At 30.7% G+C, this 60948-nt stretch overlaps 5 protein-coding genes across 5 annotated transcripts in view; 2 read left to right on the top strand and 3 right to left on the bottom strand.

Annotated features, from left to right (window-relative positions):
• Nucleotides 1-2037: 2037 nt before the first annotated feature.
• Nucleotides 2038-24735, bottom strand: LOC108775320 (putative ferric-chelate reductase 1 homolog). Its single transcript, XM_018541651.1, has 12 exons — nt 24494-24735; nt 15598-15917; nt 14953-15044; nt 12342-12501; nt 7422-7619; nt 6649-6744; nt 5608-5764; nt 4868-5094; nt 3868-4108; nt 3436-3548; nt 2951-3064; nt 2038-2434 (listed from the first exon to the last, which is right to left on the bottom strand). The coding sequence occupies exons 1-12, from the start codon at nt 24501-24503 to the stop codon at nt 2294-2296; spliced, it is 1869 nt and encodes a 622-aa protein (XP_018397153.1). The 5' UTR covers nt 24504-24735; the 3' UTR covers nt 2038-2293.
• Nucleotides 24736-34863: 10128 nt separating this feature from the next.
• LOC108775314 (uncharacterized) lies at nt 34864-41194 on the top strand. The gene is made up of 9 exons (XM_018541642.1): nt 34864-34893; nt 36979-37251; nt 37586-37849; nt 38391-38560; nt 38862-38933; nt 39504-39790; nt 39949-40110; nt 40181-40291; nt 40932-41194. Exons 1-9 carry the CDS (start codon nt 34864-34866, stop codon nt 41114-41116), a joined length of 1554 nt encoding a protein of 517 aa, XP_018397144.1. The 3' UTR covers nt 41117-41194.
• A 552-nt stretch (nt 41195-41746) lies between these two features.
• On the top strand, nt 41747-45334 carry LOC108775309 (uncharacterized). Its single transcript, XM_018541638.1, has 5 exons — nt 41747-41758; nt 41897-42369; nt 43758-44032; nt 44134-44426; nt 44517-45334. The coding sequence occupies exons 1-5, from the start codon at nt 41747-41749 to the stop codon at nt 45120-45122; spliced, it is 1659 nt and encodes a 552-aa protein (XP_018397140.1). The 3' UTR covers nt 45123-45334.
• Nucleotides 45335-47044: 1710 nt separating this feature from the next.
• HLH3B (Helix loop helix protein 3B) lies at nt 47045-51091 on the bottom strand. The gene is made up of 5 exons (XM_018541654.1): nt 51015-51091; nt 49778-50005; nt 49028-49239; nt 47925-48272; nt 47045-47387 (listed from the first exon to the last, which is right to left on the bottom strand). The coding sequence occupies exons 1-5, from the start codon at nt 51015-51017 to the stop codon at nt 47045-47047; spliced, it is 1134 nt and encodes a 377-aa protein (XP_018397156.1). The 5' UTR covers nt 51018-51091.
• Nucleotides 51092-57904: 6813 nt separating this feature from the next.
• LOC108775315 (uncharacterized) overlaps nt 57905-60948 on the bottom strand; it is a 10346-nt gene continuing 7302 nt past the window's right edge. The window contains exons 10-15 of the mRNA XM_018541643.1: nt 60903-60948; nt 60641-60788; nt 60177-60541; nt 59501-59966; nt 58569-58798; nt 57905-58260 (exon numbers count right to left, since the gene is read on the bottom strand). The exon at nt 60903-60948 is cut by the window's right edge and continues 136 nt beyond it. Of these exons, the coding sequence (XP_018397145.1) occupies nt 57933-58260; nt 58569-58798; nt 59501-59966; nt 60177-60541; nt 60641-60788; nt 60903-60948 (1583 nt within the window). The 3' untranslated portion in view covers nt 57905-57932. The remainder of the gene's footprint in view (nt 58261-58568; nt 58799-59500; nt 59967-60176; nt 60542-60640; nt 60789-60902) is intronic.

Genomic DNA, 60948 nt, shown 5'->3' with positions numbered 1-60948 from the left:
GTATTTTTTTTTACTTCTTTTGGAAATATCTGCAACGTTGTATTGCAATTTGTGATACAACTAAAAGGTTCTGTGGTGTATGCGGTATAGTTGTATCAGCGGCAAAAATCAATAACGAGAAAGCTCATAGTTTTACTATCCAATCATCTCTGAGGCAATAAATAAATATCCCTGAGGTAACGAATAAACAGCGTAGGAAGAGGAAGTCGGTCTCGGTCTTGCTTGCTACGCAAATCTGCTGCAAGTCTATTTAGTTGGTTACGTGTTATTAATTTTGATGTTAAACATTTATTTTTTTAACACAGATGTTATCTTTATTTTATTCCGCGAGTATATGCCGTAATAACTCAATCTTGATACAATATAATGCATTATTCAATACACATATACATATGTATTAAGAAATACACTACATATTTACGAAATACAAAACACTATGTATGTATATTTAAAAAATTAACATAGTATATCTATAAATTATTTTATTAGTAGTATTTATTAGCTGTATTAGTAAGCCATACTAATAAGCTACTAAAACGCAAATTTTTTTAGCAATTATAAAATACCAAGCAAATTTTGCATACGTTGCAACTCCATTATGTTACGCGCTTTTCATGAACACTCTGTATACTGCTAGGTTATCAATTTACTTCCGGAAACATGATAAACACGACCGTAATCCATCTTATGGCCATTGATCCAAAGTCTATATATACGTATGTATATATGTATTTATTAACAATCAATAAAGCTAACAATGTACTATTGGCAATGTCGATCGCAATCTATCGTGATGCGATGAAATAAGTATAAAAGTTTGCAAAGTACTTGAAAAAACTAATACTGTAAATTACATTATAAATAAGTAAATTATGTAAGAAAATAAAACAGCACAATTCGCATAAAAAATCGTCGAACTTTGTGATGTAGCTGCAATCGTTAATCTAAATGTTTACAGAAAAAATTCATGCGTTTTCATCGATCTTTTTCAATTTTTTTAGTTAAAAATAAATAATGAAGATTAAATTTTACATTCAAGTTAAGATGACATAAATGTGATTTTTCAAAAATTAGCGCTATTTAAAAAATAAAATAGATTGACCTGCAAGATTTTAACAATATTTACGTAAAGATCAATGAAATCGATTATCATTTTTATTCTTTAATGATTAATATTAATTTAACTGTAATATAAACATATAATACATAATATTATCTTCTGATCTTTTAAAAATAATTTTATTCTTTTTTAATATATATGTATATATATATATATATTGTTACATCAATATATATATACATATATACTTGCTTTACATATATCTATTTGCTTAAAATGATGAACACATGAGTTTATAATGCTTTTGATGGTAAATTTATATCTTTATGTTTATTATGTTACCGTCGTATAATCGCAAATTAATGAAGATTACATTATTGTACGCACATAAGTCGTATATAAATACAAAAATTATTACAAAACATTGCAAGTAACTTAAATATATTTTTCGTATCGAGAAATTATAAATGTTAATATCGTAATAATTATTGTATTATACAAACATTTAACAGGTCTTAATCTGTCCATCTTAAGAATATGCTGTCAATTACGTATTTAATACGTTTAGTACTATCAATTATGCTTATTATTAAAGGCGATATGATATACAATATAGATTAGCGTTCATACAAAGATATTAGGCTTTGATGTCAAAAAATAATTTTTATACAAAAAGATCCTAAAGAATATAATTTCTGCTTTAATCTAAAAAAAAAAAGGTTATATAATTTGAATATAATGGCAGTTTTCTGCAAAAATCTTACAGTCAAAATTATTAGAATATTATAGATAGATATAATGGAAATTAAACATTCTGTGTAATCGAAAAATATTTGTTTATTTAAAAATAATGAAGCAATGAGTAATGTAAGTATTAAGCTTAACGACTGTTAAGTGAATTAAAAATGTTATATTTACAGAAACGTATTTCAATTATGATATATTGATGCACAATCAATGAAGACTGATGATTCTGCCAGAGATAAATCTAGAAAAGGATATAAAAATAACCTTTAACGATATATATATTCTTCTTCTTCGTGCACATGTCGTGGCGCGATTTGCATCTTTACACGAATAGGATTTATACGTTCCTCGCGTTAATTTGCATACAGAAAGTCGCACCGGGAATATATCGTCACTGCGACGGCTGCGACGTTCCCCATCTGGTCGGAATCTTCCGCAGGAGTATCGCGGTGGTGACGAATATTTCCATAGCGTTGATTAGCGGCCTTAGTAATTCGAGATAGTGTTGGTGAAGGTAGCCCACGTTTCCTCGATGGGTGCCAACACGGTGATCACTATGAGGACTGCGGCGAACACGACGATAACCACAAAGTACACACCGAAAATGAATTTCCGCATACCGGTGTGCTGTCGGGAAAATATTCAAAATGAGACTTTGTTTGCATCCTGATATTTGTTTGTGTAATGGATTATTTTTTGACACGATACACCATTCCGCAACATCGATGTAATAACGTGAATTATTGATTAATTTAGATAATTAATTAATTTACACAACATGTTCTTCAAATTTTCTTACTAATTTTGTATCAATCAAATTAATCAAAGTTTATTTATAAAGATATGTGTGTGTGTGTGTGTGTGTGTGTATGTAATTTTCTCATTTACACAATTATAAAATATCGACCGTCTTTTAACGCGTGGTTCCATTATGTGCTTCTTATTACAGAATGCGAATTTCATTATAGAATTTCATTATAATGTTTACGAAGAATATATCAAAAAATGCAATTCGTTAACAATATTATTTCTTTCGTCTATCTACTCGTAAGTCTCATTGGCAATTTTATTAACGTCTCACGACGGATCGACACGCGCTAGAAGACGACTTGATCACGTCACTCTTATTTTAGAAAATCTTACGGGAGCGTCTCGTCTCGCATCTGGATGCACCATTGATCCACGAGAATGCATGTCTTTCATTGGGAATGAATTCACTCTCTGACTAGCTTGTCTGTCAGAGGCACATCCAAGGAACTGCAATAGAAGCAAATGTGTCACAAATACCACAATCCGAATTAAATCTCGAGTAAGATGATTATTATTCGACATTGACACAAATTCCGTCAAATATCTCATTACATACTTAGTCTACCCCAATTACGTAAAATTCAATTTTATATTATTTTTATATCTTTCATTTTCTCTTTATGAAAATACAATAATGAATAATTAAAAAAAAATTTTTTTTTAATTTAAATAAAAAAATTTTAATTAATTGATTCATATCTAGTGTCAAAATTGTAGTTCGTGCACATTTGCACATTAATCAATTAAATTCTTCTGCGATTTTTTCTCGAAATGTTCGGAATTTTTTTGCATAAACTTAGTAAATAAAGAATCCTTACTGTAAGAACGAGGTGAGTTAAAACATGAAAGATTACGAATGCTGTAAGGATCCAATCAACCCAATCTGGAAGTTTAGCCTTGTTCAGTCGTACCGCGAAGAAAAGCGTGATTACTAAAAAACAATTTTATGAAAAATTAACATTAAATATTAATTCATTCCATGCATATTTAAAAAAAATTATATTTAATATTAAATTATCATTTATTATCTTTTATGATTATATCAAATAATAGGAAATTAAAGTAGACAAAAGTTTCTATCTATTTATTATCTATAACTGCAATAATTTTTTATTATAAAAAACGGAACTGGAAGAATAGAAACCATAAAACTATAAAGAAAATTCTCCAAATAATAGTAAATTATAAAAGAAAAGTATAATGTCAAAAAATAAAAGTTTATATTTATTATATTGTATTTATAAACTTACAAGCACATATTTTTGCCACGTTGCCGACGAACCAGTGAGCCCAATTGAAAAGAACTCTTCGTGGTGCACCAGGATGCGGTCTCATAGCTGCCATGAAAGGCTGGATAAAGCATAGAATTGTGGTTGCCAGGCCGACCGAAGCATGTATCGTCTCAGAACTCCACGTACCCAATTCCACGAATATTATTACGAAGGCTGCGATCGTCATCGACCACGTGAACACCATAAAGAATCTGTGCCACTTAGGAAAAAATTGATAGACCTTTATTACAAAGAAATACGCCCGAAAAAGGCATGGGACACTTTTCTTTGGCGTGATTTGAACTTTAATGACATACGCTTCGAGCATCGAAGAATAGTATTTTGTTAGCAATGCTAGATATTCGAGTAATGTAAAGTTAATGATATCAGAATGAAATGTAATACTAAAAAAAAAAATAAGAAGAGAATATCGTTCAATTTTTGCATGATTTAATATTAATGTAAAATTCTCCACTAAATAAAATATATTATATACAGAAATTAATATTTAAAATGTACGGATAATGATAGTATATAATGTTTAATGAATTATTATATATTTTAATAAAAATTGTATTTGAGATTTAATTTGCTTGAAATAAAAGTAGCTCTTTACTCTTCAATGGAAATAAATTGATTTAACTGATGAGATTTTTAATTACTAGTTGTTAAAAGCAGTTATTTAATCGCGTGCCAAATACAATATTTAAATAATAATTTTTTACTTATAAATTAAAAAATTTATATAAATTTATTTATACAGAAATAATTTTTTGTTTACGAAATTATCGCAAAATTAATGCATGAAAATTTATCATAGCAAAAAAGGTTAGCTGAATTTATTATAATAACAAGCATTTTTATTTTATGTTCTGTAATTGTAATATGAGAATATATAGAAAAACATAATTTTGAAAAAGGATATGAGAACAATATTAAATGGAATATCTATATGCCAGCTTAAAAATTCCATACTTACAACGAACCATTGATCCTTTCCACATAACTGGGAGTTAACCCAGGTCTGTCTATAATATCGCGCGAGTAGCATACCGATGGAGGCCGTGCCAATCCACGATGCTAACATAAGTGCACCATGAAGACGAATCAGTAGGTCAGAGGCTGCAGTCCATTCCCCGACGTCAGATAATCTCTTTGAGGTGCTGGTCCCAAGATAGATAAGATCGTGAAAGTCAACGCCATTTGCTAAAAAAGAAGCAAGGGAGCAGTGCAATATCCATATATGATGTAAATCATTTGCAGTAGAGATAAACTTCCTGTATCTTACAGGCTTCTTGTATAATGTTACTTTTTAATCAATCTAATAATCATCGCACCAGTAAAAATTCCAAAAGTCGACCCGAATCGCATTTCATTCATATTCCTGTTCGTTTGAGCAAAAACATAAGGAAGCCATCAAATTTGCAGTTATCGCAACCTGTCTGCGTCGAGAAAGTCGTAAAGTTCTTGCACACTTTGCTCTTGGCGAAAATACACGTGAAGTGAACTTTCCGAAGTCCACCAAGGTTTCTTTTCTTTCTTTATTTAAAGAAGTGCGACAGTAAATCGTTACTTTATAAATCTAATATTACCGCGGTCATTAAGTCGCAAAACCTGTCTCTGATTTGATAATTAGCAACAATTACAACTTCCTATCATTTATAAAATTTCCTGATAGATTTTATGAAATTGTACATTCTATATTCAGCTTATACGTACGTCTCAGATCTGTGCCGGCGGCCACGAGGAGATGGTACGGAGTGTTGACAAGGTCATATGGATGTCCTTGAATGCTGGTAATCTTCTCTCGTCGAAACTTGCAATATATCATGTCATTTTTGATCGCAGAACTCTCCAACTCAACCGCGCCTTCCGACTGTGGACGAATAAAACAAAAAACATTAATTAAACACGAATTTGGAGCACCCAGAGAAAGGTTTTCTTCGATTCAAAGAAACGTTTCTTTTTGTTATATAATTAAAGAAAAAATTTCTTTGATTTAAACGTTTTTTTTTTTTATTTAAACATCATGTCTTTGAATTTAAACATCTTTTTTTTTTATATATAATCAAATAAATTTTTTTATTTTATTTATTTTATTTATTGAAATCAAATAATTTTTTAAATTGATTTAAAAAAATAATGTTCGAATCAAAGAAATTTCTTCTTTAACCGTATAGCAATGAAACGTTTCTTTAAATTAAAGGAACTTTTTCTGGGTCAGAACAAAGTCGGAATAATTCGCAATGCACACACATAAAATGATTTTAAAATAAATCGCTATACTTTCTAGAGATATATTTTAATCAATTTATAATCGCAACGCGCGCGCAATTTTGATTTCGTAAGAAATTGAATTAATAACATATAAATTTCAAGCGTTTATATTCAATACATTTTTAAGTTTCATGATTCAAAACTTGAAATTCGAATTTTGTTAAATTTTATTAAAATTAGATATGATATGCTATTTCCAATGCATAATAATATGTAGCAAGATTTAAGGTCAAACTGTTAATGAATAAATTTATAGAGTGACGGGAGGAAATGCCCCTTATATGAGCTTCGTAATTATTTGTAGGGCTTAAAGATTTACAGCATTATCGTAGTGGGAGCGACATCGTCTAGCTACGGCTAGTACAATAATTGGGATTTAATGGGCCAGACTCGTTGCTCGCGTGCGACAAAGCACAGGGCGAATTAATTAACACAACAGTGCATCCAGTCGGAGGGCGGTGCGGCATAGTAAACGATACTCACCATTCTATAGCGCGTATTGTGCTTTCCGGAATTCCAAGACGTGTGTAACGCAATTTCACCATTCTCGTTCGTGCACTCAACTACGCTGTCGTCGCCCTGCGTACAATTTTGCTTATTATTTATTATCACTTAATTGTTGTCTCATAAATTGCTCATGTAATTAATTACAAGTATGTCACATTAATTTTGATGACGTTAATTGCCGAGTAAATTTACATTACGTCCGAGGACGTTAAACAAACCAGTAAGCGTGACAAAGAAATCCAATATCTGAGTAATAACTATACAAATATGAGAATTTATAAAAAATTTAAATAAGTAATAACTGTACAAATATGAAAATTTAATTTATAAAGAATTAAAATGTAATTAATACGTTAAAATTATTTAAGTATACTATATAAGTAATAACTATACAGATATAAAAATTTAATTTATAAAAAATTAAAATATAATTAGTACGTTAAAATTATTTAAGTAATTAAGATATTTATATTCATTATGGAAAAGATGTGTAATAGTTCTCCAAATCTACAAAACTTTTTTCAAAAAGTAATTACATTGAAGAAAGGTGCTGCGAAAAGAAGCACAGACAAATATTGCAGCAAGATAATAGAAATCCTGAGAAGCCCGGTAGAAAACGGCAGCGAGAAGTAACTTCACACATTTAATATAAAATACTTTCGCAGAGATTATGCAAGTCTCCGCTTAAATCGCGAGAGTTTGAGAAGAAGCTGCGCAAAATGCTTGCGAGCGCAACGTCTTGCAATTACCATATTCTTATCATCCGACAGGCCGACAGCGACGAATTTGGCACCCTTTCGCGCCTGCATCTCGAAATGATATTCGTCGCCCTGCACGATCACGGCTACCACGGCGACGCAATTCTTGGTTTTTATGCAGCCCGCGGGCGCGCCGAAGCAGTTCTTCGTGGTGTGGCAGCCCGTGTAGAATGGATCCTCGTACGTCGGCTGCAACGAGAACACACACCTGGGGATGACGCGAGGAATTTACAGGCAGGAATACCATCCGCGAGATAGTATCTCGCGCGGAACGACGCGTTTGCGGAGATTGCGCAACGTTCTTCCGTCGTTTGATTCGAAATTGTATGACGGAACGACGGATGAAAATGAGCAGAGCACAAGTGAAGGAGTTTCGGATACTTGTCGATTATCGAGAGACGCCCGGGAGTCGCTTACGTATATTGTCTTGGAAGCGTTTAACTTCGATATATCGGGGAGAAGACATTCTCCCTCATCATTAAACAAGCCGTACAAGTTATTTAAAGTTTATCTTTAAATAGTCTCTGTCAGATACATAAGATAAACAACAACATCTAAAGAAAAAAATATAGATATTATGTTAAAAATTGTAGAATTTTAAATAATTAAACGAAAAGGTTATTTAAACTATATCTTAAAATATGTACAGTATTTTGTTGGATACACAACAAAAAACAACAACAGAGATTTAGAGGAAAAAATATAGGTTATATTAAATTACAGAGAATTTTGGAAAATATACAAGAAAAATACAACTCACAATTAAAATAGAAGAAAATAACGAAAGTTTCATTTTCTTCATTTATGTAAATAATTAAAAATTTTAAAAAGAATAAATTTTATGTTAAATGTAAAAAGTTCTTAATTTACATACATATAATAAAAAATATTTGATAAAATCTGTTGCGTTTTAAGAAATAAAAAGTAATATTACTCCAGTAATTATAAATAATGTAAAGTTTATGTAACTTTTGATAAGAGGTAAATATTGAGTCTTGTATTATACTATCAAGTATATGAACGAGATATGACGATACTGAAATAAAAATATTGCTGCATTAGCACTTGCCTATGAGGCTATGACGTAAGGATGTTCACGATTACGGCACTATGTGAATATTAAACTTGTAATGTTTGCGCGTGGGATTATTTGTCGTAAGATCGAAAAGACACATATATATTCAATAATGCAATGATTATCAAGCACAAAAATATCGAGCTGAAATATCTCTAACATAAATATAAAAGTATAATTAAAAGATTTAATATAATTTAATGAAAGTAAATTTATAGATACTATAATAAATAAAAATACACATAAAAAGTAATTTGAATATAACATTCTGCGACAAATTTTTTGACAGAATATTGCTAAATAGCAATTAAATAATTATACAACAATAAATAAAATAATTAATATATACAATAACACAAATAAGCGAAGAAACTCGTCCTAAAATCTAATAATATTTTTATATGAATTCTACAATTTCCAGTTTGTGCATAAAATGCGCCGATTATTTTGTCTCAAAATAGCTTTTAAATCGAAATTGGAATACGTAATATCACGAATTATATTAACAAGTAATTTAACAATAAATATCTTGAAACACTCTAAAGAATTTGTTGGGAAAAATATCACTTCAGGGTTTCTGAACGAAGCTGGACCTCCCGATGTTCTGCGAAGAGCATCTTTTATCAATTCGATCACTGAGAAACATGGTGATATTTATTACAATCAACAAATAAATGTATAGGAATGCTTCTTCAGGCGCGACATAAATAATGTACGGTACCTATGTGATTTAATTTTTATCCTTGAGAAAGTATGTTATTTTTTATTCAATTAAAAAAAGTAAAATAAAAATTTCCAATGTATATATGTATTACATATTAATATTAATATAAAATAAAAGACTTTAGTATCTCTGATTCCAACATTCCAAGACATTAAATATTTGAGAGATATTTTAATTAAATATGATAAATATTACTTTCTACAAAATTGTGACATCTCGAATGATAAATACCTGATTTTATCTAAAAAAAAGCATTTAATAATCTTTTAATCTAACAAATATTATTCGAGTAAATATTTAATGCAATTGTCTTTAATAATACAGTTGAAGTATGTATGAGTCAGCGAGAAATCCTAATAAAGGAGACCTTGTGGAGCAAATCGTGCGCAACAATTCGCGGGAGCGTAGTTCAGAGTCGAACGAAAAGGAAATCTGCGGTGGGAGAAAGAGAAGTTTGACGACCAGCCTTCAACTTAGATACGCTCCGCGAAATCGTGCGTTCACGCTCCGACGGCCTCGTACGCCATTACCGCTCTTTGGTGTACTTTTACGCTTTTTTATCGCGAACGATCGAGCACCGTTTTCAAGGAAAGGCCGCTCGTCCGCACGGCGGGGTGTAATTATTCAATGAACTCGTCGTACATATTGTTTCAGTCAAAAAGCAACTTTTTTCAATGGAAAAGTATTTTCAATTCATTTTCGTTGGAAAGGTTTTTTGAGACAACAATCCGAATCGCAAAGTTTTGTGTCGAGAAGCCTAACAGTTTATAGAAGATGTTGAACAAGCAATTGTCCTTATCTCATTTTCAAAGATCTACAAATTGCAAATGGATTCTACTACTATGATACCCACATAATACGGAAAGTTTATGTAATATAAGAATACGAGAATTACAAGTATTATGTCCAGGATTTCCCAATTAATAAGTATAAATGAATTTAAAAAATGTAAGCTGTATATGAAAGAAAGGTTAATATTAGGTATAATAATTGTAATTTAATTTCAAGTTTTATATCTATGTTTTTTTAGAAATATTGCGTGAACTCTAGTATAAGATTTCTCCCAGTTTTCTCTCAGATTTCTCTCTCACGTTTTTTATAAATTCTTATTTCATACATTAAGGATTAACCCTGTCAGGTCGCACCTTCTACAAGAGTACTGCAATATTTTATTCATCTTCTCTCAATATTACCAAGCATGTTTTTATGCAAACACTTAGAATAAATATTTAAATTTGCTGATTCTTATAAAGGTATTCATATTTTTCATATATTTAAGTATTCTTATATTTAATATTTTATTTTGGATAAAACGAAAAGTATAATTTTCAAAATTGAGAAACAAAGTATAACGAAAAAATGAAATTGCAGCGAATCTATTGATTATCTATCGATTATCGACTACAAGCGATGTATAGCTCGTAGAACTTCTTCATTAGAGAAATGTTTAGAAAATATAATGCACTAAGCATGTTGCTCAAGATGCCCGTCGCAACATAGCATTCTTTCTCTCCTTCTCCTTCTTCTTTCTCTCGATATTTTATCAATGACATCCAATAATTCCTCGACTGTTCCACTTGGCGATCCTCGAACGTGTGATAAAGATCAAATCCGTGGGAAACAAATAGGGAGCCATGAAAAATCCATGACACGAAATCGCGAATGGCCGCGGAAGTGAATGGTGAAAGTATATAAAGCATAAATTCCAGAATGTTGGTTACGGTCGCGTGTTATATCTTTATTGTATACAGCTAAGAACCGTGCATGTATACGTACGTAGAGATGCATAATTCATACATTCGTGCTGCCATATTTGCCTCTCAAATTTTTTACTTTCTACGTAATCAACGTATATTAGATATCCATATAATACGAAAAACAGAGATTAACGGGAAAAAATTCTTTCTATCGTATTATAATCAAAACGTTTAAAATTTTTGTTCATATAAATGATGCAAATAAAAAGAGACCGACACATAATCAGTTAAAGTATAATCTTTTTATTCTTGATTTTTAATCGAATTTATATTTTACACAGCTCGTTATACGTTAATTAAATACCCATTGTAAGTGATGTTCATCGAACATAGATATGAGTATATAAGCATATATTTTAATTGAGTCTGAATGTCACGAAATTGTAAAATGTAGATTTATGAGTGCATTATTTTATTTCTTAGTCATTAACACGATGGATTTAATTATTTATCTTGCAAATAATGCACTTGAAGCTAATAATTTTAATAATTAGAGTATCATTACAATCCATTCATGCGAACGAAATTGAAATGTATTTTCACCCAACGCCCGTTTTAATCCGTGTGAACATAATACAATAAAACAATTCATTGAAAACAATTGGAGAGTGATTATTTTCCAGGAAAATTTTAATAGATTTCTTTTTATGTAACATTAACAAGCAATTCTTATATAACATGTCATTAATAATATAAAAATGATAATAAAATTATGTTTATTAAAAGATCCAATCTTATCCAATCCAATCTATTTAGCATTTGTTTGAATATTTTTCAAGATATTATATACAGAGTGTCTCGAAATAAGCAAATCAAATTTAAATTTAATAAACGTTTCAATAAATTTTATTATAAAATATTTTATTATAGAAAAAATACGTCCCGATCTTAATTACTTTTATATATTTACATTAAACTTTAAATAAAATTAAAAATTATTTGATATTAACTGAAAATTACGATCTATTTATTTTCTCTCTAAGACGTGTACCTATAATTTGTTAGAAGCTCTTCATTTTCAAACAATTTAAAAATCATAGATGCATCGATATTTTCATGGAGGAATAAGCGATATCAAGAATATTGAAAAAAGAATAGTGAAAGTAACGTTCTTGATAGATTTTGGAATATTCTGTATATGTATAACGAGCACAAGTTGAGTAAGTTCTTCGAATGCAATTAACGAGAATCCTCTGTACTCTGGGTCGGCTGGCATGCATCCCACGAGCAATATTCGCAAAGCCACACCTATCGGGACTTACAGGCCGCTTACATCGTTTAACACGCTGTAATACCACCACGCGCATTTACCTTATAATGGTGACGGCGCGCACGACAGGAAATATAATACTCACCTCATAACTGACAGGAGGGCTGTAGTAGGGCGGCGTGGTGGTTCTGAAGGTAGTGATGGGTGTAGATAAGGTCGATACCGTGATAGACCGCTTGTCAACGGTGACTTTGGGCGATTCCACGCCAATCCAGTACGTGTAGTAATCCTGAGCGAAGGTGGAGCTACAGAAGAAACAGGCTCAATCAAAGAGTGCAGTAAAAAAACAAGATTAAAAAAAACTTGTAGAAAATTGTTTTAAAGCATTAAAAAAACCAATATTATAGTAACGTTTTAATGATGTTGTGACAAATTGGATATTATGACACATCAAAAAAAAATTTATTTTATATTCCTATATAAAGGAAAGTCACATATACTATAGGTTCTGCATAAAAGACATCTCCTTTATTTTATGAATTCTATATAGCATTAATCAGAGTTAATAAATTCCTGAATTAATTTTATTTATATCTTTTTATTTTTTTCACAATATGATTTAAAAATAGAAAAACTTGTTTGTAAGACAGATCGTAAGCTAACTGTAATCTTTATATGTAATTTTGCTTTATAGTATTGCTTTTAAATAGCTCTTTCGGAGATAATCGTATACATATTTAGGGGAAAATCTTTAAGAAAAAAAGTGTTGCTACATTTTTGCGTTTTGCAAAACAGCACTAACTTTTTCTTTGTATACAGATAAGCAAATACCTAGATTAATAAAAAAATCTTAATAAAAATTTTTTACATCTTAGAAAGAGATTATAATTTTTTTAAATTTTGGATTGTTTTTCATAAAAATTAAATTAGATGTCCGGAAATTACAAGACATAGAAACAAACTTAACAATTATTAATTTTAAAATTTCAAAATTAGAAATACGTGATTTAAAATAAACTTGTGTTAGTTTTTTAAATCTTGTTTCTTTTATATATAATATAATACATGTAGAAGTTGTTAACATTACACAATAAGATCACAAAACTCTTGACATTTATTAATAGCGTGAGTATCTCCCTATTTATGTAGGATTATTAGATCACATCGAAATGCAAATCATGACGTTAAACATATTAGAAATATTTTCACGTAAATCCTCTTTTTTGTTAATACTCGTTGTGGCGAAATATAAATATCGGAATACAAAAGCAGCAAGGTATCCCCAAACGGTACCGTAAAGATCAAATAAAAACTCGCGAAATAAGTTACGAAGTTTTAACAAGGGATCACAGCTGCGCGTTCTATTAAACATGCATTAGTAACTTCGCATCGATTATTACGAGGAAAAGTTCATAAGGAATGTTTCGCGCGCGTTTCTCGCACCGTTATGCCCGCACGAGCGCGTTGAATTCCAAGCACGAGCCGCATCCGCACGTACGGTAATACCTAATTGTGATTCATAAGTGTGATACGCTGCACCTCTACGTATGTACGTATGGACCTATATGTGTGTGTGTGTGTGTGTGTGTGTTACGTGCACACATCGGTAGAGATCAGACGCTAGAATCATGACTCAACAATTAAGCCGTTTTTAGACGTTGATATTTCTTATTCCACCTAAAGTTTATGCATAGATATCCAGTATTTTCGCGATTTTGCAAGCTCGGAAATAACAAACTACAATTTTAATGCGATTCTTGACGTGGTAACAAATATTTGAATATCTCTCTGACAAATAATTTACTATTTTATTTATTTTTATCAATCACGTGTGACGGAATGCGAAGTAAAACTGTAATAAATTTCTAAAAAAATTTCGCCTTTTTATATTGTTTATGATTTAGAATTGCGATATAAATTTTACTTTATAATTATTTATATAATATGTTTATATATATTATAGTTTATAATATATACAATTATATATAATGTATATAATAATATATATAATTTTTATCAAAATTTTATTTTATAAAATTTATTATTACATTATTGTATATATAGTTTCAAATTTGTGGGCTACTAATTATAGATACAATAAAATAATTACTGTTTTTACGGAACATGAGTTGAACAACAAATATACAGTATACAAATTTTGAATAATATTCAATAACGCGATTTATGCGGCTTTTGTGGTTAAAGCCCTAGAGCCAAAACGCTAAGGGCGTCATAACTCCAAAAAGAACAAAGAAATTAAACAGTAATTTGATAATGATGTTTATAGTGCAATTTTATATAATGTATCGTTGAAACAATAGCTATAGATAGCAACTATTGTTAACAGTCTATGTACTTAGAATGTGATATCGCCGCCTCTTAAGTCTCAACAAGATATGATTAATGACACGATTAACATGATATTTGTCATTGACAATATATGATCGGTTATGAATCTAATCAGAAGCGTGAAAAGAAAGTTTTATTTATTGAGGTGGAGAAGAAGGGGGGCCATTGAAAGGTGTTCGAAGATTACAACCTCCTGGTCGCAAATTTTATAAACGCAGTCCTAAATATTAAGTATTAATTTTTCAAATAAAATTATTAATGAATTTGTTTTTATATAGATCATATCAAGAAACAGGAATTCTTCTGTACGGTATAACTCATTTCAAATTCACTTAATTCAATGAAATCCATAGTTAAGTTGTGTAATTGTCTTTAAAGTATCATTATTATTACATAACAATACTTACTTGAAGATAATGGTGCCTTCATAATCAACTGGAGCCTCCCAATCGAATTCAAGATTATGCTTCTGGTTTTTGTTCGTATGAGTCACGCCATTCTAAACATAAAAAAACAGCAAAAATTTTTTTAATAACAAAATACATGTCATTTGTATTTATGGAAGAGTTTTGATAAGTGATTGAACCTTGGAGAAATCATTGAAGATGAAAACGATGTTTGTTACATAAAAATAGAGCACTTCGATGCATCATATTACCAAGAATAGCAAAGTAGTAGAATTGATATCATGGAATACATATTTCCTCGCAGAAAAATAGACCTCTATAATGTTTCAATGCTCAATTTTTGGCAGATTTATATAGTACATTTGAAAAAAACAATCGTTACAAAGTTGTAGTATTTATAAATCCAAACTTTAAAAATGCAATGCAATAATTCATTTTCAAAAATATTCATCCAAACCTCGAAAAAAAGAATTAATTCTAAAATACAAATTAAAATATTTTAATATTTGACTTTTCGATTACTCGATGTTCATATATACAAACATTGTTTCAATATATTTATAAAAATATTAAAATCTTTTACTTTAGTATGATGAAACATTTAGCTTAGAAAAGAGAAATGAACATGAGATAGTGCAAACGTACCTTTACGCCTTGTGTGCATTCCACGATTTTTGCGATTTCGGGCAAGTTTATGAATTCTCCCACGTATTCACCGGTATCGATGTCCCTAGCGAAAATCATGAAACCCTGGTATGAGAGACCTTCTGGACTTCCAAGGATCAGGCGGACTCTACCTTGTCCTGCTGCGGGTAGTACCTGATAAGGTGGATACGACGATTGCGGGGAGGTATTTTCATGACGTGGTGTCAGATCGATGCATGTTCGCGGTGGTGCCCCATTGGGTAATCCCAGCACCTTTACGAGCAAGCCGATAACCAGAAACAGCAACGGCTTAGGCATTTCTGTAACAAAATGTAAAAAAAAGAGCAATAAAATATAACCATAACTAACATATAGTATTTTTTGTGCATAAATAATATTTTTGTTGAAAGAAAAATTGTGTGTGTGTGTGTAATCTTAAGTGGATCAAAAAATTCGGCATCAAGACTAAGAGATTAGATTTTTTAAACATCTCACGTTAATACAAATAATTTGACTACATATCTGACTTTACTGTTGTAATGTTCGAATTTTTCTGACGCTTCACTTAAGATTTGACGATTGCTTTAAACGGAACATAGTCTGCTAACGATGTTTCGTCAAAAGAATTTGTACTAATATGAAAGAAATTGTACGTGAAGACATGAGAGAAGGTTACCGTTGGATAATGTTGCTAAGAAGAAATTTATATTGTAGCGAGACGAGTTGATGTAAGCGAATTATTATTAATGTGGCGTTTGATTTCATGTTATAGTAGTTTAATTTTATACTGAAGATGGTCACTTTGTGTTGATCGAAACGTTTATAGATTTATGTTTTTTGACAATAAATTAATGACTTTAATAAGTTATCACAAACTAGAACTTGTGCGTGGTTTTTTATCCTTATTTAATTGAAATTTTTTGTTGATTCAAACCACATTTTGTAAAAGTCTTATATATAATACAAATAATATTTGTACGCAAATGTTTTTACGTTGTTAGATTTAAACTGTTATCAACATCACATTTATAATTAATTTTCATAGTCGTAACAAACGTGAAAAAGCGAATATTATGACATCATGATTATTCCTTCACTACAAGTAACGAGACAATCGGGAAATATCTAAATGAAACCACACACATGTTAAAACACGAATGCAGACAATACGCGTTGTGTATTTAATCAGTTTAATGTTCTCTGTTCATGTCAATGTTGAATTTATTCGATATGACGTAAACAGAAATGTGCATCTGGCAGCTATTCGTTGTCGCTTGTCCGCAATACACGTCTTATTCCTTTGCTTGTACGTAATCTCATGTGTAAATTTCAATTTCAACAACCGCATTTGCATTAGTAATTGCTGAACGATCATATAGAAATTGTAAAGATAGTGATTCATCTAGTTTCATTTATGTATGAATATATAAATTATTCAAATAATCAAATCGCGAGCTGCAAGTCCAGTGTTCCAAGCTATGGATATGTATTCTTTAACATTTTCTTTGCGTAGCTATTCACATGCCTATGCAGTGATTTCAACAGTATATCTAACTCAATATAAATTATCAGTGATGAATTATTACATAATTTTTTAAAAATATTTAATTCTTTTTCTATTGTCTTATTGCAGACAGAAGATGACATGTACGTTTATTGTATGTCTGTGAGGTTTTAAAAAAGCTATCTATCTCGAGTACTTTTGATATGTAGCAGGGTAACAATTGATTAAATTACTGAAAAAATTGAAAGAATTATTGGCGATAAACTGTCATTTTTTTATGATACATTAAGAATACAAGTTAATTGTTGATTGCCCAATCACGTGATAGGATAGATCGAGATAATAAGTGATACTTAGAGATAATAAGATACGTTATTGAGATACTAATGAACGACCAAGTGAGGCAGGAGAAGTGAATGACTCGAAGAAACAAGCGCGTTCACTTGTGCACGGCCCACGCCTGAAAGAACTGACTTTCACCCTTTGGGAGTTTAGCTCCTTACGAGTTTCTTAGTTCGCGCATTCCTGAACGCCCCGCTACTACTAAAATATTCCCCATGCCTGCCGTTATGTAACATTGACTGACCCTCGCCATTGAATGCCACGCAGCCACGGCAATGCCTACTGCAGAAATATTTCCCTATGTATCGAAGTCGAAGCAACGTCGCATTAAATCATTGGTTTGCATTACATATTCGTTAAACTTGTAAACGTCTTATTACTACGTTAAATTATACTTTCCAGTGGGACAGAGCTTCAATTGTACAAATTGGATACATAAGTTTGTTTAAAAAACAAACAAACAAAGAAAAACATAGAATATAGGTACATAACAATGCATTAAATTTAGCGCTAAAAAATTAAGCAGATATTAAAATTTTTTAATATAATCTATTTAATTATAATCAATTCAACTTAAATACTATTTGTAAAATATCGTATTTTAACCAATAATTATATTTTGTATCAATACGAAAAACGCATCTTAGTATCACAAATATTTTTGTATATATTTTTGCAAGATTGTATCTTACTAAGAAGTTAAGCAGCACCTTAGTCAGCAATAAAACGCGTGTTCTTTACGTGACGTCCGCGAATCCTTATAATTATAAAATGTGCATATTCGAGGCAAGGTCGATCACTTGCGTTAACTGTCAACCACACTATTTTGCACTTTCACAGCAAGCAACACACACACACATACTTCGAATTAACCGATTAGAATTAGGTCACCCGCAATATATGTTGGTGTAAATTCATTGTAAGGAATTATGGATGATTGCCATATTGTCGAGGGTATAACTTGGTTCATTCATGAAGGAATTTGACGTGGACTTTTCAACGATGATTTAAAACGATGCGTAATAACTCAGACGAAGATTCTCAAGACGAAGATTCTTAACAAAGATTTGAGAATTGCAGTTAATTAGCGTACTAGTCATATAACACAACAACTATTATAATAACAAAGACAACTATTTTTAAACACATAACTTACATAGCATGTCTTCACAATAAACTTTCGCGCGTACGCATAATTCTTTTTAAATATTTACATTACATAAAGCAATGTTTATATAATAATTGATAATATTACACATAGCTAAAATGATATTCAATTTTTTATGTAACTATTATTAGTACATCGCTATTTGCACAAACATTTACAAAGATTATTAAATTAATATACTAAATTAATGATATTTTACCCTGTTAGATATTAAAGGAGCATTGGTAACCCAATTCTTTGAGTTAAATATAACATTTTATTATTTTTAACTCTCATATGTATAAAAATGTAAATCCATTTCTGTGGTTAGTTTAAAAGTGTAAATAACATTTATATTCATTTAGTAAAGAAAAAATAATAAGCTAAAATTTGAGTCAAATATTTAATTCTCGAATTAAATTATTTGACTCCAATATTGTTTTAATTAAATTAACAATATACTGAATGGAAAAAAATGGTAACATAGAAATAATTAAAAATAACTCAAATTAAATGCAATTTGATTATGAATTTAACGTATATATCTTTATAAGGTATTATTGATCAATATTATTGTTTCTAATGCCTTTTTAGTCTCTATGGTATAAATAAAAGATCATCTTGCAGGTATATTTATGTACAACTATCAATTATAGGTACGTAATATTGGCTTTCTGTTACTTATTTTTCATTTCTATATCTATATATCATATACACGTCACATATAAACGACACGTGAACGCAATAATCGATAATTGGGAAAGGCGTTTGCAAAAAATACAATTATCTCGATAGTACAGCAATTGTGAGTGAACGGAAGTGAATTGGCTCTGTCCAAAATCAATACTACGGATGAATTAATTTCTTTTAGTCGAAGCCTGCAATTTGCAAATAGCTACGATCGTCACAAGACACGTTCAATCATTATAGATACACTAGTTATACATATACCGAGAAATCGAGACAATTGATTTTTTTAATCATAAAAATGCGATACTATCGTTATATACATATGTGATATAAAAATTATATCTATATAGGGTGTCTTATAAAATTTGCGATTTAAAACATTATTACAAGATAATTCTCAAAAAGTTAAGTAAGAAAGTTATTCGTAAATGCAGTTTATTTTAAGTAATTTTTGTAATAATGAATAATAATTTTTAAAATAATAGAGGTTTAAATATTTATATATGGCCTATTACAGACTTTTTTAGATAGGCACATGTCCATGAGGCGCTTGTGTAATACAGTGACCTCTGATGAGCGCGCACACACTTTAGAGTATTTACTATTATGATACTCTTGAGTAACTATTAAACGTAGTCTTAATCGGTTATATTTAAACTATTACATTTAAAAGCTATATCTTAAAATAAAAATTTACAAGTAGTCTTAATTCTTTATAAACTACCTTGCTACAGTATTTTAAGTTGCGAATTTTGGGACACTATATAGAATAAAAATCTCATCGGAGGATCTTGTTTCTATGAGACAGTTTGGAGAGGAATTAAGATCGCGATAATCACGTGCGTGTCTAGCATTATCATATATCATTATTCCATTGTACAGGAGAGAACGAGCACAAGGCTTCGTTTTGCGGTTTACAACGTGTGTGACTCATCAGTGGCGTCAAACACATACATGGATACTCATACGGGCAGCACAACTTGTTGACACGTATGCAGAGCTTACATACAAGCACACAGATTTACCGTATTTTCTTCCTGCATGGTCCTTTGTGAACGTACAGGAAATTCCCAAAGCGATGTATATACGAATCCAAAAGTTGATTCAATGACAATTTATTTAAAAAAGTTTCTTATATTGTTAATTATGTTACTAACTAAAATTTTTCTTATTATTAATATAACATTAATATATTAGTCTTATATTATAACATTACATTGAGATTAAACTTTAGGAATTAAAGAACATTTTTTTAATTCTTATTTTAAAAAAATTAAAAAATATTATGTTTAAACATAATTATAAATATTTTTTTCAAAAGTTGTCGATTGAAACAAAAATAATGCATTGTTTGTTGTTTTATCATAAATGTTGTTTATGTAATATTTGTGTGTTCTTGAATTTAAGATAAAAAGTCCATTTTATTTATCAAAGTAGAAGCTATAGCTACAATGACTGTGCATTTAAACAAAAAATATCGTAATTATCAGTATTACGACTTTACAGTTTTGTAACTTCAATAAAAACTATGAGTATGTTATTGTATTTTTTGTTCGCATTTATTTACAATGAAAAAATTGTTCACATCTTAACGATATATTCAGACTGCAATCTTCTCTCTGTAGCGTCTTTCTCTGCATATTATTATCTATTATGTAATATGATCTTTGGACGATACACTTTCGCGTAGTCATGCGTTTAGTTAGATTACAATTAGTAAACTATTACTAATCTGTCAATTCAATGTTAGGATAATGTTATCTTCTTGAAAACAAAAAATCAACTAACGCATTAACTCATAATTCAAAATATTATAGTAAAAAGGTTATAATAATAACATAATATAAAACTATTAAAAATCATAAAATAGACTAAATGAGACAATTACTAATTATTATGAACTTGTATGTACTAAGAGCATGTTCAGACACGCCCTGATATTCAAATGCCTTTTAATCTAATTGCGTTATAATTTTATAGTACGAGAAGCTTTTAAAAAATGTTTACGTTTGTTATTACAGAATATCCAATTAACGTTAATAGAATGTTTTAAAATATTATAAAAGAATACATCACATTATAGATTTAAGCTCTTTGCACGTTATTTATTTACTTTATTCTATTTATTATTTCAAATTTAGCAATTTTTTATTTATTTTAAGATATTAATCTTTTGTGCACAATAAGCTTGCATTTACACACCGTAATAAAACGTGACATTCCTAATGCAGTACCGAGTTCTTTTAAGTTGGATGTGTATCGCGTTGTCAAGCAACTAGGTATTCATGACATGTTTCTTCGAATGAGATACATTTAATTGTATTCGTGCAACTTGCAAGTTTCTGCTCCGAATGTCATCAAGCAAACAAAGTATCGTGCCCTCGTCTTCCATGTTTGGTGAACGCATCACCATGGTTACGTCGCCCTGTGTTGTCCTAGAATTTCCACAGCAAGCATTACTCTCGCGTCAGTACGTCGATTCGCAAATTATTTTATCAATTACATAAGTCAGGAGCCACCAGAACAAGAATTTAGAGAGACGCCATTTACCGTCGCCGCAATTATTCCTAGAGCGGCCTCCTCTTTAATGAGTTCAACTCTCTCTTCAGCTCATTGATCTTGTTCCGATTGTTTCGCTTTGTCTTACACGCACAGGTTGAATCAACCAGTTAGATTAGAGCAACCAGTGTCTAAAGATGGACATGACATAAATTCTTGTGTCTCTTTGATTTTTTACAGTATCTCACAATATCTGTACAATTAAAAAGTTTAGTTTTCCAAACAGATTAATAATGTTTTTACTTTCAATGATAAAACAAAGATTCGTGTTGTTCACTCCTTTTTATCAGGAAATTATACAGAAAATTAGTAATGCAAGGTTTGTTGCGGAATAATGTTTCCTTGCATGTTCACAGCATGAGCTGTCTAGAGTTATTTAGGATTATAATAAGAGTATATATAATATAATTGAAGCGAACTATTGATGTCACTTCGTGTCGCTAAATTCAGTTAAGACTGAAATAAGTCGATTAATGGCGGAGATGACTTATTCATGTAAACTAATGTAGATGGTAAAACCCAAAAGTGAATCATCGGATGAATTAGTATTGCACTAGAATAAGAAATAGTATATCTATCTATTATATATAACGTCGTCGAAAAGAATAACATGATTTCTCCAAAGTCGATTAACTTTAACCGTAATTCAATTCTCTGTACCTCTTTCGGGATTCTGTCTCTGTAGAAGAAAATAAAGAGACCATTGCCCCATGATTAAAGTTAATCGACGTCGGAGAAATCAATCCTGGAGCGATCGAAAGGATCTAGGATCCAACGGATTCACTCCATCTTCTGCTTATCGTTGCGAAGAATCGCGCTCCCACCGTAATTCAACGACACACAATGACCTGGATTAAAGAAGAGCTGACTGCTAAATTCTTCCACGTTCATTAATGTAAAAAGAAATAACGGATTTATTTTAAATTTATTTTCAATAAAATATACAAAACAAAAGGTCTTTCTCAAAACTATGAATAACACTCTCATACTTTTATTGACTAGTTTAAATGCATTTTTATTACAAAGAAATTATATTAGGAATAACATATTTTAGCTAGTAACTTATTTATTTGTTTAAGAAGAACCACTTTTTCAAATTGTGTCTAAAATTTAAAAAATGCAAATTATATCGTTAAAAAAATTGTATAAATAACAAAGAACAAAGTGAACAAATAGTGATACAAGAATTTTATAATTAGAAAAGTAGTCTGTGGAGACCCACATTGCGGAAAATATTTGAATCATCGTCACGTTTATTCTCAGAATTCTAAAATAGACAAAAAGCAGATGAATTTTTTATAAATATCTAGTTTAAGCTCTTCTCACAACGTTATTTTGCAAAATTTAAAATAAATCCGTGCTTATTTTTAAGCACAAATATCCTAATTCTACTTTACGTTGCATCTTATATGCAATGTGAACGAAAGGTTGTCGCACAAAAACTCTTGCATAAAAATAGATAGAATCATTTTTATTGATGCAATCGATTTACATCAATATAATTTTTAATAATTACAAATACTAGCTAAAAAAGTATTGTGTCAGTTCGATATTAGTCAGCTATATTATTGATTAGTCCTAGACAATTATATTATATTTTAAAGGAACTTTTATATTTAGATATAAAAACATAAAAATTTAAAAGACTCATGACATAAAATTAATCCTACTATATTTAATATTTTATTACTATTGAGCCATATCGTTTTCTTATCGTCTAGACACCAATTTGGTGAAATTATTTCGTCTTTTTTTTTTACTTTCAATGTATACAAAAAGCAGAGAAAAATTTTTAATTTAATCTTAAGATTTTTTTAGCGCGAATGCATCAACCATAAAACAAAAATTAATAAAAAATTTTCACAGACAAATTATCTATTTATCGTTTTTATTAATTTAGACGATAATACATTGCTACTCAATTTGAAGAATAGAGAATGGCGAGCAAGAGTAATGTAAGAAAATAGATAATTTCAAAGCTCTTATCTGGTTCACTATATCAAACAAAATATATAATCCAATTGTTTATTAATTTTTAAATACGCTACGAAACAGATCATTATCATAACTAATATGCTTTTAGAAAAGATAGTACTTCGGGAAGATAACTTATTAAACAGCCGAGTCACATACTTGCTTTTTCTTCGATTCCGAACGGTCACTTACCCAGGAAGAACCAAACTCGCACTCATAATAGGGTAACGATGGGGTAATGAATTTGAATAAGTTAAAGAAATTTTAAGACCGCATGAAAGATTGAGGTTGCATGTATTCAATCGAACATACAAAACATATTCTATTGTACTAATAATGTACATATTTTAGACATTTAATTGAATACACTATGTCTCAAGATTGTATATGATATCAAAATTTTTGTTAATCCATTCAAATTACAGGCCGTTTTACCGTTTGTTTGCTCGCAACAACTTTTAAAAATTAAGTAGCAGTTCCACAGGTCCTAACGTTATATATTAAGAATAAAAAAGTAATTTATTTATACTAAATTATTATTATCTTTCATTAATTTATTTATACTAAAATATCTTGTAATTTTAATAATTTTTGTTGTAATGGTGTTGCTCATGGTACCGAAATTGGTACCACCTGCTGAAGTTGAAACTCGCGTGTGCGACTGCTGCGCAAGCACTCACCGGTCCTCATTTCTGTCGCGGATGCAGATACTTCACCGGATGGCTTTTACCACGATGTATCGCGCGCCAAACAAATTCGTAGGAGATCACGTGTACCGGTACCGGCGGCCCGATAACACACGCGCACTAATTCCTGGTCCACGTCCACGACGAGACGGCGTCCATCGATCGTTTTCCGCTCGATCCTTTGACGCTACTGCGAACGCGTCCTTCCGGTCGAGTGGATCCCGATCGTCCTGTATTCTTTGCGATCGGGAGAGAGAGGCTCCGAAAAACACGCACCTCTCACTATTTTTAAACTGCACGATGATGAGAATTTAGACGAAAACTAGAGACGCGATGACTTAATCGTTCGCCGGACGTAGATCTCGCGAGGCACTTGTTGATCTCTTGGCGGCATACTTCTGTCGACAACGTCGAGAACCACACCTTGCGAGAGACTGTACGAGAAATACGGGCCGAGTTGAAAGGCCCTCGGCCGTGAGACCAGCTCAGGTCCGTAGTTATTTGCTGGTAGTTCGCACATTGGCGATCCGCGCTACTCAGCGAGAATAACGTAAACACTACATAAGTATAGCGCCCGGGGTTTCACTAATGTAAATTAAACTTCTCGTAGAACAACAGGTAACAATAGCTTTTGATGTCCGTTTCTATCAAGGTAATTTAATTTTAGTCTTAGTCCAATTAACTCTTTATCTTTTTGTAGTTTTAAGATTTACATAAAGATGAAGTATAATTGTTAAACCAAAATCAAAGTCAATCTATAGAAACGGCCACAAGTGACGTTAAAATGAATCGTGACTGATTGTAAAGTGACTTCAATCATTCTGGAGCCATTTTGACAGCTAGCATGCTTTCATAGACCCACGTTGATGGCATTATAACTTTTGGATTTAACCTTGTTCTATTTGGATTTAACCTTGATTCGACTTATTTTTAATTTATAGAACTAGAAAAAGGTAAAAAGTAAATTAAACCGGAATTAAAGTTAATCTACATTGATAGAAACGAACATAAACCGTGCGAGAAACATGCGAGAGAGAGAGAGAGAGAGAGAGAGAGAGAGAAAGAGAGAGAATCGCGACTACAAATAAATTACTGCTAGAAAGAAGAAGGGCACCTTTGCATATAATTTATCATATTTGTGTATGTTGTCGATGTAGGGAGGATTAATTTTTTTAATTGGACACACACACCCACAACACAATTTTCCAGTTACAATACTATTTTCTCCTTCTTTCTCTTTAATAGATATTTATATCTATCAAAAAAATAAATGTCTCTTGTATACTGAATAATTAAAAAGTCTTAAGATTTCTTCATGGTTACTGCATTCTTTGTTCTTCCTTACAACTTTGTTCTTAACTCTTTACTGTTTGAAAATATATTATTTGTTTTATTCTGAGTACAGAAATATCTCGTTAAAAGCATCGTCTTAAGTTAGATTTCTTATATATATAGAATATTTATTATATGTATATATGTATGTGTGCGTATTTATATATTCTATATAAATTGATCTTTCAGTTTTTGAACATGGCCGGAGACACTACCGCATCTCCTGATAATCAACATTTAGTTGCGAGAGCATTGAATAAAAATTGAAACTGTTCTAGTAAATAATAAAAACTATATTGTTTGTGAGTACTATAAATATATTATACATATATTATATATATATTATATTTATGTGATATATTATATCACATAAACGTCTGTACTTGCTAACATCTAATGGTCTAAAATTCTAAATATACTTCAAAACTTTTCTACTGACACTTTTTTTTATTTTTCCTAATATATATATAAAACCCTTATAAACTACTCTCACAAAAATTAAAGGATCACTTGTTCCACCCTGCAAAAATAGGCAAATATCAAGATAGAATAACTTCGTCAAAAATCATCATATATCGTGAATTTAAAAAAATATTTTAAAGCTTGAAATGTTTACTTTTCAGACAGGTACTTTAAAAAAACGGTCATACTCATATTTCATAAAGTTACACAAACATAAATAAAAGTACGTCAAACTGAAAATTTTTTACGAAATTTGTGAAGTTCCACGAAGTCAAGTAAAAATTATGCACAAATGCGGTTTACAGCTTTCGAAAGAACGAATCTTTACCTCTTCAATTTGCTTTTTTATTGACCTCTGTACACACGAGCAAAATATTTTTATTTCAACGTTAAATACCTCGGAGAAAAAGAATTGCACAGAGGTCAATAAAAAAGCAAATTAAAGGTAAAGATTCATTCTTTCGAAAACTGTTAACCGCATTTGTGCACACCTTTTAGTTCGTGTGGTAGAACTTCTCAAACTTTATAAACAATTTTTAGATTTGACGCACTTTTATTTATGTTTATGTAACTTCACGAAATATCAGTAAGACTGTTTTTTAAAGTACCGGTCTGAAAAATACAGATTTCAAGCTTTAAAATGCTTTTTTGAAAATCTCGATACGATGATTTTTAATGAAGCTATTTTATCTTGAAATTTGCCTCCAGTTTCTCAACAAAATTAGAGTCATTTAATATTAGGAAAAAGGTCATTTTTATTTCAACGTTAAATAACTTGGTAAAAAAAAATCGTACAGAGCTCGACAAAAAAGCAAATTAAAGATAAAGATTCACTCTTTCAAAAGCTGTAAACCGCATTTGCGCAATTTTTACTTGGTCCCGTGGAACTCTGTAATAAAAAATTTTTAGATCTGATGCATCTTCATTTATGTTTGTGTAACTTTATGAAATGTCAGTAATACGGTTTTTTAAGTACAGATCCGAAAAGTAGAGATTTCAAGCTTTAAAATGCTTTTTTAAAAATCTCGATGATTTTTGACGAAGTTATTCTCTATCTCGAAATTTGCCTATTTTTGCAGGGTGGAACAAGTGATCCTTTAACTTGTTTGAGTAATGCATATAACTTTATATATATAAGAGTTAAAATAAAGAGTTAAAATAAAAAGAAATATTTATAAAAACAGTCTTTCCACAGTGTGGCGCATATACAGAATGTCCGGAAAAGTTTTAACAAAGCGCTCTATATAGATAGAGCGGACTAAACTGAATCGAAAAGTCCTGTGTCATATTTTGTAATTTTTACAATTTTTTTAGTTATCTAATGAGCAGAATGTCTAAAATCGACGCATAAAATGACTTAACATCTTATAAAATATCTTAGAAGATATCAGTATAATGCGCTCCTGATAAAGTGAACTGCAAGGTTCACGAAACGTTGACTATGGATAAAAACACGGCAATAAACCGCAAACCTTCGGATATCTTTAAAGATAATATCCATGAAAGCCTCAAAAACATTATCTTATAAGATATTTCATAAAAGACTCTGAAAGAGATCTTAAAGTCTTATGCGCCGATTTTACTTGCTTATTCAGAAATATTTATAAATTAATATCTCGTTAATTATTGCGAAAATTACAAAATTATAAAGGATTTTTCGACTTTGTTCTACCTAAATATACTTTGTTAAAATTTACCGAACATCCTGTATATTTATTTTATGTATATATATACATATAAACGCCACACACTATAGAAGCAACTATGATATGACATTTATACTTAATTCGATTACTTATAAAAATGAATTGTAAAAAATTATTTTTTAATCGAAACGCTAGATATTATATAAGGAACGTAACGATATCAAATAATTGCATATATCTTTATCAATAAAAAATTATAAGCAGTGAAACAAGCATTGGAAAAGTATTGGAAAAGAAAACCAGATATGCCATATTGAAAAGGCGTTTAAAGATTAATAATAGATCTTTTACCTTTACATTTAAATTTATATAAAAATTATCGAGATTTCTTTTCCTCTTCGACATTATTTATTTCAATTACGTCTTGTTTTAAATGCCTACTTTAAGCCGGCACTGAGTCATGTCAAGAGAGAGGGACTAACGACTACGCCACCAAAACGGTACGATGCCGCGTACCGTACGTTCACCATTCGTCGTTCATCTCGGTTTTATCAACATATTTTTTGTCTTGAATTCTCTCTTTTTCTATTCCTTTCTCTCTCTCGTACACCACTAATGACTCGTCAACCACAAATGCAAAAAAAAAAAGAAAGAACCGTAAACGGTATCGCCTCAACGATTTCTTGAAATATTAGCAGAATGTTCAAATGTATAAGGCTTCTTAATAATAATTAAAAAATTAAATAATTGATAATTTCTAATATTTTTTATTAACAATTACCATTTACCTATGTATATATATAATCTTGAATAATCATAATATGCATAGCTTGCAGTATGCAGATGCTTTACACCTTAATGCAGTTTTATATCAGCGTTCATGAAAGCATTACGTGCATAATATTTAATTCTTAATTTTCTCTATCAACGTGACGTGAGATAAAGCTGAGCTTTATAAAATGGCTAAACTTTTTCACAACGCACATTAATTCGAAACCGGGAGATTTAAGCGCGCGCGAAAAAGATCGCGCGGCTTAATGAGACTCTTTAACGCGATTGGGATGTCACGGAGAGAAATTGCTAATGCGCTTAACAAGACGATTAGAGAATATCCCGTGCACTTTGTAGAGGTATGCGGTTTACTTTTACCGAACGATGCAAATTGATAAAACCGGTTCACCGGCTAGTATTGCGCTCCAAGATATACGATGTACTACTTATCCGCGTGCCGTGGTTAGAGATTACTTTATCAACCCTTCGTCACCAACTTATCGAAGACATATTTATAAACTTTTATCTTACTTTTTAAATTAGTATATCAGTTTATAGAAGGTTACATTTGTAGTCTTTAAAATTGCATGAATTCTTTTCTGCCATATTTTAATGTACTATACATGATAAACTGTACCGTAAACGGTTCATCGTAAAAAATAGCTTCTATATTACATTTATCGGTTCCGTGATAGTTAATTTTGTGTAACGTTATTTGCTTATCTAATATATATTTGTTATTGCTTATTTGCTGTATACATATATATATTAAACTGCATATTTTAAAATTCGGTTAAAATCTATATTTTTATGAAGTTTTATAATTAAAAGCATTTATATAATTCCAATCACATATTTGAAAAAAATAATTTTCAATTTTTTTATTCATAAGTTTTTTATACAAAGATATGAAAATATAAGACAAATAATAAGATTTATTATTTTATTCTAAAGTTGCTTAATGTATATAAATTTGTTATCTTTGAAAATGAAATTACCGTTTGCTCCTTTAGTTTGCAGTTCTGACAATGTTCTACAGAGGTCGACTATTTACGCAGCTCCTGATTTTCCAGCATTTTACGCTTTTATTCATCTATTTTTCTATTAAAATTTTTTAATAAAAATTATATAATTTGATTATTAATTTTTTCTATTGCATAATAATATTGTATTTTTTTGTTTGCAATGAATTGTAATTTTATATTAAATATTGGAAAATATTAAATTTCTACTTAAATTACAAAAATTTTTTTTAATATAAAATAATTGCAAAACATTACATATAAAGTTAATTTTTTTATTACAAAAATGAAGTATTATGTACAAAAAAATAAACATTTTGTTACGTTAAAGGGCTCCTTTTGCCTACAAATCGATTACCTACAGCATCGTTTGCCTACATTCCATTTGCCTACATGTATTTTTGCCTACATCCCGATTGCCTAAATTAATTTTTGCCTATATGTATTTTTGCCTACATCCCATTTACCTACATTAATTTTGGTAATTATATAGAATAGGTCCCGCACTTAAGAAAATCTGAATCTTATCCTCACACATGTAATAATATTTGTAGGCAATCGATCTGTATAGGCAAATGGAATGTAGGCAAACGGTGCTGCAGGCAATCCATTTGTAAGCAAACGGGATCCTTCCATTACTTTAAGTATAGAAAGTAATAATAATTCATTTATAAAAAGTAGACACAAATGTAGTGAATATATTTATATAGTCTAAAAATATGTTACTTGTATCAAACAAAGATATAAAAGAATAACTAACCGTGAAGAACGTATTAATACTAATTAAAAAACGTGTTACAATTAATTCATAAAGTTTATCAAAGTAGGAATAAAAAGAATTAATTTATAAATGTATATATATACAATTTTTTGTTTGTTTAAATTATGAGATACTATTTTTAATTAATGCTAAAATAAAATTAGATATTATTTTCTATACCGAACACTTCAGTCACGATCCTGTGTTAATGAACTGACTGACAAGGAACACAACCAGTTGGATTTCTCCGATTTAAATGAGCTTTTAGTATGTTGTTCTATAGACAAAAATAAGAGACACGTATTTTTTTATACGTGCGAAGTCGCATGTTAAGGGGGTGAAATCCTCCCTTGAAGAAAATCAAGGTTTTTTTCTTTCGAAACGAATATCTTCGAAATTATAAGAGATAGAAAAAAATTTCTAAAATAAAAATTGAATGGTTGTAAGAGTACTTTATAACTATAATAAAAAAATTGTTTTTAAACTATTTATTTATTATATACCCCCACCCTCCACTCTTACTTTCAAAAATTTTTTAATTCTTTATATGACAAAAATTATAGAGAATTTTACGCTGAAAACAACGGTGTGTATTTAAATCACGTTCCGAAAAATCATTTTTCAGATATGAATGAAAACGTCTCTTTATACGCCACTCCATACGTACCGCGTTGAGGGCACAGGATATCTACCGTTGAAGGGCTAGTTATGTAATAAAGAACGTTTAATTTAAAACATGAAGATAAAAATAATTACAAACGTTTCGACACCGATCGAGTTTTTTAATGTTATAGTAAATACATTATTATAAAATAATTAGAAATCTACAATATTGCTTCACATAGTAGTATTATCGTTTTCTTCCCATTATCAAAATGTTGCAAGTCAACAAATTAAAATAGTAATATTGTTCATTGAAAAATTCATAGTAGTAATGCAGTAATAATCTAATTGTAAAAAGCGACCGTTAACAAAGAAAAATTAATGCGATTACGCAAAAAAATAAAAATAATTAGATTTCGCTCGTTTTTTGCAATACAAAATGTAAAGAAACATCGGTGTAAATCGAGCGGTAATAAGGTTTCTTTTATATAAATTAAATTTATAGTTTTCAATGTTAGTATTACATAAAATAAGAATAAAAAATATATAAAGTACAAAATATTATATAAAAATATATTAGAGTACCTCTCTCTAACATTTTGGAACTCACTGATCCTTCTTCAGGGATTCTTGAAGATGTTACAAAATCATAGAGATGAATAATCTTACGATGTAAGCGACATAGTATGGTATAATTGTTCCGAAGAATTTATTCGCCTGTTTTTATGTAAATTGTGTCTAAAAAAATGAGAAATTCATTGTCGTCAATATGAAATAAAAGTAGTCAAGAGGTAAAAACAGGATATAAGCGATTTAAATAAAAAAATATATAAATTTTAAAAAATGTACTTTATTAAATAAAATGTTGAGGGTCAATAAATAAATAAAAAAGTCGGTAATGCACAGTAAGCTTATAATAAGTATTTTAAAAATGTAATAAAAAATGTGTGTAATCAAATTACATAAATATACTGTTTCATCAAATTCTAACAATTAAATAAAAAAGTAAATAAAACATATATGATTATTTCAGTTAAAAAAAAATGTTAAAGTATGAAAATACTAAAGTAATAAAAACTTTAAAAGTTAACACTTACTGATAAAGCTCCGTAATACTCTCACAACTGGTAGTACTTATTAATCAAAACCAGATACGAAACTGCATATTTGTTGCGACGACCTGTGCTTTTTATACTTATGTTCGGGTCAAGAACATACGCAGAATATACGTCAGCATATCTCTTTTCCGTCTAGATTAATAAGACGCAATGATTTGCAATACATTATTCATGTTAACATTGAGCAATTAGCTGCTGTAAGATCACAAAAATAAACAATATTTTACGAAGATAATTTCTTCATTCATATTTTGATTTTAATTGTCCGAGGTACATTTTTGTGTATACATATATTATAAAAAACATTTGACTCTAGTTTCAGAAGTTTAACAAGGTCACTATTACTGTTACTGTTATTATTATTATCATTATTATTATTATAACATTATTATTGTAAAAAGCCCTTATTATAATAATAGCTAGTGCGATAATGATGCATACTGGACTGTATTCATTGAATGGTATCTTGTTCTCCCAACGTGATACGAATACGTATGGAGCGCGTATAAAGAGACGTTTTCGTTCATATCTGAAAAATGATTTTTCGGAACGTGATTTAAACCGTTGTTTTCAGCGTAAAATTCTCTTTAATTTTTGTCATATAAAGAATTAAAAAATTTTTGAAAATAAGAGTGGAGGGTGGGGGTATATAATAAATAAATAGTTTAAAAACAATTTTTTTATTATAGTTGTAAAGTACTCTTACAACCATTCAATTTTTATTCTAGAAATTTTTTTCTATCTCTTATAATTTCGAAGATATTCGTTTCGAAAGAAAAAAATCAATTTTCTTCAAGGGAGGATTTCACCCCCTTAACATGCGACTTCGCACGTATAAAAAAATACGTGTCTTTTATTTTTGTCTATAGAACAACATACTAAAAGCTCATTTAAATCGAAGAAATCCAACTGGTTATGTTCCCTTGTTGGATCGATACTAACTGATACGAATCTGTTTTCCTGTTCTTCAGTTACTATCATCAATGCATCAACGTACACAATTCGGTAAACTTGAGGTGCGTTCCGTTTCGCACATAATGCGCATGATGCATATCAATTGTCCTTATTTAACATTTGGTGAGTAACAAAGATAGACGACACATTGTGCGCATCATGTAAGAAACGGAACGCATCTTTGGTCTTAACAAGAACATAAGATTTTTTTTCAAGGTATTTTAATAATCATATTTACACACCTGCACGGATATAATGTATACACATGCGCATACAATATATAATATATCCATATGTTTAGCGCGCGAATGTATATTTCGCTATTTTTGATATTTTAGTAGTTAAAAATATATGGACTTTGGTGGCTCGGGGTAAGAGACTTGTAGTGTCTATTATTAATCTTTTAAACTAACTTTTAAACGAACTAGTAGTTTTTCGAACATGGCTGGAGACACTACCGCGTCTCCTGACACCAGAATTATATATGACCTATAATTCTAACGAATCATCACATTTGGAAATTTATTCTGAATATCTTGAGACTAAATGAGAATTATGTAAACACATGAATCCAAAAACGATTTAGATTTTACGTTTGTAATACGTTATATTTTATATTATACGTTTGCTTTATTTTATTAAAGTTTATTATATATATATATATACATATTGAAATTCACTTCACATAAAGTTTTAACACCGAAACATTTTAACATTTAGCTGATAAACGTTTTTAATCTTTACTTTCTTACTCTAATTATTCAAACTTGAAAAAATGTTATTTTAAAGTCGCAAAAAGATATATTTTTGCAGAATTCTTACTAATATATTTATACAGTAAAAGGTTATTTCAGCAATTTGAGAAAAAATTCAATCGGAAGATTGAAATATTGCAGTAAATTGATACCTATTCTTTTTTCCAATATATTTCCCTCTTGAATCCGCAAATAGAACATGTCGAAAAAAATGACAGCACAAACTGATTTAATTGTCTTTTATTTACAGTATGTTATCTTTTTTATATAAAGATATAGTTGTTGCTCGTCACTGTGTTACATTCTTTAATATCTGAGATTTTAATTGAAAACAAATTGTTTAATTGTTATAATATATTTATTTTTATGCGATATTTGCATATATTATAATAAACGTGTCGCACCCGTAACGAAATGTATAATGATATTAAAAAGATTAAAGAAATTGCTAGGGGACTTCAGTACCGATAATACTTTTCTAACATCATCGAATTCGATTACTTCCTTTTCGGCCTTTTCCATCTTTCTCGAAAGATGAAACCCGCGAATCTGCGCGTGCACCATGCTACAGATGCGCATGTGCGTCTAAAGAGCGGCGGACCAGCGTCTCTCTTACAAGACGTGTCGTTTAGTGCGAGAATATTACATGTAGGAGATATTACGTGTGTTCACTAACGTGATAGTTTCAAAGTGAAAAATTGTGAAACGCGACGCATTGCTCTCGGTCACTATTACGTTAAACAGCAACAAATAAGTTCGATTCGTTGACTTCCTTTTAACTTATATATACATATAATCGCTTAATTTGTGAATTTACAAATATTTTAGAAATTCTAAATAGAAAGAAAGTGTGGTATTATACGTATAATAGAAGACAGAAAGTTAAAAAAAGGAGCAGAAGAATTTTTTACTCAATTTATTGAAACAATTAAACATCAAACATGTCACTGTTTGCTTGTTGTGTCCGTCAGGTGAGTCATTGTTTTATCAATAATGAATGCTTTCTATTTAGTGACACATATCGACACAAATGTTGTTCTATTTTTTTCCATTCCACGTATAACAAAGACAAAACGATATTTGCGTCGAATTTTATCATTAAATGGAAGGCATCCAATGTAATAGTAAAAATATATACATATCATATATATATGTATTTTTTTTGTTCAATACACGGATAGGAAATTTAAATTGAATCGATTAGTCAACCGCGCGCATGTTAATCGCTCGTGGCGCCAACGAGTTTGGTGCTCATTTAAATATTACAATAATTATTTTATCATGCAAAAGTGATATCAACATACAACAAAATTTATTTAAAAATTATTATTTTTTTAATTTTATTATTTAATAATTTCGATCTTTATTATTTAAACAGAATTTTATTCTCAAATATATATTCTGTATGAATACTAAAGAACAAAATTTTATTAAAGAATAAAAGTAACAATGGATAAACAATAGAACAAAAAATAATTTTGCATTTTTATTATAACTTATCTGCCATTTTTATTTTCGTTTGTTACTTTTTATTGTCTATTTACCATTTTTTATATAGCTTTAATTCTACATATATATAATAATTTTTTGTTTTTTATGTTTTTGACAAATTAATATTTTATATTACGTACTTGAATAATTATCCTATAAAAATGCTAATTACTTTTTTATCCAAAAAAAACTGTAATTTATTAATTTAATAATGCTTTTATTATTAAAAGATAAATTTACATTTTTATTGACGTTAGTAATACTTTTTTTTTATTAAAATTCTGTCATTCGTATAATCATCAATCGATTAAAGCAACATCTGAATGTGTTAGTGTAACTATGATTTAATTTGTTACATGTTATTTTAAATTAATAAATAATTAAATTACAGAAAAAATTGTTAAATAAATAGTAGACTTTATTGATATACGTATATTTGTGTAAAATTATGAAATAATTTTGGTAAATGACAAAAAATATACATTATAAATATACCAGAATAACTGATTAGGACACACGCGTAACATTGTCTCATATTTTTTATATAAAAATAATAACGATTTCTAGAAAGAAACAACATTGAAATTGTTTTACAATGCAAAATAGTCTGAATTCTCTTCGCTCACCCCTATCATTCAAGTGGCAAAATCGGTAAATAGAAAAATGAAGTAAACTTATAAGGCTCTACCACGGACACCATGTGCGTGCATGTTACATCTGTATTCGTGTGTATGTATATATTCATGTGTTTATGCATGTGCTCGCGCCCACGAAGAGAGTGAACGTCAAGCCGCTCGCTAGGATGAACTGATACATTTTACGCTATTTAACAGATTTCATGCTCAAGTGTCAAAGCGACCGGCGTCCTTGCTGTAATCAGCCGGGGGTTGTATTAATAGAACAACGTGGCGATTCACTGTTTTGCAAAATTTTTCTTAGAATCGATTTCGTAGCCCTTTACTTCATCGGTGACGTCGAGTCCGCACGAGCGCAAAGTTGCTGAATATCACAATAAACAAATTACTTTTAGAAGATCTTAGTAGACGGACAAATTATTCGCTTATAACTTTGTAACAAAAATTTATAAATATATTGATATAAAGGTACAGACGGAGAGCAAGTTGTCATTATTATTCTATTTTTATACTGTTTATTAGATATAAAACATAGATAAAATGACTTACGTTTTTTGAACGTGCCTTACCTAATTGGTTTCTCATTTATCTTTGCGATAGGTGAAATTTTCTCGAATAACGCAACATGATGCGAGAAACTTAATACACAAGAATTTTGTGCAGTAACTCTTCAAGGAAAGAAACGTGTCTTTAAGTGAGACTTAAACTCTCTGTCTCTCTTTTGGTTTAATACAAGATAGATAAAGTTTTAAGTCTTGCTTAAAATCAAATAATGTTGGTGCAATCGGGCCTAAGTGTGGGGGGGGGGGGGAATTTGATTTTCTATTCAACACAAAACTAGTGTTTTTTCGTGGAATTTCTAAATTAGATTAAAGATTAAAAAAATTTTTGCATTTTGAATATTACTTTGCATACTTCACGTCTTTTCAGAATAATCGAGCTGCAGAAGAGGCACTACAACAAATGCTAGCGAAAGATCCGCCAGAGATTTCATGGGAGAACACACTGGGTTCGCCCAACGGCGTGCCTTTCGATGATGACACAAAGGAATTGCTGAGGAAATGCCTCGATGTCTCCGTGCTGCTACCAACCAGCGTGACGGAGCTAATCAGACGAAGCAATGCGTTCCCCTTGAAGTTTCCAATTAACACTATAAGGTGCACCGCTTTAAAGGACAGGGGAATCAGCACGGATTCTATCGAGGTTTGTACAAAATAAGTTATTTGCTCGAGCAAATAACGATTGGTATAAGTAGTCAGATAAAAAAAAGACAAATCCTCAATTAAAAAATATTTTTCTATTTTAATTAATATCTTTCAAATATTTATTAAATGTTTAAGAAAGAAATCGTTTCGAACGAAACTTTTATTATCAAAAATTTTCTACTTGTTTTGTTTAGAAGTCTTTACAAAAATATAGTTTAAAGATTATAGTCTCCTGTCCTCGAATTTGAGATATTTATTTTTGTCATTTTTTATGGTGTTTAATAATTTCGGTTAATTTAATATATTTGATGATCTTTGATGATATTTTTTAGTTAAACGCAAATTCAGTATATCCGCTGATACACGAAGCGATGTTGCCCTTGATTGCACGATGGTTGAAACACAAGCGATTGTACGGTAGCACTGTTGAGAAAGTCATGTACGTGGACATGGGCCTCATCCAATTCATCCATCGTTTGTTGGATAAGAGAGTGGCCTCCTTCTGCGGAGCAAACGATCGATGGAAATTACTCGATAACAAGAGTGGCTTCGATGGCTGGGAGAGTGTCGGCACCGATCAGGAGAAGGAACCATTGGTAAGTACATGGTATTGTCTTAATCAAGCAATACTTCGTAAAAAATAATTATGATTAGATTATTAAAAAAAAAAACAAAATAAATAAGGCAATGATAAAATTTAATATAGAAATATTTATATATAAACCTTTAATATTAATTAGTTTTAAAATTTATATTCTTTTCCAATGATACAAGTAATACGAAACATTGGCTAAATTAATAAAAGCAAAAATATAATTGTTTTTTTATATTATCACAAAAGTAGGTATACTTAAACAACAAAGTGGGAAAGTGATTTTTTTTAAATTTTCTTATAAATAATATTTTCATAAAACTTTCTATTTCTATTCTTATTCCTCTCTTTTTACTCTTTTACTTTATAGCATAGCTAGGCTGTTAAATTGCTTATAGATTAATAACGTAACGTTACGTACGTTTACCGATATTGGAAGTTTATTGGATGTTAAAAACAAGATAAAGTTTCATAACATCACCTGTTCTCGCATATCACCTTCTTCGACTTGACAATGTCTTAATAAGTTAAAATCTCATGAATAGGTCCTAACAAAATGCTTGAGCTACGACGAGATTAAACTGTCGGCAATGATGGTGGTGTCGTCTCATACGGAGTTCATAAACGACGGCTCGCGAAATAATAGAGGTATCGTGAGCCGTGACCCAGACGCCGTCCAACCCAGAGGGGTTATTATGGGTGTCGTAGGCACAAGGTTCTATACATTTATTTAACCCCACCTTCTTCAGGAATATTTTTATACGTGTGAACTCTGTAACTAACGTTACAGTCGCGCCTGTACATGCGTGTTCTATTTTTATCTATTTTGCATGCAAAAGTTTTCACGGTTAAAAAACTGTTGAAAAATAATATAAAAAATTAGTCACTTTTAATGTACGTTTTTATTTTTATTACTACTATTTTTTATCGACATTACAATTTATCATTGCAAAGTTGCCACATTTTATCATTAAACGTTGGCCACACGTGCCATTATTACATAATTTGTCATGTAGATTCGAAAGACCCCGATATATGGAGTATCAGGATATTGCCGTTACGCCACAGCAAAACAATATGGATAATGGGTAAGCAGCAACTTTCCGTAATAATTATCAACTAAATATATTGAACGACATATATAAATTAAATACATTGAGCGAAGGTTTCTTTAAATTTAATAAATGTAGTCATTGAAATAGTTCAGTACTAAATCAATTTTTTTTATTAAGAAATGTAATTGATTGCATTAAAACTAAATTTTTGGGATCAAAAAGAAGAATTTTTATACAAAATTAAATTGTTTCAATAAAATAAACGTAAATAGGAGTTTTGAATCTAAATAAATTGTTTTCTTATTTGTACATCTGTATTCGAGAAGAAACATGGCATCGCATATGGGTAACATCGGTGCTTCAGTAATACATATAGTTAATTTTTTCCAGTCTTTCTCTTAATAATAGTGAAGGTTTTAATTAATAAGACGTGTACACACATCATTTCTACCAAAATTTATTGCATATATTGTAACTTGTATTTGTGGAAAGATAATAGATTTTAATAACGGAATTAAATGACATTATAATGTACATTACTCTCTAGTTCTTTTACAGTATACAAATGAAACTTTTTTGAAAGAATCAATCTATGCGAAATAGATATGGATCCGCGATGGATGGCACATTTGAGGAAAAACGCGGGATGCGTGTTTTATGGGCCAAGTTTTATGGCGAGGATTATCACCTGCTCTACGATGAAACCGTGAAACGTACGAAGTCGAAAGAGAACAAGCGATATATATCGTTGGGCAATCAGTTAATCTTCGATATCGAGAATTACATGAAGAGAACTCTGCTCTCCGTAGAAATAATACTGCTCGAAGCAAATAGCCGCGCTGAGAAGCAAAACACCACCGCTTTCTTACACGTGGTTGGTTTTGGTCTCGGTTAGTGTGAAGCTTTTATTGTTAAAGCTTATGAGATTAAAATTAAATGTTATAAAATTAATCGTTATATGATTAAAAGCTTAAATATTATACAATAGATTACTGAAATTATTTTTCACACTGTTCTCTTTAATTATATATCTATTAATTATTGGCAGGTGTCTGGAAAGTAATTCAGGATCAAGAAGTCTATTTCCTGAAAACATTCGAGATTGCCATAAAAAAAATGAACAAGAAGCTCAAATACGTTTCTGATATTATGTTTGCTTATTTCCGGCAACAGAAATGCGGTGGTGCGGGAAACGGCGATTATCTGGGTGGTTAGTATTTAATGAACGGATAAATATAAATATGCTTACAACTCTTATACACCACAATGATTATTTTTAGATATAAAGATACATTTTGCTCTGAGAGAACCGCACAGCAGACTGTTCCGAGCGAAAGATTCAAGTAAACTCCTCATTGTAACTTACGCTAGCGATGGAAATACGTTACCAGGTTTAAATTATTTATTTTATTATTTATTTATCTAAAAATAAATGTTCATTTTTGTGTAATGTCAACGCTAATATGAACTTTATAATTATTCAATCTCTCCATTATTATTAACGACAAAAATACTTTTACAAGTAAACTTCAGGTAACGGTAGACACCGATTTTTTCAAATTTTTTAATAATTATTTTTAATGTCAAAATATGAAGAAATATTTAATTTAATTTTAGCTCAAATTTAATTTTTCAATTAGAAAAATTTTTTTTACATAAATAATTTTATACATATATGTTTAAAGCAGTATATTTCTGCCAGTAGAACTGTTTTGTTTAACTATTATTTTAATTATTATTAACTATTATTTTTGTGTTTTATGTGTTGAATTTTAAAAAATAGAGTATAAATTTATTCTTGAGAAAAAATACCGCTTCAAACATATACAATGTCAAATATAAAAAATTTCTTTTTAATTAAAAGATCCAATTTAAGCTACAATTTAAGGATACAATTAAGACTAATTTCTTCATACTTTGATAAAAACATAACTATAAAAAATTAGGGGAAAAAAGTGTTTAACGTTCCGTGAGAATTACTTGTGAGATTTTTAACATCTCCCTCTTAAGACAATGATGTTCTTTTTGCAGGGAATGAATTCTGGGTAGGAAGTCTAGAAACCAGCGGCGATTCCGCAGCCGCGTGCAGCACTCAAATAGCCGAGCTGCATAATTCTAAGATCAATCCACGCGCGTGCGGCGCCAGCTTGCATGTCGCATCCGCGGAGCATGGAATCTTGCACATATCGGATTACGCGAAGCTCCATCTTACTTAGGTAACCCCCGACAAGCGCCTTCCTATCAACGCTGGTCTTCCTTGCTGAAGTTCGATTTTGCGATCCACATTTGGAACTATAAACGATGTTGCCTTTATATTGTCAATGCAGCAACATATACCTTATTTATTCAGTCAGATAAAATCTCGTTTTTTTTTTATCTTTGTATTTATTAGCAGAAATATTAGAATTATTGATAATGCATTGCGTGTATTTACTAGAAAATATTCAATTATCGAAAAAATTGAATTGTTCAATGAAAAATTATTATTAGAAGTTTATTAAATGATTTATCCCTTCTTTCCTCAATTCCTTATCCCCCTCTATATACAATAAGAGTTAATTAACTTAATTAATTTAAATTTTTGCTATAATGAGAGAATCTTAATCATCTCACACTTTATCTTGTATAATTTTCAATCTATTTTTGATATAAATTAAACATAAGTAAAATTTTTCAGATCGTAACATTATTATAGAAGATAATCGCAGCACGTATACATAAAAAATTCAACTATTACATATATTACAATCAGAATTATAAATATAAAATATACAAACTATAAGAAATAAGGACGCGTTTACATTAAAAGATATAACTGTTATGAAATTTTTTTCATTCGCTTTACTATGAGTGAAACAGTAAATTCCCTATCATTCAACGTCACAAAAAAATATTAGTTAAAAAGTATTATTATAATAATAAAAGCACATCATCCCAATACGGCGATCCCAAGCGCGATCAATATCTCTCGACGAATGCGTTCGCTCAAACTTTAGGAAAGGGCCGGCCCGGTGGACAACGGGCAATTACGAAGACCATCTCGATCACCGCGAAGTCAGCGTAGCCGCAGCGCGGACGTGGACTGCCTGAAGAAATATACGGAGCGTCGTGTGGAGGAACGCCGGCACACGGAGATCAGCGACACCACCAAATTGGACACTTCAAAGTGGATGCCGCTACCGAAGAACGTACCTCGGGGGCAGCAATCGGGAGCTATCAAGAGACTTTCGAGGGACGAACGGCAAGAGAGCATCGACGAATCGGCTGAGGATGCCGAGAAATGGCCAACGAAGCCACCCTCATCAATCGACAATCGATCCTCCAGACTTGTACCTGAGGTCGTCGGTCGACCTCACTACACCGTGAGGAGTCACAGCACCGACGTGACCAGTCTTAAGAGGCCGGAGAAGAGCATCACTGAGCAGCGAAGGCACACGGACTGCAGCGACCCGCAAACTATCGCCACGAGGTTGACCGCGCACATTTTCCACGTCCGAAAGCGAGAAATGCCGTGATCGGGATTGTAGTTGAGATTCGTAGGCGCGATTGAACACGATAGTCATTACGGAGCCTCCAACGGGTAATGGCGTCTAGTTTCGGTCAGATTTCTCTGCTTCCTTCGTTCGCCTTTTCCTTCTGTGTAATCGAGCCGATATGTTGGCAATTTTGTCGATGAAAATTCACGTACCAACGTCCACAAGGACCGAGTGCAGAGCAACGTGAAAACATAGTGGTGCCTGGTTTGCTTCATCGACCGGAACTAGTCGCTAATATCTTTTCACGTTGTGACGCTCGCCGTATATTTCTGGTCCATGTCTTGGACTAAGAGTTTTTCATAAAAATAGCTATTCGATACATAATAACGAGAATTTTCGAAGTTTGTAAAAGCTTGTTTTAATGTTCAGATGTATTCCCTTTTCCTTTGTTTTCGAGGGATATTTGAAAACAAAAGTTTTATGATAAAGATTTGATGTCTAAAAAATATGCATGAATAATTAATACTTTTTTCTACGATTTTTTTTTTTAATATATTTTAAGTCCTTAATAATTTAATTATTGAGCATTCTATATATATTTCAAGCTATCAAAGATAAGCTCAACTTAATCAGTTATATGTATAAATAAAAAATTATTATATTAGACTACTTAAACAAATAACTTCAGTAGTGATCAATAAGTTTACTGTAATGACAGAAATCGGACATACATTTTATATCTTTTATCATTAAAAAGCAAAGCTTATAAATTTCCATTGAAGTTACATATATCGCTGTGTTGACAGAGAGGTGACATAAGTAAAAAATTAGCGTTTTTTACTTAATGTCATTTAAAAGATTAGCATTATTTAGGTATTTAGATAATGAAATTGAATCTAACGACTAATATATCTTTGTAGAAAAATAACATTTGTAGCTCATGTATTTATTACATGAAAAGTTAGATCTGACAAAAGCTAAAATTTATGCTATACTAGAATTTTAGTGCTCGAATTTTAAAAATTCACACACATAACATAATTTTAAAGAATACCTTATAATTAAAAGCAAAACGTGGAAAGAAAGTTAAATTATAAAAATTGTATATTTATTATTCTAATAAAATTAGAATGCTGTTCTAATTTAGAACTTAAAAAATGCTCTATTAAAAAATTGCTAATTTTGAGATGTGTTATCTTTTCTATCAACCCAGCGATGTGTCGAAGCAATCTATTGCAGTTAATCGTGGACAGTATCTTTATCCGAGATTTCAGATCTTTGCTTTGTATGTGTATTTGCGTGAATGTGTATCTGCGTTAATATATAATTGAAATAACAAATAAACGGCAAGAGTCCGACTTTAGACGTATAATTTTCTCAGATGGCTACCACACATTAATGGTGCGAAGTTTTATCGAGAGACGTCTCCCCTTGCAAGAATTGGCTGTGAAATCACGAAGAGCGCAGCTACCCGGTGGATGACATTCACCAAAAGTCCGTCACCTGTACCAAGGATAAATCCTGAGAGGAAAGATTCCGGAACGGAATATGACAGAAAGAACGAAGGATCGCGCAAGGACGCGGACGTTTCCAAATGGCAACCCCCCAGAAAGTTTTCCCCAGCAAAGAACGAAAAAGGACGTTTACAAAGACAGGGTACGCAAAGTGGTCATTCTTATAATTCGTTACATGTATTTAACGTATTTAACGTATTCGATTTATGCAGGCTACTTTAATAATTAAACGTTTGATTACAGATGAGTTAGATATTGGTAGAGATCGCTCCTTGAGCTTTGTCAACATTAATGAGCGAGTAAAAGATCGCTCCTTGAGTTACGTTGACACTAACGAACGAGCAAACAGGCTTAGCGAACGTATGCGTGACTTATACGATTTCAAGACGGAGAACGAGTGGCCGAAGAGGGCAGGAACTTCTCGGGAGAGCACTTGGATTAGCAAGAGCAGCAGCGAGGAAGAGAGAAGCAATTATGTACCGGTTCGCAGGAATAGTCAAGATTTGGAGTTTAATGACAGAATTGATATCTTTAAGGTGTCTATGTTGAAATATTTTAGAATCACAATAGTAAAATCTGATGCTTTGAATAGTTAGCTCAGCATACTTTTATTTTATCTTCCGCAGTCCAAGGCCGCTCAACACGAGGAGGATAGACGAAAACCAAAGCGCAGTATTCACAACGCAAGCGAAGTGTTTGCGGACGAGCAAGACGAGCGTCTACGAAGGTTCAATGACAAATTGCGATATAGTGAGGATTTCACCGCAGAGCGACTTCGCGGCCGCGAACGGCGCACCTACTCGGATGACTATGATGAGAAGGTAGTCCGACGAGAGTCTCATTCGTCCCGGCAGCCAGAACTGGTGACGTTCAAGAGGGATCGACCAGAAGCACCGGCTATTAGAAGATTGGTGGATAAGGAGAACAAACGGAATTCAGACGTGAGCATGAGACCACGCGATTCTCAAGTCAGCTACGTAGAGATAGACTTCGCAAAGAGAGACTCGCGTACCAGTGACGCCAGTTACGTCAGCGTGAACCTGGGTAAGAGGGGCAGTGTTGAGTGCACCCGAAAGATCCCCGAGGTCCCGCCAAGAAGAGCTTTCAGCCAGAGCGACGAGCGACCATCCACCCCGGTGCCACCGATCGAATTCAACGACGAACGATACGTTCCCAAGAAATTGTCAGAACCGAAAAGGGACAGCACTAGATATAAAGTGTACTTAACATAGGAAATGCCTGCGAGAGCGGGCATTTCGCGAAGCGAATGCCGCTTTCGCAGGGTTTTAGATTAGAATATTTAACGTTTCGAAGGGGAAGTACAAGTTTTGACGTGAGATGGAGAAATAATCGTACGAAGAACAGCTTGAAACGATTTTTCATAAAATTCGTCAATACTCATGCAGCAGAAATTTCTAAGGATCATCCTAAAAAAACGTCCAGAAGAGAACCTTATTATTTTAAGAATATCTTAAGAAGTTTTCAGGATGTCGAATAAAGTATGCTGTATAGATAAAGTGTGTCGCAAATTTAAATTCGTTGTACAGGGTGTTTCCGCAATCTGCACACCAGTATGTTGGGTTACCTACCTGCCTATGGGCATGCAGAGGCATGCTTTACTGGTGATGCAGAATAAGGTTAGATAGCAAGTCCAGCGGAGAATGAGACAAGAGAAATCGAATTTTACATTCTGGTATAATGTAAAATTTAATAATATGATATAAAATATGTATTTAGTAATACAAATAATATCTGACTTAATCTAACACATAAATGGAATTTAATAAATATTAAAAATAAACATACCCATATTATTAACATACTTTTCATCTATATTATTGAACTACACCTGAGTAAATTATTGATTTCCCTTATCTCGTTCAAAGTCGGACTGCAAATATATATTTTTTAATATTTATTAAATTCCATTTATGTTAGATTAAGTACTGGTAGTAAAGCCCCTGCCTATCGACAGATAGGCAACCCGACATACTGATGTGTAAGTTGCGGAAACACTCTGTACAGTGTTAATTTTGTATTGGACAATGCCCGTCACTTTCGTCAAATAAAAAAACAAAATTGAAATATCTGTGAATGTGTGTGTGTGCGTGTGCGTGTGCGTGCGTGCGTGTGTGTGTGTGTGTGTGTGTGTGTGTGTGTGTGTGTGTGTGTGTGTGTGTGTGTGTGTGTGAAAATGAATAAGTATAAGATGTAAGCAATCTACGATAAATACGATGGAGTTGTTGTCTATGGATAACTGTTAAACATTCAGGTATTTATTGTGTTCATCGTAAAATAATGCAATGTGTAAATGGATGTATGTAGGAAATGTTCGTATATATTCTATAAATAACATTAAGTACAGAATCTACAATAAATGGCACCCGACAACGGGAATTTGGCAAATACGTTTATAGCAGATTTACAAATAAGCCACGTAACTGAAAATTTCCTATTCGTGTTTTTCATGTCGATGTTTGAAACATAACTGCGATGTTAATAATGTACAAACAATGTAATATGAAAAGTAATAAAATATTCTTTGAAGAATGTGTTCTTTTTGTCTGAATTTTTTTTATAAGCGTTATTGTTTTTTATAAGCATTATTTGTCTTTCTAATTATGATTCTTTTGTTAATTAAGAGGTAAAATTAAAAAAATATTTGCTAAAAATACATGTTTTTTAAATCAAATATTGATTGTAACGATTTTCAATCAAATTGACAAAAAGTTCAATCTCTCTAGAAGAATCAATCTAAATTTAAATTTTTAATAGAACGGTAGAACTATTTGCAAAACATTTTTTTTTTTAATATATTTTTATAACAAGGAGAAATTTTTATTAAATCAATATTTGAATAAATTACAAAATTAAATATGTATAGGTAATGTAATAATTTAGCGCGAATAGAAAAATATCTTCGGTATTTAAATAATTGAAATTAAACTTTGATATATTATATATAATTTAAAAATATTCAAGATATTAGCTCAACACGAGAGATCTAAAAATTGTTCAATTAATTTTGTATTATACAACACTAATTATTGTCAAATACAGCGTAAAAGAAATATTTACATAACATGCGTGCACTCAAAACAAAGTGACCGCAACAAATGATCCGTTTACGAATGACATCTCTCTCATTAATGTTTTATTTGCGATCTGTACCACATAAATCGCTACGAAATCCTGAACTTGAATCCTTTATAAAGGCGACTTTGACTCTTTTTCTGACCGGAACATTATGAACAGGTGGTGGCGGAATTCTACAGTCCCTCGATGCCTGGTCTTCCTCTTCTCGCTCGATCTTAAACCTTTTTTGGGCACAATTTGAGCCACTCGATCCTATTCCGTTTGTAATTGGTGTGTTACCCGTCAAAGATGAAGAGGAGCCATTAGGTACTATGTTGGTATTCGATGAGACTTGTGGTGATTTTGGAAAACTCGAAGATCGTCCGCCCGATGAAGAACGTATAAGATTTCCATTGCTGTTGCTATGAGGAAACAGAATTAGAAGTATTAGTAATTAAAATAATGCGTAATACACTTAATGAAACACAAAATAGTATAGCTTGTTTAAAAGTAAGAATATATTTAGGTCAATAAACATTATGTTTTATTTTTAAAATAAAAATTCTAAATTTTATTATTGTTTCAAAAATCATTAATTATTAAATAAAGAATCTTCATTTAATTATACTAATAGTTAACTTTATTTAATTATAATATATTAATAATCAACTTTTAATTTAAAAATACCAGCTGAATAAAGATTCAAATTAGAATTTGCTTATCTGATCGTATTAGTCATATTATAGAAGAAAAAATATTCCGGTTCAGATAATAAATTTGAAGTAAATTAGTAAATGAATGAACCAATATACGTTATTCTATTAAAGAAGAAAAAAGTTTTAATCTGATAATCCAAAGAGCTTAAAAATTTATATAAGCTTTATGAATTTGGCGCCTATTAATTTTTTTCTAATTAACCTATTCTTATGCAAGCACAAAATGAATTTGTGGTAATCCACCTGTGAAATAGAGAGTTGCCTTGAGTAACGACGATGGAAGGTGTGACGCAGCGTTTTCCACCGGAAATAGTTGTATTGAGTCCGCTCGGAGCGATCATCAACAAATTACTGCCATTCTTGTCACACGTGTGCGAACTATGTCTTTGCATAGCGTAATTAACACGAAAGACGTGAGAATTTTCGTTACTGAGCTTCTCCTGCTTCAGAAACGCTACGTTTGGCTTCAAGTGGTATGTGGAATTTTGATTGTTCAAATGCGACTCACATTTGATGCGTACATCGTGCTGCATCCCATTACGATCTTGACTCTTTTGCCATTCCAGAACATCACTTAACAACCTTATGTACCTACGTAACAAAATTTGTTATTTTTTCCATTTTAAATATCAAGCGCGCAATAAATTTTTACTTTAATATTATTTTTGCTCGTCATTTTAAATTAATTTATATTAAATACTGTATGTGATATAGATGTAGTCTTGGAAATTTCATTAACATATTATTTGTTTAAAAAATGAACGCAGTAACGTAATACAATTGTTTTTTATTACTATGATGCTATTTTTTCTTAAAATTGTGGCGTAATGGCCAAATTTGAATAATATGGATAAGTCTTTATACACACACACACACAGCAAATAAAAATAACCGAAAATGATTATGAACATTCATGTTGAAAAATGATGTTGAACAATATCATATATATTCTAATATAGAATTTCCATTATTTATATAAAAATTTCAGTTTCAAAATCTTTAATGCTGCAAATCTATTGTTAGATTTTTCTTTAATGAATGTTTCCTTTGTAATTAGACTAAAATATTAAAATGTAAAGTAGAAATTTGTATTTGGTTATTCTCTCTTCCACTAATTTTTTAAATAAATTCTAATAAAATTTTCAGGATCTCTACATACATATCTCCATAAATAGAAATGCATATATGCACACAAATTTTGATATATTATTTTTAATTTCTTTTAAAATATAGAAATATCTTTACGTTTCCTGTTTTCGAGGAAATTCTTCAGAAAATATAAGTGAAAATAGAATATTTATTGCTTATAGGATTAAAATATGCTCTTGTACTTAAAGATTTTGTACCTTATTGCCATCCTTAAAATCTCGTTTTTCGACAATTTCTTGTCAGGCGGATGAGTCGGCACTAATTTGCGAAGTTCAGCGAATGCACCACTCACGTTCTGCTGCCTCCATCGTTCACGGCTATTAGTGAATAATTTTCTTACCCCTAAATTGCCTATACGGGGCGTGGGCGACCCCAAATGACCGCTGCCAGAAGACGAGATACCGTCTAGCTACGAGATTATTATGGATTTCATTAAACTATCGTTTAATTCGTTGTTATTTGGATTAAATTAACAAAATTTAGAACACTATGATTACGTTTCACTTTTGGCGCTTATGTAACACTCATGGAATCATTTTACTCAATTATTGTTTATTAAATGTTAACCAAGAACAAACTATACTCGCGAGCTTCATGACTTGTGGATGCCAAGTGGAAAACGTATAAAATCTATTATATTCAACGATAATTGAAACGTCTAGCGAATTTAGTTGGAAAGAGAGAGTGCACACTAGTGCATATTAAAGCTGTTATAAAATATTTTAATCTATGTAAAAGTAAAATGGAAATAGTTTAAACTATAAAATACAGATTTTATTTAACAGCATGATAAAATATATTAAAAATTACAAGGTTTAACCCGTTTTTACATTTATATTACATACTTTTATGTGTCAATTTAAATATGACGGCTTAATTTAATGTGCACCGAGAGCATCTAATCGAATTCGCTATAAATAAACATAGGAATATTAAATTTTGCTCACGGAGCTGGAACGGTCCCTCCGTCTTTTGTTTTGTTCTTCCTCCTCATCTGTGTCGTGGGAATAAAATTCGTCGGAAAGCGTGGCTTCCTCTTCAGTGTCCCTCGATGTCCCGGGCGAATCGCCGGCTTCTTCCGCGAGCTCTCCTTCACCAGACAGTAACGATCCAGCTGGAGAACCATTTTCGGTCTCCACAGTTCCTACACCGCAGCCACTATACGTTAACATCGGCTGCAATGATTGATAAGTATGATGAACAAATATGACGAACGTGTGCGCAAGAAATTGTGCTACCATTTTTCAACGCCAATCACCGCGTTCTATTGCTCACAAATAAACGTAAAAACCATTGCTTTATATTTACAATTTTGGAACGCGTTGGAATCACTGATCTAAATCTATCTTACTAATCTATTAATTATTTATATATACCATGATTAATTACTATCGAAATCTGGTAAGTAGAATCAATGAAAATTCAGTGACAATAAAATAAGCCAATTAAGGATGTGTTCTCGGCATTTATATGTATAATTAGCTATGTAGTGCCAACAGGAAGTTGATACTACGCTCTCTTCAACTGTCCCTGACATTCGACAGATATGTGTGCCACTCGATTTATCTTTATACACGACATTAGTCATGTATGCACTTGCGGTGGCTTTGTACATATCAGTTGTATTTATACGAAAAAGGAAGCGTTTCCGTTTATACATGTGCATCTTCTCTTAGTCATAATTTTATTATTTAATTTGAGAGAGAGATAGTAGAAAACTATTAATTTATTATCCTCGATAAATAATAAATTCTCTATCAGTCAACAGATTTTATAAGTTTAAAGGTATTATTTATCGCATCTATATTTAACGTTCATTATTTTTACTGACATTTTTTAAAATTCATTTCAAAAATATCCATGTATTAATTATTCATTCATGATAATAAGGTAGATGCGCACATATGCATTGCATTTGCTTCTTGCAATTTCAAATCTCTTTAAAAAATAAAAACAATTATAAATTCAACTAAAGTGGCTTACACTTGAATCGTGAGTTAAAGAGTACTAAACCTATATGCATATATACGATATGATACATCACGACGTCGCATAAAATTCATATTTTTGCAAACACATAATACAACTTGCACATATAGAAGTCGCAAGATCCATTTGCCAGGTTGAAGAACAATGTTTTCAGTTTTAACACAATCACACACGCATGAAGAGGTCAATACTCACCATATTGCATGCGAGAAAAAGTTCAACAGTATCGCGAGGTTAAACAATAGAGATTGACTCAAGGAACAAATAATTTGGAGAACGATGCAGTTCACATCGTGCTCGTAATGGAGAGAAGCACCGATGTCGAAAGTGTCGATCTAACTAGTCGCGAGTCCAGGGTAACCCTCTGGGTAAATGAATTTCATGAGGGCGGAGCGCAGGCTTATGGGTGGAGCTCGTGTCAGGTCCGTCCCATGCAGCATCCCTGTATCGATCCGGATCACATCTTCATATTCAACAAAAATGCGACTGCTTCCGCCTTATTGTGCATCGATCCTTAGTTTATACAATATCATTGTTCGAAAGGTTTAGCGACACATACGCGACATATGGCAATGTCACTTTCACTTTTCGAGCTTTGCCAAGTATATGAAAGCTCTTTGTAGACTCACATCCATCCACTTTTCCGAAAAAAGAATTTAAATGGGAAATTTTTTAATTATAATTATTTTGTTGATAATAATAGCAATTAAAAAATTGTAGGTTCTGAGTAAAATTAAAAAATAGAATGGTAAAAATTATAGAAATTAGATCGATGAGAATAAAAGTATGATAAATTCTATTTTCAGTTAAAAAGAGCGTATTTTGGTGTTTATATAAATACTCAAAAAACAATTTCTGCAATTTTAAGTTGCAGGCAACTTTCACATTTATGGCTCAGTTATAGTAATATAAAAAAAGTTACCCGCTGTATAATAGAACACGCATAAGTTACCGAGGGTAACGCACGTGACCTTTATAAGCCGTTTATACCAAGATTAAAGTTTGACATATTTAAAAGGATCTGACATTTTTAGAGTTAAATAATATATATATTTAAAAATATTCCAAGAAAGAGAACACCATCAACGCTTATCCACGTTTACGGAATAATTCACATTGTACAATAAACTGCAGATATTTTATTATTAATGTATAATTGGATTTTTATTAATATTTCCAGATTTAGCTGAAAGTCGTTGAAACTTCTACATTCATGGAATAATAAATAAGATTATAAAATGCAATATGTTATTCAATAGCAAATAAAGTATATATCATTAAAGTATCACGCGAGTAGGTGTTCCAAGATTAATATTATAAACATTATTACTGCGTAATCACCCGTTATTTAATTAAATTTGTACGTTTTTTTAATGCAGGCATAGAAACGGGCGACAAAATTTTCTTCATTATCTTGTGTATAAGTGTGTACGTTTGCTGCGTATATTGCAAACAAATCTGTCTCCACCCCCTTCCTGCTTCGACTCATTGCCATGTGTTTCAAAGATGCTTTCTACAAGAATAATACGTGTCAAGTTTCGTAGTCTATCTTATCGCTACGTTATCCAGTTATTGTCGTTGCGGACACAACTTTACTCATGATAAAACAAATGAATAATTTTTTTTCAAGTGATACTCAAACACGCGATTTCTCGACAAGAATTGCCGCATTGTACTCTAAATTCTTCGATTTATAATATTATATTTATTTTTAACATATATCTATAGACGTTTCAATTATACAGCATTTAATAATTACGATTAAATGTTATCATTTTTATAAATACTAGAAATGTGCGTGCGTGTAATGGTGACTATATATGTGTGTGTAAGTATTATAATTTACTACATTTAACTATAGTTATTCACTTATTATAAATTTCCTCCGAATTATTGTCGTATATAAATTTATTAATTTCTTCCCTTATATGTAATTATACCGATTAAGGAAAAAGATGCATTTTTGTAACTTAAAATTGATAAATAGTAGTTATCCACCATAGATTTTCTGCAGATAGTCATCGCACATTGCGCTTACCCAAAACCAGACCAGCTCCCACGCAGATTGGCTCGTAATGGCGCTCGAATGAGCATCATGAATGATATTATCTAATCAAGCTCCGACGATGACACCCCGATGCATCCTACTGGAAAATCTGTAGCACCCTCCCGAGGTGTCACAATAAAACAACCCATAACTGGTGGCCACTTGACAACGGGGGGTAGTGCTGCTCTCTCACCCTTAATGTATACTAAGCAGGCTTCGTTTTTTATGCCCATCGAATCCAGCTAATCGAAAGTTGATTGTTTGGGAAAAATCTTCTTGAATGCATCACCCATTTCATCTTTCTACTCTCTGTGTGACTCTACGCGATCCTGGCGTGATGCGACTATGCAAATTTTATCATTACTTTCGAATGCCAATTTTATATTAATAATTAAGTATCGATACACCTTTTCCAAGAATATTTGGTTAACCATTATGTACTATGTCTTATGTATATATAGGATGTCCCAGACCACCTATTATAATCCTATTTAATAAAAAGGAAGTTTTAAAAAAAAAATCTGAAAAATTTCGACAAGTTAATTGGGTATACTTTATTAACTTGGTATTATTTTCAACTTTCGGTTTTGATTAGAAATGGACTATCCCCAGATATTGAATTTTTCATCACAATAGAGTTAATTCTTTTCATTTACTTTCAAGATCGATGTATTTATTTCAAACTCAAACATTTTCAGAAAAAATATTTAAGATAAAAGATTTTTGTTTCATCTTGTATAATTCAAATATGACGAAATGAAAAAAGTACATGTTATATTTAAAAAATTCAACATCTATTCTGGATAATCTTTTTCAATTAAAATTAGAAAATATTATCATTCGATAGAGATATCTAATTTATTTATCAATTTTTTTCATAAAAATTATTCTCTTTTTTTTATAAAAAAAAATGAACACGCGCGCGTCTTAAGATCTCGTATAGTTGAAATTATTTTATAGATGTATCATTATTTTTTTATCCTACAATAAAATTGTTTTTGTAAAATTGTTTGTTTGATTAATTAAGTCGCTATGTTTTGATATATTTGGTTATTTATTGTATGTATTTAATTAAAATCTTTTTTTCAATTTTGTATAAGTGTAATATTATTTTCAACACAATAGTGGCATAAAATTCAATATTATTCCTTTTACATACAATAATATACACAGAGAAAATTTGAAAAATAACCAGTCCAACAAAAGTCACATTACAGTAAATTCGACAAAGAGGCACCCCTAGGGTGCCCCATAGAATTTAATAGGGGATATTTGTAGCGGTTTCCCACAGGCCTGGCAACTCGCGGCCAATTTGCGCGTGTCAATGAATAAGAATAAGGTATTAATATTGCCATCGCCTCATGAGATTGACTCACGTGACTCTTATCGCGGTTCTAATTTTTAGATAAAAATCAAAAAAACATTAATATCGACAGAATAAAGGCGAAAGATTTATATTTGTAATACAAATGTGTTATATATAAATTTAGAGATATCGCAGAAACATGATTATAAATACGATTGTTCACGCAGTACATCAACAATACAATATATAAGTAGATATAAAAATTCCGACACAATACTATAATTCTCTAGTATATTTATTTCCAAATTCGTCCGCGCGTAAAAAACATGGCAGAGCCCGTAAAAAATTAAAAGCTAAGATTAATTACAGAACGACGTAGCGTAACTGTTAATTAAACGTCGAGGTAATTCTTTCTCTTTACGGCACCTTAAAAATTAATCTTCCGTCGATTTGTCCGTTTAATCCCCAAGATTAATATCTCACGCCATTGCCGGCCCTCCAACAACTTGACCCTACAATTTTACGTGAGGACGCGGGAGGGTAACTGCTGTGAGAGGGCTGCAGGGCGGGGCATCCCTTATCAGCAGCGAACACTCGCGCAGCCTCCATCTCCTCGTTTCAATAGCGTTCTGCTCGAAATCTCAGCAGCACTTTCACTTGTATATGAGTGTCACCGTTAGATAGCCATCTTAGAATATTGTTGCAATAGCTAAATATTGAGTTGAACAAGAAATTCTATTTATTCTTTTTCAATGAAATATCACGATGGTGACGAAGATAGCATGAAATGTCAAATTTAAAGTTAATTGTAATTAAATTAAAGTAAATTAGTCATAAGATAATTTTTTATAATACAAAAAACGATTACCTGTTTTTTTTTAGTGCTGCTTCTTTAACATTTTATTGTTTGACAACGTCTTTATATGTACTTCATAAATTATAATATTTAACTTCAAATTATTATTTTTTTTTTTTAGTACATCAATACAGATGATATATGTTTTTGTTATTGGATTAATATTTACGAATTAGTTTTATAATTTTTGTAATTATATAAATTATGTAAAATTACATTTTAGCAGAAATTTAACTTAAAAACCGTCGTTGAAATGTTAAAAAAGTGTTTAATTTTTTTCGTGAACTCTTTTTATAGAGAAGACCTTTTTTAATATCTTCCTCTGTCTATCAATATCTTTCTGTGTATTTATAGAATTCAAGATTCTTTCCTGGTGAAATATTTTCATATGTAGATTCGTGCTATAATTTTATAACGATTCAGTATATATACCACATCCCTATATAACTTTTGTTTAGTGGAATGTGAGGGGGCAATTGATTTCCGTTAACAGAGTTAAATCATTTCTTGAATGAGTTAAATCGGTATTCTATCGGGCACGTGTGGCTTATTGGGGTCTCGTCGGGGTGTGCCAGTGGGAGAGAGGCGTGTCGCTAGTTTTGCGCAGCGACGCAGCGTCCCATGAACGTCAACGCGCTCGACTGGAGCATCCCCGTGCCATAGGGAGGTCGAGGGGGACGCGAAGGGTGAAATCAATTTTCGTTATCACCGTCAACCAGTCGCCCCACGCTAATCCCATTATTAGTGTTTGTTTTCCACGTGTGGCACTTGCGTCCGCTGACATATCGATCATCGAAACGCGCGTATATGTAAAACATTTAGAATGAATATTAACTCTCTACGTTGAATCGTAAATGATATTACAATGTCACGAGAGTTACCTCTGCACCAACAATTATGATGAAGTTAAAGTAAAAAAACATTATTTTGAAGATAATTATACGACGCAAGAGGTGAAGTATTACAATACAATATTTTACCACATTTTTTTTATAAAAATAAAAGATTTCAAAATTAATGATGTAAATATGTTCATATAAATTACAATGCATTTAATATCGGCGAATAATAAATAGATTTTAGGGGATTGTAATGTACATATATCCATATAATAAAATAATATAACTATTCTCGATACTATTATTAATTATTTTTTAGCTTCTGGACACATCAAGATTTATTGATAAAATCTAAGTAAATTCGATATTTAAATGCAATTGTTTAACAGATTTTATTTTCACAATTCACCAATTAAGTTTACAACGTATTTCAATTTATATCCAGCAACGTATTTCGATTTATGTAATTCTAAAATTGTCCAGTAATTAACTTCAATCTTACAATCAACTTCATGGTCAAAGTTTTACAGTAATAGATGTGATATCTCATCAAATCACAACCTTGTATCACCCGATGCACAAATATAAATCACATGTCATCTAGAGTATTTGCAATAGTTAGTAACAATTATGTAACGTATAATCTTAGTTGTATATATATCTATGTGTATATATATATATAATGAAAATATAATTTTTAAATCTATACTCTTTATAATCGGAACTTTTCTAATCGTAATATCTCAGCCTTTGATACATATAATTTAGCGATCCGTCAATTGAATTACAGAATCACCGAATTTCGATCACAGCTTCTTCCGACAATTTCAAAATGGTTTCCTACAATTATCTACATGTACAATAGAATTCAATAATTGTATGACTATATGTATATATATAAAATACTATAAAACTTCTATTAGAATGTGCGAACATTTGTAAAGTACGATTTAAATCAGATTTATTGTCATAGTATTTTTTTTACTAAATGAGTAGAATACAATTATGAGAGAATACAATTATTCAACAAGTTCGAATAAATTTTAGAAAAATAGATTCCCGAGTATGTATATAAAATTAATCAAATATATGACAACATTAATTATTCTATTATAAAAATATAGAAAGCCCTATTTTATGTCAGGTCAAGCATTACATATAGTTGAGAATATTTTATTATTGGATAACACTCTTTCTCTTTCTTTCTGTGATTTATCAAACATCTTTATTTAAATCAAATTATTAATTATTTAATTTAAGCAAAGAGGAGGGTCAATAAAGCTGAATTTTTTGTATTGTATGATCATGAGAAATGTCCAAAAATTAATATATACATGTATATATAATCATTATGTAAGAAAAAATTTGACCAATAAGTATAAAATGATTTAAAAGATTTTTAATACTATAAACAATATTTTTAATATTTTATTAGTTTATATTAGTCATGAAAAAATTATAAATATCAAATGATATATTTAGACTAATAATTAATTAGGGCTTTATGGATTTTTCTTTCACATAATGATTATTTTTAACATTTCTAATGATTATGCAATAGAAAAAAAAGTTGTTTGAAGGAAATCGATTGGAGGCCAATAAATAACCTTATTAGCCCTTTTTCTTTAAATTGAATATTGAATAACTGATTCTGGCAACGCCCGCACATCTGTCAAAACTTATTTATATAGTTTTACTATAAATATATGCATATATTATAATTTAATAGAAATATTTGACAAAAATCTGTACACATGGTTACCTAAAAAAGTACAATCACAGCATGAAGGATTCATATAAATATAGTACTATAACTAGATCGAACCAAATTTTACAAATAAGCAATTAACTGATAAACTAAAAATATACGTATTTATTATTTGACTAAATTAAAGAAGGATGTAAAACTAATATCCAGATATTAATATAAAAAGTTCTAAATTATTATTATTGTATTAGTATTATCATCCTTTTTTTTCAAATAACTTTAGTGTAATAACGATATTATTAATCATACACTAATGTGAAATGTGTGTTACGTACATAAGTAGTATCGATAAATCTGCTAATGAAAAGCGAAACAAAGAATCAGCAAGGGCACCATGATAACACAAATGGTGTAAATCATTGTTCTCGGTTCACAAACAGACACACCAATATATTCTTCATTCCATTGCGAATCATTTCCACTTAATGGTAATTCTAATACTGTTCTTTCATTACTGAATATTTTAAACGGTAATGAGCACTCCTTTGTGCTATTTTTACATGCGTGCACGGGATTTGAGGTATTGTAAACAGTCTTTAAAAGGTCAAATTTCACTCTTACGTAATTAGGTTGAATTTCATTTTCCGAATTAAAGACAAAGAAGTAATATCCATTTAGAGGTACTCTACAATCAAATAATATAAAATATATTATAAAAATACGTATGTATATTATAAAATATAATAAATATATGTATATTATAAAAATATTTATGTGTGTACAATTAACATAAAACAGTTGTATGTACATTTTAAAAAAAGTATTTATTTAAATTGAATTACTCTCTCTTTCTCTCTCTCTCTCTGAAAAACTCATAAAACTTTAATTAAGGCCAATAATTAGAAATAATTAATAAAAGTGAATTAATAATCAAATAAATCCATTCTTATTTTTAAACAGACAATTAACGCAAGCAATAACTTTTCCACTTACCTATATGTCACCGTATTGGCGAAGGAAGCCGTAGAATGATCACTTTCGTGTTTGGGTGTACAAAACCGATGTGGTGTTAAAGGTAAATTCAGGATAAGACCTTTGCATTCCAATAGCCGTTCTTCAGAACTGCTAAACGAGCTCCAAAACTCGGAATTACTTCTATCGTTTAAAGTTGTTTCGTTTACGGTACCTCGATCTTCCGCAATACCATCTGGATGCAACATATCCTGAAAGAAAATTGACATACTTTAATGTTTTTTATGTTGCCTCAATTTAACATGGCAATCAAATATATTTTACTGTAAGCTTATCAGACTTAAAAATAAATTTTGAATGACAAATAAGCGAGAATCATATTTGCACTTTGGAAGAAAATATTACTTCATAATATCTATAGAGATAATCATAGATAAGATTGATCAAATATCATTATGTGATTTATACTGTATCTCATTACAAACACAATTTCGCAAATATATGACGGAAAAACAAATTTTTTAAACTTGTATGGATTTATGATCAGTAAATAAAGAAAATACTATTATTACTTAATTTTTTCTTGCTCCTGGTGTATAAAAATCACCTTGTTTTAACAATAAATATATGTATATTAAAATCTTACAAAATTTTAATAAACATTTGTTTGAATAATACCAGCTGAACATTTACTTACAATAAATGAATATTTATAATACTCCATAAAAAGTGATACTTAAATCAAATAAATGATTCTTAATTGTAACAAATAAATATATTTACACATACACATTTAGTAAAAATATTTAGTTATATAGTACTATTCAAATAAAAATTTATTAAAATTTGTTGTTATAGAAATGCCTATATAAATTATTCTAGAGAGTAATATAATAATTAATTTATTACATTTTCATTAATAAAACACAAGGAGTACGGAATAAAAATTTTACCTCTTCTATCGCTGCGTCGCCATCTTCATCTTCCTCTGTTAATTCTTGATAAAGTGGCGATGAAAGCACTAAGTCTCTTCTCCTTCGCCGTTTAGCTTCTCTCGATAATTTCTTATCATTCATCGTGTCGTTCACCAATTGTTTTAACGCAGCACCTTTGGCGCCGGTTTGCATGTCAATCGTATCCATTAATTTATGCAATATCTGTTTCCCGCGATCACCTAACGAATTGATTTTTCGCAAAACATCTTGAAACACTTCCTCAGAGTTTGTCTGCAGTTTGGCTTTTGAATCTTCTTGCTCCTTCATGATTTCTTGTGCCGATTCCATTTGCTTGCTGATAGGTATTGTGGAATTTGGACGCAGATTAGGCGAAAACGTGGAATTCTGTTCGCTCTCAGATTTATTGTAGTTGTACTGCTCTTTTTGAAAAGAAACTGGTATTTTTGAAGGTAACGGTGTGAATCTGAAACAATTGAATACACAATTTTCAATTATAAAGAGAAAAATTAAATAAAGAAAATTGATTGCAATCTCTGTAGAATCAAGTTTAATTAATAATATATTTAATATTAATCTTTCAACTTTTTTAATAAAAGTGAAAAAAGGATTAAAATATTTATTAAGATATAATTACAAAGATTTTTTTTAGTTTGCAGTAAGAAAAATAACGCACTTTGTACCATTTTCTGATATATTTTTTTTATTATCAAATCTGTTCATTGATTCTTTCTGAAGTTGGTCTTGTAAATTTCTAGGATGAGTTGTCTCATTTGTTACTGGTTTATCCACATTGATGATATCCCTAAAGACTGCTTCATAATGATGATGCAGATTTTTTTTCTGCTTTTTCTTTGTATGATCGGTCTTGGCCAAAAGCTGAGTAAGAATATTTCGCATCGTTTCAGGGTCCAACTCGTGACTGCTTTGATGTTTAGATGAGTTAGAAATATTCAAACGAAGAGTTTTATCTTCATGATGAAAATGTATGTTCTGGTCTGCTCGTCTCATTTTGTCAGGTACATTGCTGAGACGCACTCCCTGTAACAAAAAAGTATAGCTTAAATAAAAGTGTTATATATTATGTTATATAATATAATATCTTTGAAAAGAAAAATTTATCTTTGAGAGAAAGAATACCTCCGTAGTGCTCTTTACATCAAGAAGACCATCTTCCTTAGCGATTTCAACGAGTTCCTCGAGTTCCTCGCTGCTGTCATCTCCGATAAAAGCGCACTCATGAAGATTTTTGAAGCCACGGATTATTGTTAAAGAAGCACCTGGCCATCTAAAAACAGTGAAGCATTCATGTCTTAATAATACAATAGAGAGAATAATGTAAATAATTAAATTACTGTTATATTTATTACAAGATAACGAGCCCCCATTTTTATAATTCTACCTTACACAAGTTGAAACAGTAACACTACTGCCATGCAAAAGATAGA

Source organism: Cyphomyrmex costatus, unplaced genomic scaffold, assembly GCF_001594065.2.
Source record: "Cyphomyrmex costatus isolate MS0001 unplaced genomic scaffold, Ccosl1.0 scaffold297, whole genome shotgun sequence".
Taxonomy (NCBI): Eukaryota; Metazoa; Arthropoda; class Insecta; order Hymenoptera; family Formicidae; genus Cyphomyrmex; species Cyphomyrmex costatus.
The sequence above is the reverse complement of the archived record's forward strand: the minus strand, read 5'-3'. Positions and strand labels throughout refer to the sequence as shown.

Excerpts from the sequence above, each read along its gene's own strand:
- LOC108775320 (XM_018541651.1), bottom strand. Across the intron at positions 12,502-14,952 it reads GAAGGCACCATTATCTTCAA|CTCCACCTTCGCTCAGGATT; the intron begins GTAAGTATTGTT and ends TTTCTTCTGTAG. Across the intron at positions 7,620-12,341 it reads GCCCTCCTGTCAGTTATGAG|CCGACGTACGAGGATCCATT; the intron begins GTGAGTATTATA and ends TTCTCGTTGCAG.
- LOC108775314 (XM_018541642.1), top strand. The coding sequence starts at position 34,864 with ATGTCACTGTTTGCTTGTTGTGTCCGTCAG. Across the intron at positions 39,791-39,948 it reads CGTGGTTGGTTTTGGTCTCG|GTGTCTGGAAAGTAATTCAG; the intron begins GTTAGTGTGAAG and ends AATTATTGGCAG. Across the intron at positions 40,111-40,180 it reads AAACGGCGATTATCTGGGTG|ATATAAAGATACATTTTGCT; the intron begins GTTAGTATTTAA and ends GATTATTTTTAG.
- LOC108775309 (XM_018541638.1), top strand. Across the intron at positions 44,033-44,133 it reads AGGACGTTTACAAAGACAGG|ATGAGTTAGATATTGGTAGA; the intron begins GTACGCAAAGTG and ends GTTTGATTACAG. Across the intron at positions 44,427-44,516 it reads ACAGAATTGATATCTTTAAG|TCCAAGGCCGCTCAACACGA; the intron begins GTGTCTATGTTG and ends TATCTTCCGCAG.
- HLH3B (XM_018541654.1), bottom strand. Across the intron at positions 48,273-49,027 it reads ATTTTAAGGATGGCAATAAG|GTACATAAGGTTGTTAAGTG; the intron begins GTACAAAATCTT and ends TTTGTTACGTAG. Across the intron at positions 47,388-47,924 it reads GGCAACTCTCTATTTCACAG|CAACAGCAATGGAAATCTTA; the intron begins GTGGATTACCAC and ends GTTTCCTCATAG.